Raw genomic sequence first — 72,089 nt, forward strand, 5'->3', positions numbered from 1 at the left:
TCTCCAATCCAATGTCACCTTTGGGAAAGTATAAAAGTTGGAGTCAGAGAATAAACTTTTCTCTTTACCTTGAAAATAGCAGGTGGCTCGCGTCGTGCTTTCACGTGTCTTATAGCGACAAAGTCACAAGCTGTAAGCAAAGTTAAATGCTGCTAAGAGTTGTTCTTTTGCTAATTTGTGAAGCTTAATAGAAGTTCTAAGCGAAGTTGAATATTGTTAAGTGTTATTCCACAGCTCTGTTTAGCTTTTAGGCTGTATTCCTTTTATCCTTGCCCTCACTGTCCTTTCGTCACACACACACACACACACACACACACACACACACCCACACACACACACACACACACAAACACACAGAGACACACAGACACCGGGACAGTTCTTGACTCCTTTTTGGTTTGATTGCCTGGATTTTGTTTGGTTTTGTTGTTGCTTTGTTTCCTTGCTGTGCCTGAAGTGTCCAGTCAGGAGCAGAGTGACTCTTGCCAAGGAACTCTGTGGTGCTGTCACTTAATATTAAAGCTGTTTTATGCTACTCCCCTGCTGGGGATTTTTATAAGTGCTCTCAAGCCCTCCTTCATAAGAGGGTGAAGGAGCCCTGGCCAAGCTCTGGCCCTGGGGGCACAGGGATGCTGCTAGGGGGTCCCTGTCTCCCTGTTCCAACTGTGACGGCCCTGAGCCCCTGTCCCCGTGTCAGGCTCTGGGCTTGATCTCCTCGAACATCCTCAGGGGGAGGCTGCAGCGCCAGGGGCAGGGGGACCCAGAGGGACACGGGATGCCACTGTGCACCAGCAGCTTTGGACTTCTCTGGGAGGAACTGTGAGTGGAAGCTGGCTTGAAGTGACCTCCCCAGTAAGGTCACAGAGCCCCTGAGATGTCACACTGCCTCCTGGGATGTCACAGCCCACCCTGAGATCTCACAAATCCCCCTTGTGATGTCACAGAGCCAGTGCTGCTCTAGCACTCTGGGATGTCATACAGTTGCGCTGTGATGGCACAGAAGACTCTGGCATCACAAAGTCAGCCCGTGTCACAATCCTCTAGTGCAAGCGGGAATCATGACAGTTCATTTTCCCCATCTCAGAATTAGCAGAAGTAGATAGGCTTATCATGAGAAACTGAATGTGATGAACATGTTAGAAATGCAAGGCTCCAAGTTATTAATTTTTAATTTAATAAAAGTTATTAAGTGTACCAAATATAAACTTTGAGAAAAATGAAAAAAAGACACTATAAAAAAAAGTCAATGTGGAGCCCGGGATTGCCACCGGGTGAGACACAGGTTTGACAGCTGCAGCAGAGGGTCCTCTATGCTTCACACCGACCGTCCTGTCTGACCCATTTTTATACGATTTTCCTTGCCTGAGCCAGAGTCCCCTTTCTTCCTTTTCAAAGTGCACGTATTCATGTGGAGTTCTTTTCTCTGTGGCAAGTTGAACAATACGTGTCCGGAGAGTGATGAACACCTGTGTTTGCAGTCCCGGAATTCGGATTTGAGATGTACCTCCCTGATGGCTCTGACTATCTCGGTCTCGGATATTTATCGTGTATTTATCGTCCGGGTGTTTCTCGGACAGCCTTGATGCATGATCCCTCTCTGGGCTGGCCACTTTCGTTCGCTTGTAAATAAAGTCCTCCCTCTCTCGTCCAGGTGGCTTTGACATGGTGTTGCAGTCGCAGTTGCTGGCTTGTGCGATTTAAAAACTTCCTATAAGAGTATAATTTAACAGCACATAACTATAAAAGAGACGACAATTTTATTTGCACGAATTATCCTATAGACATATAACAGTCCTAATGATTCCTTGAGGCCTTGCAGTGTCACAATGTTCTCCATGGTTCCACAGGCCCCACAGTGTCATGTGACTCCTCTGTTCCATGAGTCCTGCAATGTCACAATGGACCTTTGGACCAATGGACCATGGGGCTTTGCAGTGTCACAACGCTCTCCTTTGGCTCCACAGGGTCACAATGGAGCACTGATTACAGGCAGCCTCTCTGTGTTACCCTGGAGCTTTGTTTCCGTGGGGTCTCGCAGTGTCCCAATGGAGCCTTGGTTGGATGGGGCCTCACAGTGTCACAATGATGCCTACATTCCACTGAGGCACACGGCGTCACTAGGGTCCCCTTGCTTCCATGAGGCCCAGCAATGTCACAGTGGTGTCCATGAATCCATGAGGACTCACAGTATCCCAATGGTCTCTTGATCTCACATGGTCCCACAGTGTCCCAATGGTCCCTTGGTCTCACAAGGCCCCACAGTGTCCCAATGGTCACTTCTTCTCACATGGCCCCACAGTGTAACAATGGTCCCTTGGTTCCATGGTTCCTGGTCTGGTGCATTCCCCTCTCCCCTTCTCAGGCCGCCCTGCCAGCTGAGAAATGCTCACTGGGCCTGGGCCTTGGCCAGCAGCCCCTGGGCTCAGCTCCTCTGGAGCTCATCAAAGACACTGTCTGCTCCAGGCTCAACCCTTCATCCCCTGGGGAGATGCCAAAGCCTCCACAGGGAACATTTCCCTTTGCTCAGGGGAATTTTGCACAGGTGCCTTGTAGTGACTCTTTGTGTCTGTGTGCACACAGGAGTGCCTGTGCTCAGGGAAATGTGGCAGAAATGCTGCTCTCTGAGGGCTTTGATTGCCTTGGATAGCTGAGCCAGTCAGGCCTGGAAGTAAGGTTAAGTCATGTCACCCTGATTCTTAAGATTTTCTAAAGCCTTCTGAGTTTACATTCTGTTGGAGAACCTTCCCACACAATTTCTGTCAACAACATATTGTTTACAATCTTTTATGGGGCTGGACAAACTTGATGTACTAGTGGTTTGTCCAATGTCTTTGGAGAGGTGGCCCATTCACTCTCCAATCCAATGTCACCTTTGGGAAAGTATAAAAGTTGGAGTCAGAGAATAAACTTTTAGCTTTACCTTGCAAATAGCAGGTGGCTCGCGTCGTGCTTTCACGTGTCTTATAGCGACAAAGTCACAAGCTGTAAGCAAAGTTAAATGCTGCTAAGAGTTGTTCTTTTGCTAATTTGTGAAGCTTAATAGAAGTTCTAAGCGAAGTTGAATATTGTTAAGTGTTATTCCACAGCTCTGTTTAGCTTTTAGGCTGTATTCCTTTTATCCTTGCCCTCACTGTCCTTTCGTCACACACACACACACACACACACACACACACACCCACACACACACACCCACACACAAACACACAGAGACACACAGACACCGGGACAGTTCTTGACTCCTTTTTGGTTTGATTGCCTGGATTTTGTTTGGTTTTGTTGTTGCTTTGTTTCCTTGGTGTGCCTGAAGTGTCCAGTCAGGAGCAGAGTGACTCTTGCCAAGGAACTCTGTGGTGCTGTCAATTAATATTAAAGCTTTTTTATGCTACTCCCCTGCTGGGGATTTTTAAAGTGCTCTCAAGCCCTCCTTCATAAGAGGGTGAAGGAGCCCTGGCCAAGCTCTGGCCCTGGGGGCACAGGGATGCTGCTAGGGGGTCCCTGTCTCCCTGTTCCAACTGTGACGGCCCTGAGCCCCTGTCCCCGTGTCAGGCTCTGGGCTTGATCTCCTCGAACATCCTCAGGGGGAGGCTGCAGCGCCAGGGGCAGGGGGACCCAGAGGGACACGGGATGCCACTGTGCACCAGCAGCTTTGGACTTCTCTGGGAGGAACTGTGAGTGGGAGCTGGCTTGAAGTGACCTCCCCAGTAAGGTCACAGAGCCCCTGAGATGTCACACTGCCTCCTGGGATGTCACAGCCCACCCTGAGATCTCACAAATCCCCCTTGTGATGTCACAGAGCCAGTGCTGCTCTAGCACTCTGGGATGTCATACAGTTGCGCTGTGATGGCACAGAAGACTCTGGCATCACAAAGTCAGCCCGTGTCACAATCCTCTAGTGCAAGCGGGAATCATGACAGTTCATTTTCCCCATCTCATAATTAGCAGAAGTAGATAGGCTTATCATGAGAAACTGAATGTGATGAACATGTTAGAAATGCAAGGCTCCAAGTTATTAATTTTTAATTTAATAAAAGTTATTAAGTGTACCAAATATAAACTTTGAGAAAAATGAAAAAAAGACACTATAAAAAAAAGTCAATGTGGAGCCCGGGATTGCCACCGGGTGAGACACAGGTTTGACAGCTGCAGCAGAGGGTCCTCTATGCTTCACACCGACCGTCCTGTCTGACCCATTTTTATACGATTTTCCTTGCCTGAGCCAGAGTCCCCTTTCTTCCTTTTCAAAGTGCATGTATTCATGTGGAGTTCTTTTCTCTGTGGCAAGTTGAACAATACATGTCCGGAGAGTGATGAACACCTGTTTTTGCAGACCCGGAATTCGGATTTGAGATGTACCTCCCTGATGGCTCTGACTATCTCGGTCTCGGATATTTATCGTGTATTTATCGTCCGGGTGTTTCTCGGACAACCTTGATGCATGATCCCTCTCTGGGCTGGCCACTTTCGTTCGCTTGTAAATAAAGTCCTCCCTCTCTCGTCCAGGTGGCTTTGACATGGTGTTGCAATCGCTGTTGCTGGCTTCTGCGATTTAAAAACTTCCTATAAGAGTATAATTTAACAGCACATAACTATAAAAGAGACGACAATTTTATTTGCACCAATTATCCTATAGACATATAACAGTCCTAATGATTCCTTGAGGCCTTGCAGTGTCACAATGTTCTCCATGGTTCCACAGGCCCCACAGTGTCATGTGACTACTCTGTTCCATGAGTCCTGCAATGTCACAATGGACCTTTGGACCAATGGACCATGGGGCTTTGCAGTGTCACAACGCTCTCCTTTGGCTCCACAGGGTCACAATGGAGCACTGATTACAGGCAGCCTCTCTGTGTTACCCTGGAGCTTTGTTTCCGTGGGGTCTCGCAGTGTCCCAATGGAGCCTTGGTTGGATGGGGCCTCACAGTGTCACAATGATGCCTACATTCCACTGAGGCACACGGCGTCACCAGGGTCCCCTTGCTTCCATGAGGCCCAGCAATGTCACAGTGGTGTCCATGAATCCATGAGGACTCACAGTGTCCCAATGGTCTCTTGATCTCACATGGTCCCACAGTGTCCCAATGGTCCCTTGGTCTCACAAGGCCCCACAGTGTCCCAATGGTCACTTCTTCTCACATGGCCCCACAGTGTAACAATGGTCCCTTGGTTCCATGGTTCCTGGTCTGGTGCATTCCCCTCTCCCCTTCTCAGGCCGCCCTGCCAGCTGAGAAATGCTCACTGGGCCAGGGCGTTGGCCAGCAGCCCCTGGGCTCAGCTCCTCTGGAGCTCATCACAGACACTGTCTGCTCCAGGCTCAACCCTTCATTTCCTGGGGAGATGCCAAAGCCTCCGCAGGGAACATTTCCCTTTGCTCAGGGGAATTTCACACAGGTGCCTTGTAGTGACTCTTTGTGTCTGTGTGCACACAGGAGTGCCTGTGCTCAGGGAAATGTGGCAGATATACTGCTCCCTGAGGACTTTGGATGCCTTGGATAGCTGAGCCAGTCAGGCCTGGAAGTAAGGTTAAGTCATGTTACCCTGATTCTTAAGATTTTCTAAAGCCTTCTGAGTTTACATTCTGTTGGAGAACCTTCCCACACAATTTCTGTCAACAACATATTGTTTACAATCTTTTATGGGGCTGGACAAACTTGATGTACTAGTGGTTTGTCCAATGTCTTTGGAGAGGTGGCCCATTCACTCTCCAATCCAATGTCACCTTTGGGAAAGTATAAAAGTTGGAGTCAGAGAATAAACTTTTAGCTTTACCTTGCAAATAGCAGGTGGCTCGCGTCGTGCTTTCACGTGTCTTATAGCGACAAAGTCACAAGCTGTAAGCAAAGTTAAATGCTGCTAAGAGTTGTTCTTTTGCTAATTTGTGAAGCTTAATAGAAGTTCTAAGCGAAGTTGAATATTGTTAAGTGTTATTCCACAGCTCTGTTTAGCTTTTAGGCTGTATTCCTTTTATCCTTGCCCTCACTGTCCTTTCGTCACACACACACACACACATTAACATACACACTCACACAAAAACACACAGAGACACACAGACACCGGGACAGTTCTTGACTCCTTTTTGGTTTGATTGCCTGGATTTTGTTTGGTTTTGTTGTTGCTTTGTTTCCTTGCTGTGCCTGAAGTTTCCAGTCAGGAGCAGAGTGACTCTTGCCAAGGAACTCTGTGGTGCTGTCACTTAATATTAAAGCTGTTTTATGCTACTCCCCTGCTGGGGATTTTTATAAGTGCTCTCAAGCCCTCCTTCATAAGAGGGTGAAGGAGCCCTGGCCAAGCTCTGGCCCTGGGGGCACAGGGATGCTGCTAGGGGTTCCCTGTCTCCCTGTTCCAACTGTGACGGCCCTGAGCCCCTGTCCCCGTGTCAGGCTCTGGGCTTGATCTCCTCGAACATCCTCAGGAGGAGGCTGCAGCGCCAGGGGCAGGGGGACCCAGAGGGACACGGGATGCCACTGTGCACCAGCAGCTTTGGACTTCTCTGGGAGGAACTGTGAGTGGGAGCTGGCTTGAAGTGACCTCCCCAGTAAGGTCACAGAGCCCCTGAGATGTCACACTGCCTCCTGGGATGTCACAGCCCACCCTGAGATCTCACAAATCCCCCTTGTGATGTCACAGAGCCAGTGCTGCTCTAGCACTCTGGGATGTCATACAGTTGCGCTGTGATGGCACAGAAGACTCTGGCATCACAAAGTCAGCCCGTGTCACAATCCTCTAGTGCAAGCGGGAATCATGACAGTTCATTTCCCCACCTCAGAATTAGCAGAAGTAGATAGGCTTATCATGAGAAACTGAATGTGATAAACATGTTAGAAATGAAAGGCTCCAAGTTATTAGTTATTAATTTAATAAAAGTTATTAAGTGTACCAAATATAAGTTTTGAGAGAAATGGAAAAAAGCCACTATAATAAAAAGTCAGTGTGGAGCCCGGGATTGCCACCGGGTGAGACACAGGTTTGACAGCTGCAGCAGAGGGTCCTCTATGCTTCACACCGACCGTCCTGTCTGACCCATTTTTATACCATTTTCCATGCCTGAGCCAGAGTCCCTTTTCTTCCTTTTTGGAGTGCATGTATTCATGTGGAGTTCTTTTCTCTGTGGCAAGTTGAACAATACATGTCCGGAGAGTGATGAACACCTGTGTTTGCAGTCCCGGAATTCGGATTTGAGATGTACCTCCCTGATGGCTCTGACTATCTCGGTCTCGGATATTTATCGTGTATTTATGGTCCGGGTGTTTCTCGGACAACCTTGATGCACGATCCCTCTCTGGGCTGGATACTTTCCTTCGCTTGTAAATAAAGTCCTCCCTCTCTCGTCCAGGTGGCTTTGACATGGTGTTGCAATCACTGTTCCTGGCTTGTGCAATTTAAAAACTTCTTATAAGAGTATAATTTAACAGCACATAACTATAAAATAGATGACAATTTTATTTGCACGAATTATCCTATAGACATATAACAGTCCTAATGATTCCTTGAGGCCTTGCAGTGTCACAATGTTCTCCATGGTTCCACAGGCCCCACAGTGTCATGTGACTCCTCTGTTCCATGAGTCCTGCAATGTCACAATGGACCTTTGGACCAATGGACCATGGGGCTTTGCAGTGTCACAACGCTCTCCTTTGGCTCCACAGGGTCACAATGGAGCACTGATTACAGGCAGCCTCTCTGTGTTACCCTGGAGCTTTGTTTCCATGGGGTCTCGGAGTGTCCCAATGGAGCCTTGGTTGGATGGGGCCTCACAGTGTCACAATGATGCCTGCATTCCACTGAGGCACATGGCATCACTAGGGTCCCCTTGCTTCCATGAGGCCCAGCAATGTCACAGTGGTGTCCATGAATCCATGAGGACTCACAGTGTCCCAATGGTCACTTCTTCTCACATGGCCCCACAGTGTAACAATGGTCCCTTGGTTCCATGGTTCCTGGTCTGGTGCATTCCCCTCTCCCCTTCTCAGGCCGCCCTGCCAGCTGAGAAATGCTCACTGGGCCTGGGCCTTGGCCAGCAGCCCCTGGGCTCAGCTCCTCTGGAGCTCATCAAAGACACTGTCTGCTCCAGGCTCAACCCTTCATCCCCTGGGGAGATGCCAAAGCCTCCACAGGGAACATTTCCCTTTGCTCAGGGGAATTTTGCACAGGTGCCTTGTAGTGACTCTTTGTGTCTGTGTGCACACAGGAGTGCCTGTGCTCAGGGAAATGTGGCAGAAATGCTGCTCTCTGAGGGCTTTGATTGCCTTGGATAGCTGAGCCAGTCAGGCCTGGAAGTAAGGTTAAGTCATGTCACCCTGATTCTTAAGATTTTCTAAAGCCTTCTGAGTTTACATTCTGTTGGAGAACCTTCCCACACAATTTCTGTCAACAACATATTGTTTACAATCTTTTATGGGGCTGGACAAACTTGATGTACTAGTGGTTTGTCCAATGTCTTTGGAGAGGTGGCCCATTCACTCTCCAATCCAATGTCACCTTTGGGAAAGTATAAAAGTTTGAGTCAGAGAATAAACTTTTATCTTTACCTTGCAAATAGCAGGTGGCTCGCGTCGTGCTTTCACGTGTCTTATAGCGACAAAGTCACAAGCTGTAAGCAAAGTTAAATGCTGCTAAGAGTTGTTCTTTTGCTAATTTGTGAAGCTTAATAGAAGTTCTAAGCGAAGTTGAATATTGTTAAGTGTTATTCCACAGCTCTGTTTAGCTTTTAGGCTGTATTCCTTTTATCCTTGCCCTCACTGTCCTTTCGTCACACACACACACACACACACCCACCCACCCACACCCACACACACACACAAACACACAGCGACACACAGACACCGGGACAGTTCTTGACTCCTTTTTGGTTTGATTGCCTGGATTTTGTTTGGTTTTGTTGTTGCTTTGTTTCCTTGGTGTGCCTGAAGTGTCCAGTCAGGAGCAGAGTGACTCTTGCCAAGGAACTCTGTGGTGCTGTCACTTAATATTAAAGCTGTTTTATGCTACTCCCCTGCTGGGGATTTTTAAAGTGCTCTCAAGCCCTCCTTCATAAGAGGGTGAAGGAGCCCTGGCCAAGCTCTGGCCCTGGGGGCACAGGGATGCTGCTAGGGGGTCCCTGTCTCCCTGTTCCAACTGTGACGGCCCTGAGCCCCTGTCCCCGTGTCAGGCTCTGGGCTTGATCTCCTCGAACATCCTCAGGGGGAGGCTGCAGCGCCAGGGGCAGGGGGACCCAGAGGGACACGGGATGCCACTGTGCACCAGCAGCTTTGGACTTCTCTGGGAGGAACTGTGAGTGGGAGCTGGCTTGAAGTGACCTCCCCAGTAAGGTCACAGAGCCCCTGAGATGTCACACTGCCTCCTGGGATGTCACAGCCCACCCTGAGATCTCACAAATCCCCCTTGTGATGTCACAGAGCCAGTGCTGCTCTAGCACTCTGGGATGTCATACAGTTGCGCTGTGATGGCACAGAAGACTCTGGCATCACAAAGTCAGCCCGTGTCACAATCCTCTAGTGCAAGCGGGAATCATGACAGTTCATTTTCCCCATCTCAGAATTAGCAGAAGTAGATAGGCTTATCATGAGAAACTGAATGTGATGAACATGTTAGAAATGCAAGGCTCCAAGTTATTAATTTTTAATTTAATAAAAGTTATTAAGTGTACCAAATATAAACTTTGAGAAAAATGAAAAAAAGACACTATAAAAAAAAGTCAATGTGGAGCCCGGGATTGCCACCGGGTGAGACACAGGTTTGACAGCTGCAGCAGAGGGTCCTCTATGCTTCACACCGACCGTCCTGTCTGACCCATTTTTATACGATTTTCCTTGCCTGAGCCAGAGTCCCCTTTCTTCCTTTTCAAAGTGCATGTATTCATGTGGAGTTCTTTTCTCTGTGGCAAGTTGAACAATACATGTCCGGAGAGTGATGAACACCTGTTTTTGCAGTCCCGGAATTCGGATTTGAGATGTACCTCCCTGATGGCTCTGACTATCTCGGTCTCGGATATTTATCGTGTATTTATCGTCCGGGTGTTTCTCGGACAACCTTGATGCATGATCCCTCTCTGGGCTGGCCACTTTCGTTCACTTGTAAATAAAGTCCTCCCTCTCTCGTCCAGGTGGCTTTGACATGGTGTTGCAATCGCTGTTGCTGGCTTCTGCGATTTAAAAACTTCCTATAAGAGTATAATTTAACAGCACATAACTATAAAAGAGACGACAATTTTATTTGCACGAATTATCCTATAGACATATAACAGTCCTAATGATTCCTTGAGGCCTTGCAGTGTCACAATGTTCTCCATGGTTCCACAGGCCCCACAGTGTCATGTGACTCCTCTGTTCCATGAGTCCTGCAATGTCACAATGGACCTTTGGACCAATGGACCATGGGGCTTTGCAGTGTCACAACGCTCTCCTTTGGCTCCACAGGGTCACAATGGAGCACTGATTACAGGCAGCCTCTCTGTGTTACCCTGGAGCTTTGTTTCCGTGGGGTCTCGCAGTGTCCCAATGGAGCCTTGGTTGGATGGGGCCTCACAGTGTCACAATGATGCCTACATTCCACTGAGGCACACGGCGTCACCAGGGTCCCCTTGCTTCCATGAGGCCCAGCAATGTCACAGTGGTGTCCATGAATCCATGAGGACTCACAGTGTCCCAATGGTCTCTTGATCTCACATGGTCCCACAGTGTCCCAATGGTCCCTTGGTCTCACAAGGCCCCACAGTGTCCCAATGGTCACTTCTTCTCACATGGCCCCACAGTGTAACAATGGTCCCTTGGTTCCATGGTTCCTGGTCTGGTGCATTCCCCTCTCCCCTTCTCAGGCCGCCCTGCCAGCTGAGAAATGCTCACTGGGCCTGGGCCTTGGCCAGCAGCCCCTGGGCTCAGCTCCTCTGGAGCTCATCAAAGACACTGTCTGCTCCAGGCTCAACCCTTCATCCCCTGGGGAGATGCCAAAGCCTCCACAGGGAACATTTCCCTTTGCTCAGGGGAATTTTGCACAGGTGCCTTGTAGTGACTCTTTGTGTCTGTGTGCACACAGGAGTGCCTGTGCTCAGGGAAATGTGGCAGAAATGCTGCTCTCTGAGGGCTTTGATTGCCTTGGATAGCTGAGCCAGTCAGGCCTGGAAGTAAGGTTAAGTCATGTCACCCTGATTCTTAAGATTTTCTAAAGCCTTCTGAGTTTACATTCTGTTGGAGAACCTTCCCACACAATTTCTGTCAACAACATATTGTTTACAATCTTTTATGGGGCTGGACAAACTTGATGTACTAGTGGTTTGTCCAATGTCTTTGGAGAGGTGGCCCATTCACTCTCCAATCCAATGTCACCTTTGGGAAAGTATAAAAGTTGGAGTCAGAGAATAAACTTTTAGCTTTACCTTGCAAATAGCAGGTGGCTCGCGTCGTGCTTTCACGTGTCTTATAGCGACAAAGTCACAAGCTGTAAGCAAAGTTAAATGCTGCTAAGAGTTGTTCTTTTGCTAATTTGTGAAGCTTAATAGAAGTTCTAAGCGAAGTTGAATATTGTTAAGTGTTATTCCACAGCTCTGTTTAGCTTTTAGGCTGTATTCCTTTTATCCTTGCCCTCACTGTCCTTTCGTCACACACACACACACACACACACACACACACACCCACACACACACACACACACACAAACACACAGAGACACACAGACACCGGGACAGTTCTTGACTCCTTTTTGGTTTGATTGCCTGGATTTTGTTTGGTTTTGTTGTTGCTTTGTTTCCTTGGTGTGCCTGAAGTGTCCAGTCAGGAGCAGAGTGACTCTTGCCAAGGAACTCTGTGGTGCTGTCAATTAATATTAAAGCTTTTTTATGCTACTCCCCTGCTGGGGATTTTTAAAGTGCTCTCAAGCCCTCCTTCATAAGAGGGTGAAGGAGCCCTGGCCAAGCTCTGGCCCTGGGGGCACAGGGATGCTGCTAGGGGGTCCCTGTCTCCCTGTTCCAACTGTGACGGCCCTGAGCCCCTGTCCCCGTGTCAGGCTCTGGGCTTGATCTCCTCGAACATCCTCAGGGGGAGGCTGCAGCGCCAGGGGCAGGGGGACCCAGAGGGACACGGGATGCCACTGTGCACCAGCAGCTTTGGACTTCTCTGGGAGGAACTGTGAGTGGGAGCTGGCTTGAAGTGACCTCCCCAGTAAGGTCACAGAGCCCCTGAGATGTCACACTGCCTCCTGGGATGTCACAGCCCACCCTGAGATCTCACAAATCCCCCTTGTGATGTCACAGAGCCAGTGCTGCTCTAGCACTCTGGGATGTCATACAGTTGCGCTGTGATGGCACAGAAGACTCTGGCATCACAAAGTCAGCCCGTGTCACAATCCTCTAGTGCAAGCGGGAATCATGACAGTTCATTTTCCCCATCTCAGAATTAGCAGAAGTAGATAGGCTTATCATGAGAAACCGAATGTGATGAACATGTTAGAAATGCAAGGCTCCAAGTTATTAATTTTTAATTTAATAAAAGTTATTAAGTGTACCAAATATAAACTTTGAGAAAAATGAAAAAAAGACACTATAAAAAAAAGTCAATGTGGAGCCCGGGATTGCCACCGGGTGAGACACAGGTTTGACAGCTGCAGCAGAGGGTCCTCTATGCTTCACACCGACCGTCCTGTCTGACCCATTTTTATACGATTTTCCTTGCCTGAGCCAGAGTCCCCTTTCTTCCTTTTCAAAGTGCACGTATTCATGTGGAGTTCTTTTCTCTGTGGCAAGTTGAACAATACGTGTCCGGAGAGTGATGAACACCTGTGTTTGCAGTCCCGGAATTCGGATTTGAGATGTACCTCCCTGATGGCTCTGACTATCTCGGTCTCGGATATTTATCGTGTATTTATCGTCCGGGTGTTTCTCGGACAACCTTGATGCATGATCCCTCTCTGGGCTGGCCACTTTCGTTCGCTTGTAAATAAAGTCCTCCCTCTCTCGTCCAGGTGGCTTTGACATGGTGTTGCAATCGCTGTTGCTGGCTTGTGCGATTTAAAAACTTCCTATAAGAGTATAATTTAACAGCACATAACTATAAAAGAGACGACAATTTTATTTGCACGAATTATCCTATAGACATATAACAGTCCTAATGATTCCTTGAGGCCTTGCAGTGTCACAATGTTCTCCATGGTTCCACAGGCCCCACAGTGTCATGTGACTCCTCTGTTCCATGAGTCCTGCAATGTCACAATGGACCTTTGGACCAATGGACCATGGGGCTTTGCAGTGTCACAACGCTCTCCTTTGGCTCCACAGGGTCACAATGGAGCACTGATTACAGGCAGCCTCTCTGTGTTACCCTGGAGCTTTGTTTCCGTGGGGTCTCGCAGTGTCCCAATGGAGCCTTGGTTGGATGGGGCCTCACAGTGTCACAATGATGCCTACATTCCACTGAGGCACACGGCGTCACCAGGGTCCCCTTGCTTCCATGAGGCCCAGCAATGTCACAGTGGTGTCCATGAATCCATGAGGACTCACAGTATCCCAATGGTCTCTTGATCTCACATGGTCCCACAGTGTCCCAATGGTCACTTCTTCTCACATGGCCCCACAGTGTAACAATGGTCCCTTGGTTCCATGGTTCCTGGTCTGGTGCATTCCCCTTTCCCCTTCTCAGGCCACCCTGCCAGCTGAGAAATGCTCACTGGGCCAGGGCCTTGGCCAGTAGCCCCTGGGCTCAGCTCCTCTGGAGCTCATCACAGACACTGTCTGCTCCAGGCTCAACCCTTCATCCCCTGGGGAGATGCCAAAGCCTCCACAGGGAACATTTCCCTTTGCTCAGGGGAATTTCTCACAGGTGCCTTGTAGTGACTCTTTGTGTCTGTGTGCACACAGGAGTGCCTGTGCTCAGGGAAATGTGGCAGAAATGCTGCTCTCTGAGGGCTTTGATTGCCTTGGATAGCTGAGCCAGTCAGGCCTGGAAGTAAGGTTAAGTCATGTCACCCTGATTCTTAAGATTTTCTAAAGCCTTCTGAGTTTCCATTCTGTTGGAGAACCTTCCCACACATTTTCTGTCAACAACATATTGTTTACAATCTTTTATGGGGCTGGACAAACTTGATGTACTAGTGCTTTGTCCAATGTCTTTGGACAGGTGGTCCATTCACTCTCCAATCCAATGTCACCTTTGGGAAAGTATAAAAGTTGGAGTCAGAGAATAAACTTTTCTCTTTACCTTGAAAATAGCAGGTGGCTCGCGTCGTGCTTTCACGTGTCTTATAGCGACAAAGTCACAAGCTGTAAGCAAAGTTAAATGCTGCTAAGAGTTGTTCTTTTGCTAATTTGTGAAGCTTAATAGAAGTTCTAAGCGAAGTTGAATATTGTTAAGTGTTATTCCACAGCTCTGTTTAGCTTTTAGGCTGTATTCCTTTTATCCTTGCCCTCACTGTCCTTTCGTCACACACACACACACACACACACACACACACACACCCACACACACACACACACACACAAACACACAGAGACACACAGACACCGGGACAGTTCTTGACTCCTTTTTGGTTTGATTGCCTGGATTTTGTTTGGTTTTGTTGTTGCTTTGTTTCCTTGCTGTGCCTGAAGTGTCCAGTCAGGAGCAGAGTGACTCTTGCCAAGGAACTCTGTGGTGCTGTCACTTAATATTAAAGCTGTTTTATGCTACTCCCCTGCTGGGGATTTTTATAAGTGCTCTCAAGCCCTCCTTCATAAGAGGGTGAAGGAGCCCTGGCCAAGCTCTGGCCCTGGGGGCACAGGGATGCTGCTAGGGGGTCCCTGTCTCCCTGTTCCAACTGTGACGGCCCTGAGCCCCTGTCCCCGTGTCAGGCTCTGGGCTTGATCTCCTCGAACATCCTCAGGGGGAGGCTGCAGCGCCAGGGGCAGGGGGACCCAGAGGGACACGGGATGCCACTGTGCACCAGCAGCTTTGGACTTCTCTGGGAGGAACTGTGAGTGGAAGCTGGCTTGAAGTGACCTCCCCAGTAAGGTCACAGAGCCCCTGAGATGTCACACTGCCTCCTGGGATGTCACAGCCCACCCTGAGATCTCACAAATCCCCCTTGTGATGTCACAGAGCCAGTGCTGCTCTAGCACTCTGGGATGTCATACAGTTGCGCTGTGATGGCACAGAAGACTCTGGCATCACAAAGTCAGCCCGTGTCACAATCCTCTAGTGCAAGCGGGAATCATGACAGTTCATTTTCCCCATCTCAGAATTAGCAGAAGTAGATAGGCTTATCATGAGAAACTGAATGTGATGAACATGTTAGAAATGCAAGGCTCCAAGTTATTAATTTTTAATTTAATAAAAGTTATTAAGTGTACCAAATATAAACTTTGAGAAAAATGAAAAAAAGACACTATAAAAAAAAGTCAATGTGGAGCCCGGGATTGCCACCGGGTGAGACACAGGTTTGACAGCTGCAGCAGAGGGTCCTCTATGCTTCACACCGACCGTCCTGTCTGACCCATTTTTATACGATTTTCCTTGCCTGAGCCAGAGTCCCCTTTCTTCCTTTTCAAAGTGCACGTATTCATGTGGAGTTCTTTTCTCTGTGGCAAGTTGAACAATACGTGTCCGGAGAGTGATGAACACCTGTGTTTGCAGTCCCGGAATTCGGATTTGAGATGTACCTCCCTGATGGCTCTGACTATCTCGGTCTCGGATATTTATCGTGTATTTATCGTCCGGGTGTTTCTCGGACAGCCTTGATGCATGATCCCTCTCTGGGCTGGCCACTTTCGTTCGCTTGTAAATAAAGTCCTCCCTCTCTCGTCCAGGTGGCTTTGACATGGTGTTGCAGTCGCAGTTGCTGGCTTGTGCGATTTAAAAACTTCCTATAAGAGTATAATTTAACAGCACATAACTATAAAAGAGACGACAATTTTATTTGCACGAATTATCCTATAGACATATAACAGTCCTAATGATTCCTTGAGGCCTTGCAGTGTCACAATGTTCTCCATGGTTCCACAGGCCCCACAGTGTCATGTGACTCCTCTGTTCCATGAGTCCTGCAATGTCACAATGGACCTTTGGACCAATGGACCATGGGGCTTTGCAGTGTCACAACGCTCTCCTTTGGCTCCACAGGGTCACAATGGAGCACTGATTACAGGCAGCCTCTCTGTGTTACCCTGGAGCTTTGTTTCCGTGGGGTCTCGCAGTGTCCCAATGGAGCCTTGGTTGGATGGGGCCTCACAGTGTCACAATGATGCCTACATTCCACTGAGGCACACGGCGTCACTAGGGTCCCCTTGCTTCCATGAGGCCCAGCAATGTCACAGTGGTGTCCATGAATCCATGAGGACTCACAGTATCCCAATGGTCTCTTGATCTCACATGGTCCCACAGTGTCCCAATGGTCCCTTGGTCTCACAAGGCCCCACAGTGTCCCAATGGTCACTTCTTCTCACATGGCCCCACAGTGTAACAATGGTCCCTTGGTTCCATGGTTCCTGGTCTGGTGCATTCCCCTCTCCCCTTCTCAGGCCGCCCTGCCAGCTGAGAAATGCTCACTGGGCCTGGGCCTTGGCCAGCAGCCCCTGGGCTCAGCTCCTCTGGAGCTCATCAAAGACACTGTCTGCTCCAGGCTCAACCCTTCATCCCCTGGGGAGATGCCAAAGCCTCCACAGGGAACATTTCCCTTTGCTCAGGGGAATTTTGCACAGGTGCCTTGTAGTGACTCTTTGTGTCTGTGTGCACACAGGAGTGCCTGTGCTCAGGGAAATGTGGCAGAAATGCTGCTCTCTGAGGGCTTTGATTGCCTTGGATAGCTGAGCCAGTCAGGCCTGGAAGTAAGGTTAAGTCATGTCACCCTGATTCTTAAGATTTTCTAAAGCCTTCTGAGTTTACATTCTGTTGGAGAACCTTCCCACACAATTTCTGTCAACAACATATTGTTTACAATCTTTTATGGGGCTGGACAAACTTGATGTACTAGTGGTTTGTCCAATGTCTTTGGAGAGGTGGCCCATTCACTCTCCAATCCAATGTCACCTTTGGGAAAGTATAAAAGTTGGAGTCAGAGAATAAACTTTTAGCTTTACCTTGCAAATAGCAGGTGGCTCGCGTCGTGCTTTCACGTGTCTTATAGCGACAAAGTCACAAGCTGTAAGCAAAGTTAAATGCTGCTAAGAGTTGTTCTTTTGCTAATTTGTGAAGCTTAATAGAAGTTCTAAGCGAAGTTGAATATTGTTAAGTGTTATTCCACAGCTCTGTTTAGCTTTTAGGCTGTATTCCTTTTATCCTTGCCCTCACTGTCCTTTCGTCACACACACACACACACACACACACACACACACCCACACACACACACCCACACACAAACACACAGAGACACACAGACACCGGGACAGTTCTTGACTCCTTTTTGGTTTGATTGCCTGGATTTTGTTTGGTTTTGTTGTTGCTTTGTTTCCTTGGTGTGCCTGAAGTGTCCAGTCAGGAGCAGAGTGACTCTTGCCAAGGAACTCTGTGGTGCTGTCAATTAATATTAAAGCTTTTTTATGCTACTCCCCTGCTGGGGATTTTTAAAGTGCTCTCAAGCCCTCCTTCATAAGAGGGTGAAGGAGCCCTGGCCAAGCTCTGGCCCTGGGGGCACAGGGATGCTGCTAGGGGGTCCCTGTCTCCCTGTTCCAACTGTGACGGCCCTGAGCCCCTGTCCCCGTGTCAGGCTCTGGGCTTGATCTCCTCGAACATCCTCAGGGGGAGGCTGCAGCGCCAGGGGCAGGGGGACCCAGAGGGACACGGGATGCCACTGTGCACCAGCAGCTTTGGACTTCTCTGGGAGGAACTGTGAGTGGGAGCTGGCTTGAAGTGACCTCCCCAGTAAGGTCACAGAGCCCCTGAGATGTCACACTGCCTCCTGGGATGTCACAGCCCACCCTGAGATCTCACAAATCCCCCTTGTGATGTCACAGAGCCAGTGCTGCTCTAGCACTCTGGGATGTCATACAGTTGCGCTGTGATGGCACAGAAGACTCTGGCATCACAAAGTCAGCCCGTGTCACAATCCTCTAGTGCAAGCGGGAATCATGACAGTTCATTTTCCCCATCTCATAATTAGCAGAAGTAGATAGGCTTATCATGAGAAACTGAATGTGATGAACATGTTAGAAATGCAAGGCTCCAAGTTATTAATTTTTAATTTAATAAAAGTTATTAAGTGTACCAAATATAAACTTTGAGAAAAATGAAAAAAAGACACTATAAAAAAAAGTCAATGTGGAGCCCGGGATTGCCACCGGGTGAGACACAGGTTTGACAGCTGCAGCAGAGGGTCCTCTATGCTTCACACCGACCGTCCTGTCTGACCCATTTTTATACGATTTTCCTTGCCTGAGCCAGAGTCCCCTTTCTTCCTTTTCAAAGTGCATGTATTCATGTGGAGTTCTTTTCTCTGTGGCAAGTTGAACAATACATGTCCGGAGAGTGATGAACACCTGTTTTTGCAGACCCGGAATTCGGATTTGAGATGTACCTCCCTGATGGCTCTGACTACCTCGGTCTCGGATATTTATCGTGTATTTATCGTCCGGGTGTTTCTCGGACAACCTTGATGCATGATCCCTCTCTGGGCTGGCCACTTTCGTTCGCTTGTAAATAAAGTCCTCCCTCTCTCGTCCAGGTGGCTTTGACATGGTGTTGCAATCGCTGTTGCTGGCTTCTGCGATTTAAAAACTTCCTATAAGAGTATAATTTAACAGCACATAACTATAAAAGAGACGACAATTTTATTTGCACCAATTATCCTATAGACATATAACAGTCCTAATGATTCCTTGAGGCCTTGCAGTGTCACAATGTTCTCCATGGTTCCACAGGCCCCACAGTGTCATGTGACTACTCTGTTCCATGAGTCCTGCAATGTCACAATGGACCTTTGGACCAATGGACCATGGGGCTTTGCAGTGTCACAACGCTCTCCTTTGGCTCCACAGGGTCACAATGGAGCACTGATTACAGGCAGCCTCTCTGTGTTACCCTGGAGCTTTGTTTCCGTGGGGTCTCGCAGTGTCCCAATGGAGCCTTGGTTGGATGGGGCCTCACAGTGTCACAATGATGCCTACATTCCACTGAGGCACACGGCGTCACCAGGGTCCCCTTGCTTCCATGAGGCCCAGCAATGTCACAGTGGTGTCCATGAATCCATGAGGACTCACAGTGTCCCAATGGTCTCTTGATCTCACATGGTCCCACAGTGTCCCAATGGTCCCTTGGTCTCACAAGGCCCCACAGTGTCCCAATGGTCACTTCTTCTCACATGGCCCCACAGTGTAACAATGGTCCCTTGGTTCCATGGTTCCTGGTCTGGTGCATTCCCCTCTCCCCTTCTCAGGCCGCCCTGCCAGCTGAGAAATGCTCACTGGGCCAGGGCGTTGGCCAGCAGCCCCTGGGCTCAGCTCCTCTGGAGCTCATCACAGACACTGTCTGCTCCAGGCTCAACCCTTCATTTCCTGGGGAGATGCCAAAGCCTCCGCAGGGAACATTTCCCTTTGCTCAGGGGAATTTCACACAGGTGCCTTGTAGTGACTCTTTGTGTCTGTGTGCACACAGGAGTGCCTGTGCTCAGGGAAATGTGGCAGATATACTGCTCCCTGAGGACTTTGGATGCCTTGGATAGCTGAGCCAGTCAGGCCTGGAAGTAAGGTTAAGTCATGTTACCCTGATTCTTAAGATTTTCTAAAGCCTTCTGAGTTTACATTCTGTTGGAGAACCTTCCCACACAATTTCTGTCAACAACATATTGTTTACAATCTTTTATGGGGCTGGACAAACTTGATGTACTAGTGGTTTGTCCAATGTCTTTGGAGAGGTGGCCCATTCACTCTCCAATCCAATGTCACCTTTGGGAAAGTATAAAAGTTGGAGTCAGAGAATAAACTTTTAGCTTTACCTTGCAAATAGCAGGTGGCTCGCGTCGTGCTTTCACGTGTCTTATAGCGACAAAGTCACAAGCTGTAAGCAAAGTTAAATGCTGCTAAGAGTTGTTCTTTTGCTAATTTGTGAAGCTTAATAGAAGTTCTAAGCGAAGTTGAATATTGTTAAGTGTTATTCCACAGCTCTGTTTAGCTTTTAGGCTGTATTCCTTTTATCCTTGCCCTCACTGTCCTTTCGTCACACACACACACACACATTAACATACACACTCACACAAAAACACACAGAGACACACAGACACCGGGACAGTTCTTGACTCCTTTTTGGTTTGATTGCCTGGATTTTGTTTGGTTTTGTTGTTGCTTTGTTTCCTTGCTGTGCCTGAAGTTTCCAGTCAGGAGCAGAGTGACTCTTGCCAAGGAACTCTGTGGTGCTGTCACTTAATATTAAAGCTGTTTTATGCTACTCCCCTGCTGGGGATTTTTATAAGTGCTCTCAAGCCCTCCTTCATAAGAGGGTGAAGGAGCCCTGGCCAAGCTCTGGCCCTGGGGGCACAGGGATGCTGCTAGGGGTTCCCTGTCTCCCTGTTCCAACTGTGACGGCCCTGAGCCCCTGTCCCCGTGTCAGGCTCTGGGCTTGATCTCCTCGAACATCCTCAGGAGGAGGCTGCAGCGCCAGGGGCAGGGGGACCCAGAGGGACACGGGATGCCACTGTGCACCAGCAGCTTTGGACTTCTCTGGGAGGAACTGTGAGTGGGAGCTGGCTTGAAGTGACCTCCCCAGTAAGGTCACAGAGCCCCTGAGATGTCACACTGCCTCCTGGGATGTCACAGCCCACCCTGAGATCTCACAAATCCCCCTTGTGATGTCACAGAGCCAGTGCTGCTCTAGCACTCTGGGATGTCATACAGTTGCGCTGTGATGGCACAGAAGACTCTGGCATCACAAAGTCAGCCCGTGTCACAATCCTCTAGTGCAAGCGGGAATCATGACAGTTCATTTCCCCACCTCAGAATTAGCAGAAGTAGATAGGCTTATCATGAGAAACTGAATGTGATAAACATGTTAGAAATGAAAGGCTCCAAGTTATTAGTTATTAATTTAATAAAAGTTATTAAGTGTACCAAATATAAGTTTTGAGAGAAATGGAAAAAAGCCACTATAATAAAAAGTCAGTGTGGAGCCCGGGATTGCCACCGGGTGAGACACAGGTTTGACAGCTGCAGCAGAGGGTCCTCTATGCTTCACACCGACCGTCCTGTCTGACCCATTTTTATACCATTTTCCATGCCTGAGCCAGAGTCCCTTTTCTTCCTTTTTGGAGTGCATGTATTCATGTGGAGTTCTTTTCTCTGTGGCAAGTTGAACAATACATGTCCGGAGAGTGATGAACACCTGTGTTTGCAGTCCCGGAATTCGGATTTGAGATGTACCTCCCTGATGGCTCTGACTATCTCGGTCTCGGATATTTATCGTGTATTTATGGTCCGGGTGTTTCTCGGACAACCTTGATGCACGATCCCTCTCTGGGCTGGATACTTTCCTTCGCTTGTAAATAAAGTCCTCCCTCTCTCGTCCAGGTGGCTTTGACATGGTGTTGCAATCACTGTTCCTGGCTTGTGCAATTTAAAAACTTCTTATAAGAGTATAATTTAACAGCACATAACTATAAAATAGATGACAATTTTATTTGCACGAATTATCCTATAGACATATAACAGTCCTAATGATTCCTTGAGGCCTTGCAGTGTCACAATGTTCTCCATGGTTCCACAGGCCCCACAGTGTCATGTGACTCCTCTGTTCCATGAGTCCTGCAATGTCACAATGGACCTTTGGACCAATGGACCATGGGGCTTTGCAGTGTCACAACGCTCTCCTTTGGCTCCACAGGGTCACAATGGAGCACTGATTACAGGCAGCCTCTCTGTGTTACCCTGGAGCTTTGTTTCCATGGGGTCTCGGAGTGTCCCAATGGAGCCTTGGTTGGATGGGGCCTCACAGTGTCACAATGATGCCTGCATTCCACTGAGGCACATGGCATCACTAGGGTCCCCTTGCTTCCATGAGGCCCAGCAATGTCACAGTGGTGTCCATGAATCCATGAGGACTCACAGTGTCCCAATGGTCACTTCTTCTCACATGGCCCCACAGTGTAACAATGGTCCCTTGGTTCCATGGTTCCTGGTCTGGTGCATTCCCCTCTCCCCTTCTCAGGCCGCCCTGCCAGCTGAGAAATGCTCACTGGGCCTGGGCCTTGGCCAGCAGCCCCTGGGCTCAGCTCCTCTGGAGCTCATCAAAGACACTGTCTGCTCCAGGCTCAACCCTTCATCCCCTGGGGAGATGCCAAAGCCTCCACAGGGAACATTTCCCTTTGCTCAGGGGAATTTTGCACAGGTGCCTTGTAGTGACTCTTTGTGTCTGTGTGCACACAGGAGTGCCTGTGCTCAGGGAAATGTGGCAGAAATGCTGCTCTCTGAGGGCTTTGATTGCCTTGGATAGCTGAGCCAGTCAGGCCTGGAAGTAAGGTTAAGTCATGTCACCCTGATTCTTAAGATTTTCTAAAGCCTTCTGAGTTTACATTCTGTTGGAGAACCTTCCCACACAATTTCTGTCAACAACATATTGTTTACAATCTTTTATGGGGCTGGACAAACTTGATGTACTAGTGGTTTGTCCAATGTCTTTGGAGAGGTGGCCCATTCACTCTCCAATCCAATGTCACCTTTGGGAAAGTATAAAAGTTTGAGTCAGAGAATAAACTTTTATCTTTACCTTGCAAATAGCAGGTGGCTCGCGTCGTGCTTTCACGTGTCTTATAGCGACAAAGTCACAAGCTGTAAGCAAAGTTAAATGCTGCTAAGAGTTGTTCTTTTGCTAATTTGTGAAGCTTAATAGAAGTTCTAAGCGAAGTTGAATATTGTTAAGTGTTATTCCACAGCTCTGTTTAGCTTTTAGGCTGTATTCCTTTTATCCTTGCCCTCACTGTCCTTTCGTCACACACACACACACACACACCCACCCACCCACACCCACACACACACACAAACACACAGCGACACACAGACACCGGGACAGTTCTTGACTCCTTTTTGGTTTGATTGCCTGGATTTTGTTTGGTTTTGTTGTTGCTTTGTTTCCTTGGTGTGCCTGAAGTGTCCAGTCAGGAGCAGAGTGACTCTTGCCAAGGAACTCTGTGGTGCTGTCACTTAATATTAAAGCTGTTTTATGCTACTCCCCTGCTGGGGATTTTTAAAGTGCTCTCAAGCCCTCCTTCATAAGAGGGTGAAGGAGCCCTGGCCAAGCTCTGGCCCTGGGGGCACAGGGATGCTGCTAGGGGGTCCCTGTCTCCCTGTTCCAACTGTGACGGCCCTGAGCCCCTGTCCCCGTGTCAGGCTCTGGGCTTGATCTCCTCGAACATCCTCAGGGGGAGGCTGCAGCGCCAGGGGCAGGGGGACCCAGAGGGACACGGGATGCCACTGTGCACCAGCAGCTTTGGACTTCTCTGGGAGGAACTGTGAGTGGGAGCTGGCTTGAAGTGACCTCCCCAGTAAGGTCACAGAGCCCCTGAGATGTCACACTGCCTCCTGGGATGTCACAGCCCACCCTGAGATCTCACAAATCCCCCTTGTGATGTCACAGAGCCAGTGCTGCTCTAGCACTCTGGGATGTCATACAGTTGCGCTGTGATGGCACAGAAGACTCTGGCATCACAAAGTCAGCCCGTGTCACAATCCTCTAGTGCAAGCGGGAATCATGACAGTTCATTTTCCCCATCTCAGAATTAGCAGAAGTAGATAGGCTTATCATGAGAAACTGAATGTGATGAACATGTTAGAAATGCAAGGCTCCAAGTTATTAATTTTTAATTTAATAAAAGTTATTAAGTGTACCAAATATAAACTTTGAGAAAAATGAAAAAAAGACACTATAAAAAAAAGTCAATGTGGAGCCCGGGATTGCCACCGGGTGAGACACAGGTTTGACAGCTGCAGCAGAGGGTCCTCTATGCTTCACACCGACCGTCCTGTCTGACCCATTTTTATACGATTTTCCTTGCCTGAGCCAGAGTCCCCTTTCTTCCTTTTCAAAGTGCATGTATTCATGTGGAGTTCTTTTCTCTGTGGCAAGTTGAACAATACATGTCCGGAGAGTGATGAACACCTGTTTTTGCAGTCCCGGAATTCGGATTTGAGATGTACCTCCCTGATGGCTCTGACTATCTCGGTCTCGGATATTTATCGTGTATTTATCGTCCGGGTGTTTCTCGGACAACCTTGATGCATGATCCCTCTCTGGGCTGGCCACTTTCGTTCACTTGTAAATAAAGTCCTCCCTCTCTCGTCCAGGTGGCTTTGACATGGTGTTGCAATCGCTGTTGCTGGCTTCTGCGATTTAAAAACTTCCTATAAGAGTATAATTTAACAGCACATAACTATAAAAGAGACGACAATTTTATTTGCACGAATTATCCTATAGACATATAACAGTCCTAATGATTCCTTGAGGCCTTGCAGTGTCACAATGTTCTCCATGGTTCCACAGGCCCCACAGTGTCATGTGACTCCTCTGTTCCATGAGTCCTGCAATGTCACAATGGACCTTTGGACCAATGGACCATGGGGCTTTGCAGTGTCACAACGCTCTCCTTTGGCTCCACAGGGTCACAATGGAGCACTGATTACAGGCAGCCTCTCTGTGTTACCCTGGAGCTTTGTTTCCGTGGGGTCTCGCAGTGTCCCAATGGAGCCTTGGTTGGATGGGGCCTCACAGTGTCACAATGATGCCTACATTCCACTGAGGCACACGGCGTCACCAGGGTCCCCTTGCTTCCATGAGGCCCAGCAATGTCACAGTGGTGTCCATGAATCCATGAGGACTCACAGTGTCCCAATGGTCTCTTGATCTCACATGGTCCCACAGTGTCCCAATGGTCCCTTGGTCTCACAAGGCCCCACAGTGTCCCAATGGTCACTTCTTCTCACATGGCCCCACAGTGTAACAATGGTCCCTTGGTTCCATGGTTCCTGGTCTGGTGCATTCCCCTCTCCCCTTCTCAGGCCGCCCTGCCAGCTGAGAAATGCTCACTGGGCCTGGGCCTTGGCCAGCAGCCCCTGGGCTCAGCTCCTCTGGAGCTCATCAAAGACACTGTCTGCTCCAGGCTCAACCCTTCATCCCCTGGGGAGATGCCAAAGCCTCCACAGGGAACATTTCCCTTTGCTCAGGGGAATTTTGCACAGGTGCCTTGTAGTGACTCTTTGTGTCTGTGTGCACACAGGAGTGCCTGTGCTCAGGGAAATGTGGCAGAAATGCTGCTCTCTGAGGGCTTTGATTGCCTTGGATAGCTGAGCCAGTCAGGCCTGGAAGTAAGGTTAAGTCATGTCACCCTGATTCTTAAGATTTTCTAAAGCCTTCTGAGTTTACATTCTGTTGGAGAACCTTCCCACACAATTTCTGTCAACAACATATTGTTTACAATCTTTTATGGGGCTGGACAAACTTGATGTACTAGTGGTTTGTCCAATGTCTTTGGAGAGGTGGCCCATTCACTCTCCAATCCAATGTCACCTTTGGGAAAGTATAAAAGTTGGAGTCAGAGAATAAACTTTTAGCTTTACCTTGCAAATAGCAGGTGGCTCGCGTCGTGCTTTCACGTGTCTTATAGCGACAAAGTCACAAGCTGTAAGCAAAGTTAAATGCTGCTAAGAGTTGTTCTTTTGCTAATTTGTGAAGCTTAATAGAAGTTCTAAGCGAAGTTGAATATTGTTAAGTGTTATTCCACAGCTCTGTTTAGCTTTTAGGCTGTATTCCTTTTATCCTTGCCCTCACTGTCCTTTCGTCACACACACACACACACACACACACACACACACCCACACACACACACACACACACAAACACACAGAGACACACAGACACCGGGACAGTTCTTGACTCCTTTTTGGTTTGATTGCCTGGATTTTGTTTGGTTTTGTTGTTGCTTTGTTTCCTTGGTGTGCCTGAAGTGTCCAGTCAGGAGCAGAGTGACTCTTGCCAAGGAACTCTGTGGTGCTGTCAATTAATATTAAAGCTTTTTTATGCTACTCCCCTGCTGGGGATTTTTAAAGTGCTCTCAAGCCCTCCTTCATAAGAGGGTGAAGGAGCCCTGGCCAAGCTCTGGCCCTGGGGGCACAGGGATGCTGCTAGGGGGTCCCTGTCTCCCTGTTCCAACTGTGACGGCCCTGAGCCCCTGTCCCCGTGTCAGGCTCTGGGCTTGATCTCCTCGAACATCCTCAGGGGGAGGCTGCAGCGCCAGGGGCAGGGGGACCCAGAGGGACACGGGATGCCACTGTGCACCAGCAGCTTTGGACTTCTCTGGGAGGAACTGTGAGTGGGAGCTGGCTTGAAGTGACCTCCCCAGTAAGGTCACAGAGCCCCTGAGATGTCACACTGCCTCCTGGGATGTCACAGCCCACCCTGAGATCTCACAAATCCCCCTTGTGATGTCACAGAGCCAGTGCTGCTCTAGCACTCTGGGATGTCATACAGTTGCGCTGTGATGGCACAGAAGACTCTGGCATCACAAAGTCAGCCCGTGTCACAATCCTCTAGTGCAAGCGGGAATCATGACAGTTCATTTTCCCCATCTCATAATTAGCAGAAGTAGATAGGCTTATCATGAGAAACTGAATGTGATGAACATGTTAGAAATGCAAGGCTCCAAGTTATTAATTTTTAATTTAATAAAAGTTATTAAGTGTACCAAATATAAACTTTGAGAAAAATGAAAAAAAGACACTATAAAAAAAAGTCAATGTGGAGCCCGGGATTGCCACCGGGTGAGACACAGGTTTGACAGCTGCAGCAGAGGGTCCTCTATGCTTCACACCGACCGTCCTGTCTGACCCATTTTTATACGATTTTCCTTGCCTGAGCCAGAGTCCCCTTTCTTCCTTTTCAAAGTGCATGTATTCATGTGGAGTTCTTTTCTCTGTGGCAAGTTGAACAATACATGTCCGGAGAGTGATGAACACCTGTTTTTGCAGACCCGGAATTCGGATTTGAGATGTACCTCCCTGATGGCTCTGACTATCTCGGTCTCGGATATTTATCGTGTATTTATCGTCCGGGTGTTTCTCGGACAACCTTGATGCATGATCCCTCTCTGGGCTGGCCACTTTCGTTCGCTTGTAAATAAAGTCCTCCCTCTCTCGTCCAGGTGGCTTTGACATGGTGTTGCAATCGCTGTTGCTGGCTTCTGCGATTTAAAAACTTCCTATAAGAGTATAATTTAACAGCACATAACTATAAAAGAGACGACAATTTTATTTGCACCAATTATCCTATAGACATATAACAGTCCTAATGATTCCTTGAGGCCTTGCAGTGTCACAATGTTCTCCATGGTTCCACAGGCCCCACAGTGTCATGTGACTCCTCTGTTCCATGAGTCCTGCAATGTCACAATGGACCTTTGGACCAATGGACCATGGGGCTTTGCAGTGTCACAACGCTCTCCTTTGGCTCCACAGGGTCACAATGGAGCACTGATTACAGGCAGCCTCTCTGTGTTACCCTGGAGCTTTGTTTCCGTGGGGTCTCGCAGTGTCCCAATGGAGCCTTGGTTGGATGGGGCCTCACAGTGTCACAATGATGCCTACATTCCACTGAGGCACACGGCGTCACCAGGGTCCCCTTGCTTCCATGAGGCCCAGCAATGTCACAGTGGTGTCCATGAATCCATGAGGACTCACAGTGTCCCAATGGTCTCTTGATCTCACATGGTCCCACAGTGTCCCAATGGTCCCTTGGTCTCACAAGGCCCCACAGTGTCCCAATGGTCACTTCTTCTCACATGGCCCCACAGTGTAACAATGGTCCCTTGGTTCCATGGTTCCTGGTCTGGTGCATTCCCCTCTCCCCTTCTCAGGCCGCCCTGCCAGCTGAGAAATGCTCACTGGGCCTGGGCCTTGGCCAGCAGCCCCTGGGCTCAGCTCCTCTGGAGCTCATCAAAGACACTGTCTGCTCCAGGCTCAACCCTTCATCCCCTGGGGAGATGCCAAAGCCTCCACAGGGAACATTTCCCTTTGCTCAGGGGAATTTTGCACAGGTGCCTTGTAGTGACTCTTTGTGTCTGTGTGCACACAGGAGTGCCTGTGCTCAGGGAAATGTGGCAGAAATGCTGCTCTCTGAGGGCTTTGATTGCCTTGGATAGCTGAGCCAGTCAGGCCTGGAAGTAAGGTTAAGTCATGTCACCCTGATTCTTAAGATTTTCTAAAGCCTTCTGAGTTTACATTCTGTTGGAGAACCTTCCCACACAATTTCTGTCAACAACATATTGTTTACAATCTTTTATGGGGCTGGACAAACTTGATGTACTAGTGGTTTGTCCAATGTCTTTGGAGAGGTGGCCCATTCACTCTCCAATCCAATGTCACCTTTGGGAAAGTATAAAAGTTGGAGTCAGAGAATAAACTTTTAGCTTTACCTTGCAAATAGCAGGTGGCTCGCGTCGTGCTTTCACGTGTCTTATAGCGACAAAGTCACAAGCTGTAAGCAAAGTTAAATGCTGCTAAGAGTTGTTCTTTTGCTAATTTGTGAAGCTTAATAGAAGTTCTAAGCGAAGTTGAATATTGTTAAGTGTTATTCCACAGCTCTGTTTAGCTTTTAGGCTGTATTCCTTTTATCCTTGCCCTCACTGTCCTTTCGTCACACACACACACACACACACACACACACACACCCACACACACACACACACACACAAACACACAGAGACACACAGACACCGGGACAGTTCTTGACTCCTTTTTGGTTTGATTGCCTGGATTTTGTTTGGTTTTGTTGTTGCTTTGTTTCCTTGGTGTGCCTGAAGTGTCCAGTCAGGAGCAGAGTGACTCTTGCCAAGGAACTCTGTGGTGCTGTCAATTAATATTAAAGCTTTTTTATGCTACTCCCCTGCTGGGGATTTTTAAAGTGCTCTCAAGCCCTCCTTCATAAGAGGGTGAAGGAGCCCTGGCCAAGCTCTGGCCCTGGGGGCACAGGGATGCTGCTAGGGGGTCCCTGTCTCCCTGTTCCAACTGTGACGGCCCTGAGCCCCTGTCCCCGTGTCAGGCTCTGGGCTTGATCTCCTCGAACATCCTCAGGGGGAGGCTGCAGCGCCAGGGGCAGGGGGACCCAGAGGGACACGGGATGCCACTGTGCACCAGCAGCTTTGGACTTCTCTGGGAGGAACTGTGAGTGGGAGCTGGCTTGAAGTGACCTCCCCAGTAAGGTCACAGAGCCCCTGAGATGTCACACTGCCTCCTGGGATGTCACAGCCCACCCTGAGATCTCACAAATCCCCCTTGTGATGTCACAGAGCCAGTGCTGCTCTAGCACTCTGGGATGTCATACAGTTGCGCTGTGATGGCACAGAAGACTCTGGCATCACAAAGTCAGCCCGTGTCACAATCCTCTAGTGCAAGCGGGAATCATGACAGTTCATTTTCCCCATCTCATAATTAGCAGAAGTAGATAGGCTTATCATGAGAAACTGAATGTGATGAACATGTTAGAAATGCAAGGCTCCAAGTTATTAATTTTTAATTTAATAAAAGTTATTAAGTGTACCAAATATAAACTTTGAGAAAAATGAAAAAAAGACACTATAAAAAAAAGTCAATGTGGAGCCCGGGATTGCCACCGGGTGAGACACAGGTTTGACAGCTGCAGCAGAGGGTCCTCTATGCTTCACACCGACCGTCCTGTCTGACCCATTTTTATACGATTTTCCTTGCCTGAGCCAGAGTCCCCTTTCTTCCTTTTCAAAGTGCATGTATTCATGTGGAGTTCTTTTCTCTGTGGCAAGTTGAACAATACATGTCCGGAGAGTGATGAACACCTGTTTTTGCAGACCCGGAATTCGGATTTGAGATGTACCTCCCTGATGGCTCTGACTATCTCGGTCTCGGATATTTATCGTGTATTTATCGTCCGGGTGTTTCTCGGACAACCTTGATGCATGATCCCTCTCTGGGCTGGCCACTTTCGTTCGCTTGTAAATAAAGTCCTCCCTCTCTCGTCCAGGTGGCTTTGACATGGTGTTGCAATCGCTGTTGCTGGCTTCTGCGATTTAAAAACTTCCTATAAGAGTATAATTTAACAGCACATAACTATAAAAGAGACGACAATTTTATTTGCACCAATTATCCTATAGACATATAACAGTCCTAATGATTCCTTGAGGCCTTGCAGTGTCACAATGTTCTCCATGGTTCCACAGGCCCCACAGTGTCATGTGACTACTCTGTTCCATGAGTCCTGCAATGTCACAATGGACCTTTGGACCAATGGACCATGGGGCTTTGCAGTGTCACAACGCTCTCCTTTGGCTCCACAGGGTCACAATGGAGCACTGATTACAGGCAGCCTCTCTGTGTTACCCTGGAGCTTTGTTTCCGTGGGGTCTCGCAGTGTCCCAATGGAGCCTTGGTTGGATGGGGCCTCACAGTGTCACAATGATGCCTACATTCCACTGAGGCACACGGCGTCACCAGGGTCCCCTTGCTTCCATGAGGCCCAGCAATGTCACAGTGGTGTCCATGAATCCATGAGGACTCACAGTGTCCCAATGGTCTCTTGATCTCACATGGTCCCACAGTGTCCCAATGGTCCCTTGGTCTCACAAGGCCCCACAGTGTCCCAATGGTCACTTCTTCTCACATGGCCCCACAGTGTAACAATGGTCCCTTGGTTCCATGGTTCCTGGTCTGGTGCATTCCCCTCTCCCCTTCTCAGGCCGCCCTGCCAGCTGAGAAATGCTCACTGGGCCAGGGCGTTGGCCAGCAGCCCCTGGGCTCAGCTCCTCTGGAGCTCATCACAGACACTGTCTGCTCCAGGCTCAACCCTTCATTTCCTGGGGAGATGCCAAAGCCTCCGCAGGGAACATTTCCCTTTGCTCAGGGGAATTTCACACAGGTGCCTTGTAGTGACTCTTTGTGTCTGTGTGCACACAGGAGTGCCTGTGCTCAGGGAAATGTGGCAGATATACTGCTCCCTGAGGACTTTGGATGCCTTGGATAGCTGAGCCAGTCAGGCCTGGAAGTAAGGTTAAGTCATGTTACCCTGATTCTTAAGATTTTCTAAAGCCTTCTGAGTTTACATTCTGTTGGAGAACCTTCCCACACAATTTCTGTCAACAACATATTGTTTACAATCTTTTATGGGGCTGGACAAACTTGATGTACTAGTGGTTTGTCCAATGTCTTTGGAGAGGTGGCCCATTCACTCTCCAATCCAATGTCACCTTTGGGAAAGTATAAAAGTTGGAGTCAGAGAATAAACTTTTAGCTTTACCTTGCAAATAGCAGGTGGCTCGCGTCGTGCTTTCACGTGTCTTATAGCGACAAAGTCACAAGCTGTAAGCAAAGTTAAATGCTGCTAAGAGTTGTTCTTTTGCTAATTTGTGAAGCTTAATAGAAGTTCTAAGCGAAGTTGAATATTGTTAAGTGTTATTCCACAGCTCTGTTTAGCTTTTAGGCTGTATTCCTTTTATCCTTGCCCTCACTGTCCTTTCGTCACACACACACACACACATTAACATACACACTCACACAAAAACACACAGAGACACACAGACACCGGGACAGTTCTTGACTCCTTTTTGGTTTGATTGCCTGGATTTTGTTTGGTTTTGTTGTTGCTTTGTTTCCTTGCTGTGCCTGAAGTTTCCAGTCAGGAGCAGAGTGACTCTTGCCAAGGAACTCTGTGGTGCTGTCACTTAATATTAAAGCTGTTTTATGCTACTCCCCTGCTGGGGATTTTTATAAGTGCTCTCAAGCCCTCCTTCATAAGAGGGTGAAGGAGCCCTGGCCAAGCTCTGGCCCTGGGGGCACAGGGATGCTGCTAGGGGGTCCCTGTCTCCCTGTTCCAACTGTGACGGCCCTGAGCCCCTGTCCCCGTGTCAGGCTCTGGGCTTGATCTCCTCGAACATCCTCAGGAGGAGGCTGCAGCGCCAGGGGCAGGGGGACCCAGAGGGACACGGGATGCCACTGTGCACCAGCAGCTTTGGACTTCTCTGGGAGGAACTGTGAGTGGGAGCTGGCTTGAAGTGACCTCCCCAGTAAGGTCACAGAGCCCCTGAGATGTCACACTGCCTCCTGGGATGTCACAGCCCACCCTGAGATCTCACAAATCCCCCTTGTGATGTCACAGAGCCAGTGCTGCTCTAGCACTCTGGGATGTCATACAGTTGCGCTGTGATGGCACAGAAGACTCTGGCATCACAAAGTCAGCCCGTGTCACAATCCTCTAGTGCAAGCGGGAATCATGACAGTTCATTTCCCCACCTCAGAATTAGCAGAAGTAGATAGGCTTATCATGAGAAACTGAATGTGATAAACATGTTAGAAATGAAAGGCTCCAAGTTATTAGTTATTAATTTAATAAAAGTTATTAAGTGTACCAAATATAAGTTTTGAGAGAAATGGAAAAAAGCCACTATAATAAAAAGTCAGTGTGGAGCCCGGGATTGCCACCGGGTGAGACACAGGTTTGACAGCTGCAGCAGAGGGTCCTCTATGCTTCACACCGACCGTCCTGTCTGACCCATTTTTATACCATTTTCCATGCCTGAGCCAGAGTCCCTTTTCTTCCTTTTTGGAGTGCATGTATTCATGTGGAGTTCTTTTCTCTGTGGCAAGTTGAACAATACATGTCCGGAGAGTGATGAACACCTGTGTTTGCAGTCCCGGAATTCGGATTTGAGATGTACCTCCCTGATGGCTCTGACTATCTCGGTCTCGGATATTTATCGTGTATTTATGGTCCGGGTGTTTCTCGGACAACCTTGATGCACGATCCCTCTCTGGGCTGGATACTTTCCTTCGCTTGTAAATAAAGTCCTCCCTCTCTCGTCCAGGTGGCTTTGACATGGTGTTGCAATCACTGTTCCTGGCTTGTGCAATTTAAAAACGTCTTATAAGAGTATAATTTAACAGCACATAACTATAAAATAGATGACAATTTTATTTGCACGAATTATCCTATAGACATATAACAGTCCTAATGATTCCTTGAGGCCTTGCAGTGTCACAATGTTCTCCATGGTTCCACAGGCCCCACAGTGTCATGTGACTCCTCTGTTCCATGAGTCCTGCAATGTCACAATGGACCTTTGGACCAATGGACCATGGGGCTTTGCAGTGTCACAACGCTCTCCTTTGGCTCCACAGGGTCACAATGGAGCACTGATTACAGGCAGCCTCTCTGTGTTACCCTGGAGCTTTGTTTCCATGGGGTCTCGGAGTGTCCCAATGGAGCCTTGGTTGGATGGGGCCTCACAGTGTCACAATGATGCCTGCATTCCACTGAGGCACATGGCATCACTAGGGTCCCCTTGCTTCCATGAGGCCCAGCAATGTCACAGTGGTGTCCATGAATCCATGAGGACTCACAGTGTCCCAATGGTCACTTCTTCTCACATGGCCCCACAGTGTAACAATGGTCCCTTGGTTCCATGGTTCCTGGTCTGGTGCATTCCCCTCTCCCCTTCTCAGGCCGCCCTGCCAGCTGAGAAATGCTCACTGGGCCTGGGCCTTGGCCAGCAGCCCCTGGGCTCAGCTCCTCTGGAGCTCATCAAAGACACTGTCTGCTCCAGGCTCAACCCTTCATCCCCTGGGGAGATGCCAAAGCCTCCACAGGGAACATTTCCCTTTGCTCAGGGGAATTTTGCACAGGTGCCTTGTAGTGACTCTTTGTGTCTGTGTGCACACAGGAGTGCCTGTGCTCAGGGAAATGTGGCAGAAATGCTGCTCTCTGAGGGCTTTGATTGCCTTGGATAGCTGAGCCAGTCAGGCCTGGAAGTAAGGTTAAGTCATGTCACCCTGATTCTTAAGATTTTCTAAAGCCTTCTGAGTTTACATTCTGTTGGAGAACCTTCCCACACAATTTCTGTCAACAACATATTGTTTACAATCTTTTATGGGGCTGGACAAACTTGATGTACTAGTGGTTTGTCCAATGTCTTTGGAGAGGTGGCCCATTCACTCTCCAATCCAATGTCACCTTTGGGAAAGTATAAAAGTTTGAGTCAGAGAATAAACTTTTATCTTTACCTTGCAAATAGCAGGTGGCTCGCGTCGTGCTTTCACGTGTCTTATAGCGACAAAGTCACAAGCTGTAAGCAAAGTTAAATGCTGCTAAGAGTTGTTCTTTTGCTAATTTGTGAAGCTTAATAGAAGTTCTAAGCGAAGTTGAATATTGTTAAGTGTTATTCCACAGCTCTGTTTAGCTTTTAGGCTGTATTCCTTTTATCCTTGCCCTCACTGTCCTTTCGTCACACACACACACACACACACCCACCCACCCACACCCACACACACACACAAACACACAGCGACACACAGACACCGGGACAGTTCTTGACTCCTTTTTGGTTTGATTGCCTGGATTTTGTTTGGTTTTGTTGTTGCTTTGTTTCCTTGGTGTGCCTGAAGTGTCCAGTCAGGAGCAGAGTGACTCTTGCCAAGGAACTCTGTGGTGCTGTCACTTAATATTAAAGCTGTTTTATGCTACTCCCCTGCTGGGGATTTTTAAAGTGCTCTCAAGCCCTCCTTCATAAGAGGGTGAAGGAGCCCTGGCCAAGCTCTGGCCCTGGGGGCACAGGGATGCTGCTAGGGGGTCCCTGTCTCCCTGTTCCAACTGTGACGGCCCTGAGCCCCTGTCCCCGTGTCAGGCTCTGGGCTTGATCTCCTCGAACATCCTCAGGGGGAGGCTGCAGCGCCAGGGGCAGGGGGACCCAGAGGGACACGGGATGCCACTGTGCACCAGCAGCTTTGGACTTCTCTGGGAGGAACTGTGAGTGGGAGCTGGCTTGAAGTGACCTCCCCAGTAAGGTCACAGAGCCCCTGAGATGTCACACTGCCTCCTGGGATGTCACAGCCCACCCTGAGATCTCACAAATCCCCCTTGTGATGTCACAGAGCCAGTGCTGCTCTAGCACTCTGGGATGTCATACAGTTGCGCTGTGATGGCACAGAAGACTCTGGCATCACAAAGTCAGCCCGTGTCACAATCCTCTAGTGCAAGCGGGAATCATGACAGTTCATTTTCCCCATCTCAGAATTAGCAGAAGTAGATAGGCTTATCATGAGAAACTGAATGTGATGAACATGTTAGAAATGCAAGGCTCCAAGTTATTAATTTTTAATTTAATAAAAGTTATTAAGTGTACCAAATATAAACTTTGAGAAAAATGAAAAAAAGACACTATAAAAAAAAGTCAATGTGGAGCCCGGGATTGCCACCGGGTGAGACACAGGTTTGACAGCTGCAGCAGAGGGTCCTCTATGCTTCACACCGACCGTCCTGTCTGACCCATTTTTATACGATTTTCCTTGCCTGAGCCAGAGTCCCCTTTCTTCCTTTTCAAAGTGCATGTATTCATGTGGAGTTCTTTTCTCTGTGGCAAGTTGAACAATACATGTCCGGAGAGTGATGAACACCTGTTTTTGCAGTCCCGGAATTCGGATTTGAGATGTACCTCCCTGATGGCTCTGACTATCTCGGTCTCGGATATTTATCGTGTATTTATCGTCCGGGTGTTTCTCGGACAACCTTGATGCATGATCCCTCTCTGGGCTGGCCACTTTCGTTCACTTGTAAATAAAGTCCTCCCTCTCTCGTCCAGGTGGCTTTGACATGGTGTTGCAATCGCTGTTGCTGGCTTCTGCGATTTAAAAACTTCCTATAAGAGTATAATTTAACAGCACATAACTATAAAAGAGACGACAATTTTATTTGCACCAATTATCCTATAGACATATAACAGTCCTAATGATTCCTTGAGGCCTTGCAGTGTCACAATGTTCTCCATGGTTCCACAGGCCCCACAGTGTCATGTGACTCCTCTGTTCCATGAGTCCTGCAATGTCACAATGGACCTTTGGACCAATGGACCATGGGGCTTTGCAGTGTCACAACGCTCTCCTTTGGCTCCACAGGGTCACAATGGAGCACTGATTACAGGCAGCCTCTCTGTGTTACCCTGGAGCTTTGTTTCCGTGGGGTCTCGCAGTGTCCCAATGGAGCCTTGGTTGGATGGGGCCTCACAGTGTCACAATGATGCCTACATTCCACTGAGGCACACGGCGTCACCAGGGTCCCCTTGCTTCCATGAGGCCCAGCAATGTCACAGTGGTGTCCATGAATCCATGAGGACTCACAGTGTCCCAATGGTCTCTTGATCTCACATGGTCCCACAGTGTCCCAATGGTCCCTTGGTCTCACAAGGCCCCACAGTGTCCCAATGGTCACTTCTTCTCACATGGCCCCACAGTGTAACAATGGTCCCTTGGTTCCATGGTTCCTGGTCTGGTGCATTCCCCTCTCCCCTTCTCAGGCCGCACTGCCAGCTGAGAAATGCTCACTGGGCCAGGGCCTTGGCCAGCAGCCCCTGGGCTCAGCTCCTCTGGAGCTCATCACAGACACTGTCTGCTCCAGGCTCAACCCTTCATCCCCTGGGGAGATGCCAAAGCCTCCGCAGGGAACATTTCCCTTTGCTCAGGGGAATTTCACACAGGTGCCTTGTAGTGACTCTTTGTGTCTGTGTGCACACAGGAGTGCCTGTGCTCAGGGAAATGTGGCAGATATACTGCTCCCTGAGGACTTTGGATGCCTTGGATAGCTGAGCCAGTCAGGCCTGGAAGTAAGGTTAAGTCATGTTACCCTGATTCTTAAGATTTTCTAAAGCCTTCTGAGTTTACATTCTGTTGGAGAACCTTCCCACACAATTTCTGTCAACAACATATTGTTTACAATCTTTTATGGGGCTGGACAAACTTGATGTACTAGTGGTTTGTCCAATGTCTTTGGAGAGGTGGCCCATTCACTCTCCAATCCAATGTCACCTTTGGGAAAGTATAAAAGTTGGAGTCAGAGAATAAACTTTTAGCTTTACCTTGCAAATAGCAGGTGGCTCGCGTCGTGCTTTCACGTGTCTTATAGCGACAAAGTCACAAGCTGTAAGCAAAGTTAAATGCTGCTAAGAGTTGTTCTTTTGCTAATTTGTGAAGCTTAATAGAAGTTCTAAGCGAAGTTGAATATTGTTAAGTGTTATTCCACAGCTCTGTTTAGCTTTTAGGCTGTATTCCTTTTATCCTTGCCCTCACTGTCCTTTCGTCACACACACACACACACATTAACATACACACTCACACAAAAACACACAGAGACACACAGACACCGGGACAGTTCTTGACTCCTTTTTGGTTTGATTGCCTGGATTTTGTTTGGTTTTGTTGTTGCTTTGTTTCCTTGGTGTGCCTGAAGTTTCCAGTCAGGAGCAGAGTGACTCTTGCCAAGGAACTCTGTGGTGCTGTCACTTAATATTAAAGCTGTTTTATGCTACTCCCCTGCTGGGGATTTTTATAAGTGCTCTCAAGCCCTCCTTCATAAGAGGGTGAAGGAGCCCTGGCCAAGCTCTGGCCCTGGGGGCACAGGGATGCTGCTAGGGGGTCCCTGTCTCCCTGTTACAACTTTCAGGGCCCTGAGCCCCTGTCCCCGTGTCAGGCTCTGGGCTTGATCTCCTCGAACAGCCTCAGCGGGAGGCTGCAGCGCCAGGGGCAGGGGGACCCAGAGGGACACGGGATGCCACTGTGCACCAGCAGCTTTGGACTTCTCTGGGAGGAACTGTGAGTGGGAGCTGGCTTGAAGTGACCTCCCCAGTAAGGTCACAGAGCCCCTGAGATGTCACTCTGCCTCCTGGGATGTCACAGCCCACCCTGGGATCTCAGAAATCCCCCTTGTGATGCCACAGAGCCAGTGCTGCTCTAGCACTCTGGGATGTCATACAGTTGCGCTGTGATGGCACAGAAGACTCTGGCATCACAAAGTCAGCCCGTGTCACAATCCTCTAGTGCAAGCGGGAATCATGACAGTTCATTTCCCCACCTCAGAATTAGCAGAAGTAGATAGGCTTATCATGAGAAACTGAATGTGATAAACATGTTAGAAATGAAAGGCTCCAAGTTATTAGTTATTAATTTAATAAAAGTTATTAAGTGTACCAAATATAAGTTTTGAGAGAAATGGAAAAAAGCCACTATAATAAAAAGTCAGTGTGGAGCCCGGGATTGCCACCAAGTGAGACACAGGTTTGACAGCTGCAGCAGAGGGTCCTCTATGCTTCACACCGACCGTCCTGTCTGACCCATTTTTATACCATTTTCCATGCCTGAGCCAGAGTCCCTTTTCTTCCTTTTTGGAGTGCATGTATTCATGTGGAGTTCTTTTCTCTGTGGCAAGTTGAACAATACATGTCCGGAGAGTGATGAACACCTGTGTTTGCAGTCCCGGAATTCGGATTTGAGATGTACCTCCCTGATGGCTCTGACTATCTCGGTCTCGGATATTTATCGTGTATTTATGGTCCGGGTGTTTCTCGGACAACCTTGATGCACGATCCCTCTCTGGGCTGGATACTTTCCTTCGCTTGTAAATAAAGTCCTCCCTCTCTCGTCCAGGTGGCTTTGACATGGTGTTGCAATCACTGTTCCTGGCTTGTGCAATTTAAAAACGTCTTATAAGAGTATAATTTAACAGCACATAACTATAAAATAGATGACAATTTTATTTGCACGAATTATCCTATAGACATATAACAGTCCTAATGATTCCTTGAGGCCTTGCAGTGTCACAATGTTCTCCATGGTTCCACAGGCCCCACAGTGTCATGTGACTCCTCTGTTCCATGAGTCCTGCAATGTCACAATGGACCTTTGGACCAATGGACCATGGGGCTTTGCAGTGTCACAACGCTCTCCTTTGGCTCCACAGGGTCACAATGGAGCACTGATTACAGGCAGCCTCTCTGTGTTACCCTGGAGCTTTGTTTCCATGGGGTCTCGGAGTGTCCCAATGGAGCCTTGATTGGATGGGGCCTCACAGTGTCACAATGATGCCTGCATTCCACTGAGGCACATGGAGTCACTAGGGTCCCCTTCCTTCCATGAGGCCCAGCAATGTCACAGTGGTGTCCATGAATCCATGAGGACTCACAGTGTCCCAATGGTCACTTCTTCTCACATGGCCCCACAGTGTAACAATGGTCCCTTGGTTCCATGGTTCCTGGTCTGGTGCATTCCCCTCTCCCCTTCTCAGGCCGCCCTGCCAGCTGAGAAATGCTCACTGGGCCTGGGCCTTGGCCAGCAGCCCCTGGGCTCAGCTCCTCTGGAGCTCATCAAAGACACTGTCTGCTCCAGGCTCAACCCTTCATCCCCTGGGGAGATGCCAAAGTCTCCACAGGGAACATTTCCCTTTGCTCAGGGGAATTTTGCACAGGTGCCTTGTAGTGACTCTTTGTGTCTGTGTGCACACAGGAGTGCCTGTGCTCAGGGAAATGTGGCAGAAATGCTGCTCTCTGAGGGCTTTGATTGCCTTGGATAGCTGAGCCAGTCAGGCCTGGAAGTAAGGTTAAGTCATGTCACCCTGATTCTTAAGATTTTCTAAAGCCTTCTGAGTTTACATTCTGTTGGAGAACCTTCCCACACAATTTCTGTCAACAACATATTGTTTACAATCTTTTATGGGGCTGGACAAACTTGATGTACTAGTGGTTTGTCCAATGTCTTTGGAGAGGTGGCCCATTCACTCTCCAATCCAATGTCACCTTTGGGAAAGTATAAAAGTTGGAGTCAGAGAATAAACTTTTAGCTTTACCTTGCAAATAGCAGGTGGCTCGCGTCGTGCTTTCACGTGTCTTATAGCGACAAAGTCACAAGCTGTAAGCAAAGTTAAATGCTGCTAAGAGTTGTTCTTTTGCTAATTTGTGAAGCTTAATAGAAGTTCTAAGCGAAGTTGAATATTGTTAAGTGTTATTCCACAGCTCTGTTTAGCTTTTAGGCTGTATTCCTTTTATCCTTGCCCTCACTGTCCTTTCGTCACACACACACACACACACATTAACATACACACTCACACAAAAACACACAGAGACACACAGACACCGGGACAGTTCTTGACTCCTTTTTGGTTTGATTGCCTGGATTTTGTTTGGTTTTGTTGTTGCTTTGTTTCCTTGCTGTGCCTGAAGTGTCCAGTCAGGAGCAGAGTGACTCTTGCCAAGGAAATCTGTGGTGCTGTCACTTAATATTAAAGCTGTTTTATGCTACTCCCCTGCTGGGGATTTTTATAAGTGTTCTCAAGCCCTCCTTCATAAGAGGGTGAAGGAGCCCTGGCCAAGCTCTGGCCCTGGGGGCACAGGGATGCTGCTAGGGGGTCCCTGTCTCCCTGTTACAACTTTCAGGGCCCTGAGCCCCTGTCCCCGTGTCAGGCTCTGGGCTTGATCTCCTCGAACATCCTCAGGAGGAGGCTGCAGCGCCAGGGGCAGGGGGACCCAGAGGGACACGGGATACCACTGTGCACCAGCAGCTTTGGACTTCTCTGGGAGGAACTGTGAGTGGGGGCTGGCTTGAAGTGACCTCCCCAGTAAGGTCACAGAGCCCCTGAGATGTCACACTGCCTCCTGGGATGTCACAGCCCACCCTGAGATCTCACAAATCCCCCTTGTGATGTCACAGAGCCAGTGCTGCTCTAGCACTCTGGGATGTCATACAGTTACGCTGTGATGGCACAGAAGACTCTGGCATCACAAAGTCAGCCCGTGTCACAATCCTTTAGTGCAAGCGGGAATCATGACAGTTCATTTTCCCCATCTCAGAATTAGCAGAAGTAGATAGGCTTATAATGAGAAACCGAATGTGATAAACATGTTAGAAATGAAAGGCTCCAAGTTATTAGTTATTAATTTAATAAAAGTTATTAAGTGTACCAAATATAAGTTTTGAGAAAAATGGAAAAAAGCCACTGTAAAAAAAAGTCAGTGTGGAGCCCGGGATTGCCACCAGGTGAGACACAGGTTTGACAGCTGCAGCAGAGGGTCCTCTATGCTTCACACCGACCGTCCTGTCTGACCCATTTTTATACCATTTTCCATGCCTGAGCCAGAGTCCCTTTTCTTCCTTTTTGGAGTGCATGTATTCATGTGGAGTTCTTTTCTCTGTGGCAAGTTGAACAATACATGTCCGGAGAGTGATGAACACCTGTGTTTGCAGTCCCGGAATTCGGATTTGAGATGTACCTCCCTGATGGCTCTGACTATCTCGGTCTCGGATATTTATCGTGTATTTATGGTCCGGGTGTTTCTCGGACAACCTTGATGCATGATCCCTCTCCGGGCTGGCCACTTTCGTTCGCTTGTAAATAAAGTCCTCCCTCTCTTGTCCAGGTGGCTTTCACATGGTGTTGCAATCACTGTTGCTGGCTTGTGCAATTTAAAAACTTCTTATAAGAGTATAATTTAACAGCACATAACCATAAAATAGATGACAATTTTATTTGCACGAATTATCCTATAGACATATAACAGTCCTAATGATTCCTTGAGGCCTTGCAGTGTCACAATGTTCTCCATGGTTCCACAGGCCCCACAGTGTCATGTGACTCCTCTGTTCCATGAGTCCTGCAATGTCACAATGGACCTTTGGACCAATGGACCATGGGGCTTTGCAGTGTCACAACGCTCTCCTTTGGCTCCACAGGGTCACAATGGAGCACTGATTACAGGCAGCCTCTCTGTGTTACCCTGGAGCTTTGTTTCCGTGGGGTCTCACAGTGTCCCAATGGAGCCTTGGTTGGATGGGGCCTCACAGTGTCACAATGATGCCTACATTCCACTGAGGCACACGGCGTCACTAGGGTCCCCTTGCTTCCATGAGGCCCAGCAATGTCACAGTGGTGTCCATGAATCCATGAGGACTCACAGTGTCCCAATGGTCTCTTGATCTCACATGGTCCCACAGTGTCCCAATGGTCCCTTGGTCTCACAAGGCCCCACAGTGTCCCAATGGTCACTTCTTCTCACATGGCCCCACAGTGTAACAATGGTCCCTTGGTTCCATGGTTCCTGGTCTGGTGCATTCCCCTTTCCCCTTCTCAGGCCGCCCTGCCAGCTCAGAAATGCTCACTGGGCCAGGGCCTTGGCCAGCAGCCCCTGGGCTCAGCTCCTCTGGAGCTCATCACAGACACTGTTTGCTCCAGGCTCAACCCTTCATCCCCTGGGGAGATGCCAAAGCCTCCACAGGGAACATTTCCCTTTGCTCAGGGGAATTTCACACAGGTGCCTTGTAGTGACTCTTTGTGTCTGTGTGCACACAGGAGTGCCTGTGCTCAGGGAAATGTGGCAGATATGCTGCTCCCTGAGGACTTTGGATGCCTTGGATAGCTGAGCCAGTCAGGCCTGGAAGTAAGGTTAAGTCATGTCACCCTGATTCTTAAGATTTTCTAAAGCCTTCTGAGTTTACATTCTGTTGGAGAACCTTCCCACACAATTTCTGTCAACAACATATTGTTTACAATCTTTTATGGGGCTGGACAAACTTGATGTACTAGTGGTTTGTCCAATGTCTTTGGAGAGGTGGCCCATTCACTCTCCAATCCAATGTCACCTTTGGGAAAGTATAAAAGTTGGAGTCAGAGAATAAACTTTTATCTTTACCTTGCAAATAGCAGGTGGCTCGCGTCGTGCTTTCACGTGTCTTATAGCGACAAAGTCACAAGCTGTAAGCAAAGTTAAATGCTGCTAAGAGTTGTTCTTTTGCTAATTTGTGAAGCTTAATAGAAGTTATAAGCAAAGTTGAATATTGTTAAGTGTTATTCCACAGCTCTGTTTAGCTTTTAGGCTGTATTCCTTTTATCCTTGCCCTCACTGTCCTTTCGTCACACACACACACACACACATTAACATACACACTCACACAAAAACACACAGAGACACACAGACACCGGGACAGTTCTTGACTCCTTTTTGGTTTGATTGCCTGGATTTTGTTTGGTTTTGTTGTTGCTTTGTTTCCTTGCTGTGCCTGAAGTTTCCAGTCAGGAGCAGAGTGACTCTTGCCAAGGAACTCTGTGGTGCTGTCACTTAATATTAAAGCTGTTTTATGCTACTCCCCTGCTGGGGATTTTTATAAGTGCTCTCAAGCCCTCCTTCATAAGAGGGTGAAGGAGCCCTGGCCAAGCTCTGGCCCTGGGGGCACAGGGATGCTGCTAGGGGGTCCCTGTCTCCCTGTTACAACTTTCAGGGCCCTGAGCCCCTGTCCCCGTGTCAGGCTCTGGGCTTGATCTCCTCGAACATCCTCAGCGGGAGGCTGCAGCGCCAGGGGCAGGGGGACCCAGAGGGACACGCGATGCCACTGTGCACCAGCAGCTTTGGACTTCTCTGGGAGGAACTGTGAGTGGGGGCTGGCTTGAAGTGACCTCCCCAGTAAGGTCACAGAGCCCCTGAGATGTCACACTGCCTCCTGGGATGTCACAGCCCACCCTGGGATCTCACAAATCCCCCTTGTGATGTCACAGAGCCAGTGCTGCTCTATCACTCTGGGATGTCATACAGTTGCGCTGTGATGGCACAGAAGACTCTGGCATCACAAAGTCAGCCCGTGTCACAATCCTCTAGTGCAAGCGGGAATCATGACAGTTCATTTTCCCCACCTCAGAATTCGCAGAAGTGGATAGGCTTATCATGAGAAACCGAATGTGATAAACATGTTAGAAATGAAAGGCTCCAAGTTATTAGTTATTATTTTAATAATAGTTATTAAGTGTACCAAATATAAATTTTGAGAAAAATGGAAAAAAGCCACTGTAAAAAAAAGTCAGTGTGGAACCTTGGGATTGCCACCGGGTGAGACACAGGTTTGACAGCTGCAGCAGAGGGTCCTCTATGCTTCACACCGACCGTCCTGTCTGACCCATTTTTATACCATTTTCCATGCCTGAGCCAGAGTCCCTTTTCTACCTTTTTGGAGTGCATGTATTCATGTGGAGTTCTTTTCTCTGTGGCAAGTTGAACAATACGTGTCCGGAGAGTGATGAACACCTGTGTTTGCAGTCCCGGAATTCGGATTTGAGATGTACCTCCCTGATGGCTCTGACTATCTCGGTCTCGGATATTTATCGTGTATTTATGGTCCGGGTGTTTCTCGGACAACCTTGATGCACGATCCCTCTCTGGGCTGGCCACTTTCGTTCGCTTGTAAATAAAGTCCTCCCTCCCTTGTCCAGGTGGCTTCGATATGGTGTTGCAATCACTGTTGCTGGCTTGTGCGATTTAAAAACTTCCTATAAGAGTATAATTTAACAGCACATAACTATAAAAGAGACGACAATTTTATTTGCACCAATTATCCTATAGACATATAACAGTCCTAATGATTCCTTGAGGCCTTGCAGTGTCACAATGTTCTCCATGGTTCCACAGGCCCCACAGTGTCATGTGACTCCTCTGTTCCATGAGTCCTGCAATGTCACAATGGACCTTTGGACCAATGGACCATGGGGCTTTGCAGTGTCACAACGCTCTCCTTTGGCTCCACAGGGTCACAATGGAGCACTGATTACAGGCAGCCTCTCTGTGTTACCCTGGAGCTTTGTTTCCGTGGGGTCTCGCAGTGTCCCAATGGAGCCTTGGTTGGATGGGGCCTCACAGTGTCACAATGATGCCTACATTCCACTGAGGCACACGGCGTCACTAGGGTTTCCTTGCTTCCATGAGGCCCAGCAATGTCACAGTGGTGTCCATGAATCCATGAGGACTCACAGTGTCCCAATGGTCTTTTGATCTCACATGGTCCCACAGTGTCCCAATGGTCCCTTGGTCTCACAAGGCCCCACAGTGTCCCAATGGTCACTTCTTCTCACATGGCCCCACAGTGTAACAATGGTCCCTTGGTTCCATGGTTCCTGGTCTGGTGCATTCCCCTCTCCCCTTCTCAGGCCGCCCTGCCAGCTGAGAAATGCTCACTGGGCCTGGGCCTTGGCCAGCAGCCCCTGGGCTCAGCTCCTCTGGAGCTCATCACAGACACTGTCTGCTCCAGGTTCAACCCTTCATTTCCTGGGGAGATGCCAAAGCCTCCGCAGGGAACATTTCCCTTTGCTCAGGGGAATTTCGCACAGGTGCCTTGTAGTGACTCTTTGTGTCTGTGTGCACACAGGAGTGCCTGTGCTCATGGAAATGTGGCAGATATGCTGCTCCCTGGGGGCTTTGGATGCCTTGGATAGCTGAGCCAGTCAGGCCTGGAAGTAAGGTTAAGTCATGTCACCCCGATTCTTAAGATTTTCTAAAGCCTTCTGAGTTTACATTCTGTTGGAGAACCTTCCCACACAATTTCTGTCAACAACATATTTTTTACAATCTTTTATGGGGGTGGACAAACTTGATGTACTAGTGGTTTGTCCAATGTCTTCGGACAGGTGGCTCATTCACTCCCCAATCCAATGTCACCTTTGGGAAAGTATAAAACTTGGAGTCAGAGAATAAACTTTTATCGTTACCTTGCAAATAGCAGGTGGCTCGCGTCGTGCTTTCACGTGTCTTATAGCGACAAAGTCACAAGCTGTAAGCAAAGTTAAATGCTGCTAAGAGTTGTTCTTTTGCTAATTTGTGAAGGTTAATAGAAGTTCTAAGCAAAGTTGAATATTGTTAAGTGTTATTCCACAGCTCTGTTTAGCTTTTAGGCTGTATTCCTTTTATCCTTGCCCTCACTGTCCTTTCGTCACACACACACACACACATTAACATACACACTCACAAAAAAACACACAGAGACACAGAGACACTGGGACAGTTCTTGACTCCTTTTTGGTTTGATTGCCTGGATTTTGTTTGGTTTTGTTGTTGCTTTGTTTCCTTGCTGTGCCTGAAGTGTCCAGTCAGGAGCAGAGTGACTCTTGCCAAGGAACTCTGTGGTGCTGTCACTTAATATTAAAGCTGTTTTATGCTACTCCCCTGCTGGGGATTTTTAAAGTGCTCTCAAGCCCTCCTTCATAAGAGGGTGAAGGAGCCCTGGCCAAGCTCTGGCCCTGGGGGCACAGGGATGCTGCTAGGGGGTCCCTGTCTCCCTGTTCCAACTTTGACGGCCCTGAGCCCCTGTCCCCGTGTCAGGCTCTGGGCTTGATCTCCTCGAACATCCTCAGGGGGAGGCTGCAGCGCCAGGGGCAGGGGGACCCAGAGGGACACGGGATGCCACTGTGCACGAGCAGCTTTGGACTTCTCTGGGAGGAACTGTGAGTGGGGGCTGGCTTGAAGTGACCTCCCCAGTAAGGTCACAGAGCCCCTGAGATGTCACACTGCCTCCTGGGATGTCACAGCCCACCCTGGGATCTCACAAATCCCCCTTGTGATGTCACAGAGCCAGTGCTGCTCTAGCACTCTGGGATGTCATACAGTTGCGCTGTGATGGCACAGAAGACTCTGGCATCACAAAGTTAGCCCGTGTCACAATCCTCTAGTGCAAGCGGGAATCATGACAGTTCATTTTCCCCACCTCAAAATTAGCAGAAGTAGATAGGCTTATCATGAGAAACCAAATGTGATAAACATGTTAGAAATGAAAGGCTCCAAGTTATTAGTTATTATTTTAATAAAAGTTATTAAGTGTACCAAATATAAATTTTGAGAAAAATGGAAAAAAGCCACTGTAAAAAAAAGTCAGTGTGGAACCTTGGGATTGCCACCAGGTGAGACACAGGTTTGACAGCTGCAGCAGAGGGTCCTCTATGCTTCACACCAACCGTCCTGTCTGACCCATTTTTATACCATTTTCCATGCCTGAGCCAGAGTCCCTTTTCTTCCTTTTTGGAGTGCATGTATTCATGTGGAGTTCTTTTCTCTGTGGCAAGTTGAACAATACCTGTCCGGAGAGTGATGAACACCTGTGTTTGCAGTCCCGGAATTCGGATTTGAGATGTACCTCCCTGATGGCTCTGACTATCTCGGTCTCGGATATTTATCGTGTATTTATCGTCCGGGTGTTTCTCGGAAAACCTTGATGCACGATCCCTCTCTGGGCTGGCCACTTTCGTTCGCTTGGAAATAAAGTCCTCCCTCTCTTCTCCAGGTGGCTTCGACATGGTGTTGCAATCACTGTTGCTGGCTTGTGCAATTTAAAATCTTCTTATAAGAGTATAATTTAACAGCACATAACTATAAAAGAGACGACAATTTTATTTGCACGAATTATCCTATAGACATATAACAGTCCTAATGATTCCTTGAGGCCTTGCAGTGTCACAATGTTCTCCATGGTTCCACAGGCCCCACAGTGTCATGTGACTCCTCTGTTCCATGAGTCCTGCAATGTCACAATGGACCTTTGGACCAATGGACCATGGGGCTTTGCAGTGTCACAACGCTCTCCTTTGGCTCCACAGGGTCACAATGGAGCACTGATTACAGGCAGCCTCTCTGTGTTACCCTGGAGCTTTGTTTCCATGGGGTCTCGGAGTGTCCCAATGGAGCCTTGGTTGGATGGGGCCTCACAGTGTCACAATGATGCCTACATTCCACTGAGGCACACGGCATCACTAGGGTCCCCTTGCTTCCATGAGGCCCAGCAATGTCACAGTGGTGTCCATGAATCCATGAGGACTCACAGTGTCCCAATGGTCTCTTGATCTCACATGGTCCCACAGTGTCCCAATGGTCCCTTGGTCTCACAAGGCCCCACAGTGTCCCAATGGTCACTTCTTCTCACATGGCCCCACAGTGTAACAATGGTCCCTTGGTTCCATGGTTCCTGGTCTGGTGCATTCCCCTCTCCCCTTCTCAGGCCACCCTGCCAGCTGAGAAATGCTCACTGGGCCTGGGCCTTGGCCAGCAGCCCCTGGGCTCAGCTCCTCTGGAGCTCATCACAGACACTGTCTGCTCCAGGCTCAACCCTTCATTTCCTGGGGAGATGCCAAAGCCTCCGCAGGGAACATTTCCCTTTGCTCAGGGGAATTTCACACAGGTGCCTTGTAGTGACTCTTTGTGTCTGTGTGCACACAGGAGTGCCTGTGCTCAGGGAAATGTGGCAGATATGCTGCTCCCTGAGGGCTTTGGATGCCTTGGATAGCTGAGCCAGTCAGGCCTGGAAGTAAGGTTAAGTCATGTCACCCTGATTCTTAAGATTTTCTAAAGCCTTCTGAGTTTACATTCTGTTGGAGAACCTTCCCACACAATTTCTGTCAACAACATATTGTTTACAATCTTTTATGGGGCTGGACAAACTTGATGTACTAGTGCTTTGTCCAATGTCTTTGGACAGGTGGCCCATTCACTCTCCAATCCAATGTCACCTTTGGGAAAGTATAAAACTTGGAGTCAGAGAATAAACTTTTAGCTTTACCTTGCAAATAGCAGGTGGCTCGCGTCGTGCTTTCACGTGTCTTATAGCGACAAAGTCACAAGCTGTAAGCAAAGTTAAATGCTGCTAAGAGTTGTTCTTTTGCTAATTTGTGAAGCTTAATAGAAGTTATAAGCAAAGTTGAATATTGTTAAGTGTTATTCCACAGCTCTGTTTAGCTTTTAGGCTGTATTCCTTTTATCCTTGCCCTCACTGTCCTTTCGTCACACACACACACACACATTAACATACACACTCACACAAAAACACACAGAGACACACAGACACCGGGACAGTTCTTGACTCCTTTTTGGTTTGATTGCCTGGATTTTGTTTGGTTTTGTTGTTGCTTTGTTTCCTTGCTGTGCCTGAAGTTTCCAGTCAGGAGCAGAGTGACTCTTGCCAAGGAACTCTGTGGTGCTGTCACTTAATATTAAAGCTGTTTTATGCTACTCCCCTGCTGGGGATTTTTATAAGTGCTCTCAAGCCCTCCTTCATAAGAGGGTGAAGGAGCCCTGGCCAAGCTCTGGCCCTGGGGGCACAGGGATGCTGCTAGGGGGTCCCTGTCTCCCTGTTACAACTTTCAGGGCCCTGAGCCCCTTTCCCCGTGTCAGGCTCTGGGCTTGATCTCCTCGAACATCCTCAGGGGGAGGCTGCAGCGCCAGGGGCAGGGGGACCCAGAGGGACACGGGATGCCACCGGGCACGAGCAGCTTTGGACTTCTCTGGGAGGAACTGTGAGTGGGAGCTGGCTTGAAGTGACCTCCCCAGTAAGGTCACAGAGCCTCTGAGATGTCACACTGCCTCCTGGGATGTCACAGCCCACCCTGAGATCTCACAAATCCCCCTTGTGATGTCACAGAGCCAGTGCTGCTCCATCACTCTGGGATGTCATACAGTTGCGCTGTGATGGCACAGAAGACTCTGGCATCACAAAGTCAGCCCGTGTCACAATCCTCTAGTGCAAGCGGGAATCATGACAGTTCATTTTCCCCATCTCAGACTTAGCAGAAGTAGATAGGCTTATCATGAGAAACCGAATCTGATAAACATGTTAGAAATGAAAGGCTCCAAGTTATTAGTTATTAATTTAATAAAAGTTATTAAGTGTACCAAATATAAGTTTTGAAAAAAATGGAAAAAAGCCACTATAAAAAAAAGTCAGTGTGGAGCCCGGGATTGCCACCAGGTGAGACACAGGTTTGACAGCTGCAGCAGAGGGTCCTCTATGCTTCAAACCAACCATCCTGTCTGACCCATTTTTATACCATTTTCCATGCCTGAGCCAGACTCCCTTTTCTACCTTTTTGGAGTGCATGTATTCATGTGGAGTTCTTTTCTCTGTGGCAAGTTGAACAATACGTGTCCGGAGAGTGATGAACACCTGTGTTTGCAGTCCCGGAATTCGGATTTGAGATGTACCTCCCTGATGGCTCTGACTATCTCGGTCTCGGATATTTATCGTGTATTTATGGTCCGGGTGTTTCTCGGACAACCTTGATGCACGATCCCTCTCTGGGCTGGCCACTTTCGTTCGCTTGTAAATAAAGTCCTCCCTCCCTTGTCCAGGTGGCTTCGATATGGTGTTGCAATCACTGTTGCTGGCTTGTGCGATTTAAAAACTTCCTATAAGAGTATAATTTAACAGCACATAACTATAAAAGAGACGACAATTTTATTTGCACGAATTATCCTATAGACATATAACAGTCCTAATGATTCCTTGAGGCCTTGCAGTGTCACAATGTTCTCCATGGTTCCACAGGCCCCACAGTGTCATGTGACTCCTCTGTTCCATGAGTCCTGCAATGTCACAATGGACCTTTGGACCAATGGACCATGGGGCTTTGCAGTGTCACAACGCTCTCCTTTGGCTCCACAGGGTCACAATGGAGCACTGATTACAGGCAGCCTCTCTGTGTTACCCTGGAGCTTTGTTTCCGTGGGGTCTCGCAGTGTCCCAATGGAGCCTTGGTTGGATGGGGCCTCACAGTGTCACAATGATGCCTACATTCCACTGAGGCACACGGCGTCACTAGGGTCCCCTTGCTTCCATGAGGCCCAGCAATGTCACAGTGGTGTCCATGAATCCATGAGGACTCACAGTATCCCAATGGTCTCTTGATCTCACATGGTCCCACAGTGTCCCAATGGTCCCTTGGTCTCACAAGGCCCCACAGTGTCCCAATGGTCACTTCTTCTCACATGGCCCCACAGTGTAACAATGGTCCCTTGGTTCCATGGTTCCTGGTCTGGTGCATTCCCCTCTCCCCTTCTCAGGCCGCCCTGCCAGCTGAGAAATGCTCACTGGGCCTGGGCCTTGGCCAGCAGCCCCTGAGCTCAGCTCCTCTGGAGCTCATCACAGACACTGTCTGCTCCAGGTTCAGCCCTTCATCCCCTGGGGAGATGCCAAAGCCGGAATGGGAACAGGTGAGTGGTTATGTCAGTCTCGGGGGGTACGATAGTGGCTCTGAATCAGAGGCAGTGCGGGGCAGAGCGAGGCCGAAGCATAGCCGGGGTTGGAGCAGAAGCGTTCTCTCCCCCGTGATGATGCAGGCACGGACGGGGCGTGGCCAGGATGTAAAAATTCCTCAGGGCACGGTTCCGTCATCATTCCCATGGCAACAGACAGCCCAAGCCCAGGGCCAATCCCTGTCAGCTTCAGACATGGCCAAATTAGAACAATTATTGCAACAAGAGTCAGTTTCTCCGATTGCAGGGATCGCAAACGTGAATCAGTTGTTAGGAGAAATGCTCAAAGGTTTATCAGGAATATTGCGGGATTTGCAAATGTAAATCAATTGTCAGAAGAAATGCTCAAATGTTTATCGGAAGTGCAGATTGAAGAGCAGAGTGCGGTTCCCACCTCAGCTGGTCAGGCGGCAGCGCCGTCTAGCGGCGCATCCACAACATTGCAACAGGCGGCACAGAACTTGTCCGGTCAAGGCACTGCGCCACCCAGTGGTGGGACCGTGACATTGCAGGACTTTTTTCCAGTTTCTTATAAGAAAAACTCCAGGGTGACAAAGGTCACATCTGCACGGCAGCAGGAACCTCCACTGACACCAGAACAGTGCGGGACTCAGGACACTTCTGCTGAGGCGCAGCAACGGGATGAAACGATACGCATCACTGCTTCGGAGAGTGTCCCAGCTTGGACAATTCCAAAATCAAGGTCTGCCAAAATTTCGGGGCAGGGAGAGTCAATTTTAATATCAAAGGGGGTTGTTGAATTTCTTTTACAATATTTAAGCACAGCCTTGGAGTCACAGCCAGAACTGTTGGTTCATCTTCCAAAAATTTTCCAAATAATGCAGGGCAGTCGTGTGTTCTCCTCCACAGCAGATGCTTCACTTTTCTCCAGAGACTCTCAGCCTTCATCTTCGCAGATGCTGCAGACGCCGTTGGTATCGGTGAGTGCTACTGCACCAGAGCTGCAGCCACAACAGATGACTCCACTCTACAGGCAAGTACCCACTGAATTTACGGCTTTGCAGAGTGCAAAAGTGGACTGGCAGGACATTCGAGCAGAGTTGGAGAAGGAGAAAGGTTTATTACAGGGCTCGGGAAACATAATGATGCCAGTGAACTATGACGCTCAGGGCCAAAACCCGAGATGGGAACACCTGGATTGTGGAGCAATCAAAGATTTAGCTAAGGCCATTTGGGACAATGGGTTGTCATCACCATATTTCAAGCAGATGTTAAAAAGTATTTTTGGCATGTATGACTTAACACCATATGATCTTAAATACCTTGCAACATCAGTTCTTACAGACACCCTAGGTCTCATGTGGCAGAAGGCGTGGAGGAGATCCCTGGAGGAGCTGAGAGCCAGATACCAGGGTGGGCCAAATGCAAACCTCACCATGGTGCAGCTTGCTGATCCTCCTGAGGACGGTCTAACTCAACAGGCGGTGAGGCTCCCGCATCACGTGCTCAGCGACATCAAAGAGGCAGCACGGAGGGCAATTCTTCAGATTGCTCCAACGGGGGTCCAGGACAACATCTACACTGAGATCAAACAGGGTCCTTCAGAGCCGTTTTCTTCATTTGTGGATCGTCTTTCTCAGGCAGTGGAGCGGCAGGTGAGTGAGGAGGGAGGGAAACCACACCTGGTCAAAAGCCTTGCGTTCTCCAATGCCAAGCCGGAGTGCAGACGGATCATCAGCATGATGCCGCACCAGGCCACCTTGGCAGACATGATCGAGGCGTGCAGCAAGGTGGGGACACCACAACATGTTGCTTCCATCATGGAGGAACACTTGGGGGATCGAATTGAAAAACGTGTTAGGGAAGTTCTTGCAAATTATGCAAAGGGCAACTCCAGTGCAGACAGACGGTGCTTTGGGTGTGGGACACAAGAACATATTAAAAGGAACTGCCCACAACTTGCAAAGACCAACAAGCCACCAGACCTTTGCCATTGATTCAGGAGAGGGAAACATCTTGCAAGTGAGTGTCATTCACAGACAGATGTGGATGGGAAACTTCTCCCGATTCCGGGAAATGGGAAAAAGAGCGCGAATCAACGCCAGTGCGCTCAGGCAAAAATCCTGGCGGTGACATAGAACCAACAGGAACAATCCTCGGGGAGCAACAAACAGAACCCCTCGGCAGAGCAATCTCCAAAATCCCCAGCAACCCAGACTTGGTACCACCTGGGTTCCAATGCGTCTTGGCAACCTCCAAATTGATGTGTCTTTTGGACAATAGCCATGCAGTGATACCTACAGGTGTCACAGGGACTTCTTGGAAAAGGCAGGACTTTTTAATAATGGCCAGGGACAGAAGAACTATCCTTGGACTTGTTGTTTATCCATCTTTGATTTCAGCAAACCATAATGAGGAGCTGATGGTCACGGCAAAAGCCTTGCGACCACCTCTGACAATTCCACAAAACACACCGATTGCTCGAGCTATGGCTCTGCCATCTCATCCAGAAAGGCAAGCCATGCCGGTGTTCAACAAACGGGACTCTTTTCCTGGTGATCAAGCAGATGTGCATGCATCTTGGGTGAAACATTTGAGCCGGGATCGGCCCATCGTTACTTGTCAGTTGACTTGTAAAGAAAAGACAATTGCTATTACAGGGATGCTTGACACAGGAGCGGATGTTACAGTTATTTCATACATTTTTTGGCCTCGGGAATGGGACTTGGTTGCACCTTTGGGTTCTCTCACAGGCATAGGGGGGAGTTCCCTGTGCATGCAGAGAGAGAATGCAATTGTTGTCACAGGCCCGGGAAAAAAGACAGCAGTTATCCGTCCTTTCATCGTGCAAAAGCCCATCACAGTGTGGGGAAGGGACCTTTTGGCACAATGGGGACTGAAATTAGAATTGGATTTTTAACAGGGGTCACTGTGGCACTCGCCACTCTGAAATTGACCTGGAAAACAAATGATCCTGTTTGAGTGGATCAGTGGACCATAGAGCAGAAAAAATTGAGTGCATTGAAAAAGTTGGTCCAGGAACAGCTGCAGAAGGGACACATCAAACCAACAGACAGCCCATGGAACTCCCCAATGTTTGTCATTCGCAAGAAAACTTCAGGGTCTTGGAGACTGCTTCATGATCTCAGGAAAATCAACGAGGTCATCGAGGACATGGGGCCACTGCAGCTTGGGCTTCCATCTCTCTCGATGATCCCGAGGGACTGGTCGCTTGTGATCATTGATCTCAAGGACTGTTTTTTCAGCATTCCACTTCATCCAGATGATGCTCCACGCTTTGCATTTTCTGTCCCAAGCATCAACAGAGAAGAACCTCTGCAAAGATACCACTGAACAGTTCTTCCTCAGGGGCTCAAAAATTCTCCAAGCATTTGCCAATGGTACATGGCCCAAGCTTTGCATCCATCATGAGAGAAACATACAAAACCAAAAATTATCCATTATATGGATGATCTGCTCATTGCAGCACCAACAAAACAGGAGGTGCAAGAGGTTCGTGACTGTGTGATTGCGCAGTTGCAAAAAGCAGGACTGGAAACTAGTACACCAAAAATACAGGAAATTGCACCTTGGAAATACTTGGGATGGAAGATCACAAAGCAAACGATAAGGCCACAGAAACTGGAAATCAACACAAAGGTCACCAATCTCCAGGACTTGCAACAGCTTATGGGGGAGATCAACTGGATGAGACCGACCCTGGGAATCACCAATGATGACATCTCGTCATTGCTCGATCTTTTGAGAGGGGACAACAACATCCAATCTCCCAGAACTCTGACGCCTGAAGCAAAAAGAGACCTTGAAAAGATCACAGACATGATTCAGCAGAGAAAAGAACATCGCTCTGTAGAATCATTGCCTTTTCATTTAGCAGTGTTGGCGGAAACAGCACAGCTATATGGGTTGATTTCTCAGTGGGATTTGTCTCAAGTGGACCCTCTTTTGTTAATAGAGTGGGATATTTTAGCTTACAGGCCCTCAAAAACAATTCTCACAGATCTAGAAATGGTAGCACAGATTATTATCAAGGCGAGAACCAGGTTGCTGACAATGTCAGGCAGAGATTTCTCAGTTATTCATGTTCTTTTGAAAATAGTGTATTTTGAATGGGCGATGCAGAAATCACAGGATTTTGTAGTTGCTTTGTTAGGATATCCGGGAGTTTGTACAATTCATTTTCCAGCTCACAGGATGCTGAATGCAAAAGTAAGTTTCAGGGAAAAACCAAAAATAAGCCAGGAACCAGTGGAAGGGGTGACAGTGTTCACTGATGGTTCAGGAAAAACTCAGAAATCAGTAGTTACATGGCAAAACCCAAAAACAGGGGAGTGGTAATCAGACATTAAAATGGTACAGGGTTCGCCACAAATTGTGGAATTGGCAGCAGTGGTCAGGGTTTTTCAATTGTTTCAGGAACCTCTCAATCTGATCACAGATTCAGCATATGTTGTGAATGTGGTCAAACAGTTAGAGGAATCACTTTTGAAACACACTGACAATGAAATTTTATATTCATATTTGTCATGCATGAGGACAATTCTAGAAAGTAGAGAACATGAATATTTTGTTACACATATCAGGGCACATTCATCACTCCCACGGTTCTTAGCAGCAGAAATGCTCACGCACACAGACTCACAATGACCGTATCTCAGACATTGCCAGATATTTTTGAGCAGGCAAAATTGAGCCATGCATTTTTCCATCAAAATGCACAGCCATTGATGGAATCCTTTCGCCTCTCTAAAAGTCAGGCATAGGAGATCATCAGTGCTTGTCCAGACTGTCAGCTTGTGCAGCCTCCTGCATCTACAGGAACTGTCAATCCAAGGGGATTGCAGAGTCTTCAGCTCTGGCAAGCTGATGTCACAAAATACCCATCCTTTGGGAGGCTCAAAAATATCCATGTTTCAGTAGACACATTTTCAGGGGCGATTTTTGCATCATTACATACAGGGGAGACCGCAGAACATGCCTGCAGACACTTTCTACAAGCATTTGCATCACTCGGGGTGCCACAAGAAATAAAAACAGATAATGGTCCAACTTATACAGGCAAGGTGCTTGAAAAATTTCTGAAAAAATGGGGAGTGAAACACACTTTTGGTATTCCTTATTCTCCCTCAGGTCAAGCAATCATTGAAAGAACATCACACCCTGAAATCCCTTTTGGATAAACAGAAAAGGGGAGAGGCAGGCACAACACCTTATATGTGGCTGAACAAAGCTCTGTATGTGTTGAATTTTTTAAATGGTTCATTCTCAGAGCCCACACCACCAATTGTCAGGCATTTTACAAACAGTGCACAAGCAAAGTTAAGGGAAAATCCTTTGGTTTTGATCAGAAATCCGGAATCAGGACAAATTGAAGGTCCATTTACATTAAATCTTGTTTCCACACAGTGAGGGCCGAATTGGTTGTCGGCGAGTTACATGAAACCTTTTCAGGTGCGGACGCAGGTGGACGCGGACCCGAGAAGCAAAGAAGAGAGCACGCAGACGGAGGCAGACAACGACGCTGCAGACGTCTCGTCAGACAACGATTGATTACGCAGAGACTTGGGGTTTTTTCGGGTAAATTAAGTGTTATTTAAGTGTTGCTGTATTGCAGGGATTTTCACAGAGGTTGGGGACATGGACATGGAGTTTAGACAGGTAGTGTTCATGTGTCTCATTCTCTTGCCTGTTGCTTTGGGCAATGAGACAGATTTTCCCATGAAACAACCGAGGGAAAATGTGTGGGAAACTTTGGCAAAGGCAGCAGGTCTGGACAGTATTTGTCTGATTCATTCAAAGCCAGGGAAACAATTTTCAACATGTTTGGTAGGTGTGCCAGTGAAGGAGTGGCCAATTCCAAAAAATATCCCTCCAAAGGTTTTGAAAACTTTTGCAGATCCTATGGAAGGATGGCATGTTTGGACGCAATACCTTCCTGTGCCTCACCTGGAACCCCCAGAGTTCGACATTTTTGGGTCAACAAAAATGAAATACTGCATCAAATTTAATCCAGTGGGAGTGGCAAAGACAGATAATCATACAATAGATGTCACTCCAATTCAGCCTTTTTATAAAAATGCATCATCCTGGTGCAATTACACCAAGGTGACGAGCAAATCATCCCTTCAACACCCAGCCACTTTACCGAAGGGAGTGTTTTTGATTTGTGGGGACAGAGTTTGTCCTGATATCCCTGCAAAAGTCAAGGGCAGTCCATGCAGCATTGGGGAGTTCTCATTGATAACACCTGATTTGAAAACTTTAAAGGAACAGACATGCAGGGAAAAAAGATCCCTTGATCAATAGAGTCCAAATTGTGATGATGATGATGTTTATACCTGGGACAAGGCTCGGAGGATTGCAGTTGCAATTTTCTCACCCCAAACAGCATCAGAGGTGGCCTTGACACAATTGGACCACATAGCTTGCTGGTTGAGCAAACACAGTCGTGCCATTTCGTCTGCACTGAGTGACATGTTAACAGACATCAGCAGTGCAAGACAGGCAGTGCTTCAAAACAGGGCAGCAATTGACTATTTGTTGCTGTCACATGGGCACGGATGTGAAGAATTTGAGGGGATGTGCTGCATGAACTTGTCAGATCATTTAAAATCCATTCATGAAAAAATAAAACAGTTAGAAAGTAGTATCACCAAGTTGAAAAAAGTAACAGGATCCTGGTGGGATGATTTCTTTAACCTTTTTGATCTCTCACCAGTGTGGAAAGAAATTTTAAAAACAATATTTTACATTCTTATAGGGCTTGTAGTTCTTCTGCTTATTATGCCATGCATTTTCATGTGTATTCTAAGGGCCTTGAACAAAGTGGCAAAGCAGGTGTTTTTGGTTCAAACAGGGAGGGGAGATGTGGGAACTCAAAATGTCTCTCAGACATTTTTAGAGGTTCCAGGCCTTTGTCAGAGCATTCTAGACCTCAGCAAGCAGCTGGAATCAGCTGTGATTTGAGTTTGAGCCATGGAATGAATTACCAACTTTTAAGGTGGAAAAATCAGTCACAAAGGGTTAGATAGTATAGTAAAAGTAGTTACAAAGTAGAGGGGAAATTTTTTTAGTATTGTACAGGGGGGTTTTAGCATATATACAGGGGGGTTTTTACTTTGTACATGGGGGTCAGAAGTTCTAAGATGGAGGAAAGTGGGCTGTTCCTGTCCTTCCTCTTTCTTCTTCCTTACATCCATGTTCTTGGTGATGTTGGCATTCGCAGATTGGTTTAGAGTAGAAAAGCACTTGGTAATATAGGTAGTAGGTATTGGGGAATAATTGTAAACATGTTATACGTAATATATCTTATAAAAGATAGCAGCAGCCCTGGGTGGGGAGGGAGAAGAAGAAGACACCGGACAGTCAGGGTGTCAGGAGTGTGTGCGTCTCTGCCCGGGCCGCTGATCAAACAGCCGCAGCCCGAGAACATAATCTGTTAGATAACTAGCAATAAATCATCTTGAGACCGAACAACAAGAGACTGTGGAGTTTTTCTTTGGAAGCACGGGTTGGAAGAGAGACTTTACCACCACACGAGACCCCCAAACCAAACCCAGGGTTCTCACAATTTGCAAATCCAATTAAGGGTAAGGACCATCCCACGAGATAAAAAGATAATAGTTCAAGTCATGAATTGATCCACTGGGGAATCCAAGGTTTGTGTGACCACTTTTTATGGGAAAATTTATCTATTGGAGTGTATGACCTGGCAAAGGCAGTCACAAGTGGATGTGTGATTTGCCTGAAAGCTGACCAATAGGTAATGAGAAAAACAGCACATGGGGGAGGAAAACTTGCTTTAAGACCTTTCCAAAACATACAAGTAGATTTCAGTAAAATGCCCTCTGTGCAGAGGTACAAACATTTACTAGTGATCGTAGATCATCTCACTCACTGGGCGGAGGCTTTCCCAATCAAAAGAAGTTGCAAAAATAATCTTAGAAAATATCATACCTCGATACGGGCTAGTCAGTAACATTGACTCGCACTGAGGTCCACATTTTGTCGCTTGAACTTTGCATCAAGTAACAAAAGCCCTGGGGATAAGGTAGAGATTGCACACCCCATGGCATCTTCAAAGCTCGAGAAGGGCAGAAAGGATGAATAGAACTCTTAAAAATGTAACAACCAAATTAATTAAAGAGACAAAAATGAATTAGCTCAAATATTTACCTCTTACTGTCTTGTGCATTAGAACAAGACCTCGGTCCGACATAGGGGCTTCTCCTTAGGAAATAATGTTTAGACTCCCTCTTCTAATCACCCCTTTCAGTACTGCAGATTATTTAGAAGGGGAGGCAGCAACTCAAAAATATTAAAAAACCATAAGAAAATCCCTAGAAAGCCTCAGAAAGAAGGAATATCTCCCCCAAACCTCCCCTCTGGATACCAATGCCCACATCAGTCCTGAGGATTGGGTGTTAATAAAATCCTAGAGCACCACCACTCCACTAACCCTCAGATTTGAAGGACCTTTCCAGGTGTTCAAGAAAAAGGCTGAACCCATATCACCAGAGTAAAAGGATCAGTGCCACCCCCAGACACCAGACCAGACCCAATAGGGTCACCCACCTCCTCTTGTATATGGATGGTAATTAGGGGACCAGAAGACTTAAAATTAACTTTAAAAAAACTTGCTAGAAGCTGATATACAGTAAGGTAGTAATAACCGTTTCTGAGTTAAAGTACCACAGTAAAAGTTTAAACACTTTGTAATTGTTTAATACGTGTCCTTTAGTCAAAGAAGTCAACAGAAGAAATTTTTAGTTAGAATATTATTCAGTCTTATGTTGCTTCTAGGAATCAAGAGAATTACCCAAAGAAGGTAACCCTCAAAAGCCAGAGACTGTAAGTTGATGCGGGCTTAAGCCCGATCAAAGAAATAGTGGAGGGATTTATTATGAACAAAACAGCCTTGCTGAGACATTTCGGTTTGGGCTAAGTACTGACATTGAAATATTAATTAGCGAATTGCTCCTGAGAATCACCTACACCCCCACCCACACTACCATTCTAGGACTGGGATGCAAAATAGAGAGACCAGTGGAATCACGGGAGGGGGTTTTGGGGATGAAAACACCCCTAAGTGGAAGGCTGGGCACAGTGGAGGGGGCTGGATGGGTGCGCTGCTTGGGGAAAAGGGAACCACATCCCTGGTCTGTGTCTGACCTGTCACCATAGCCTGCAGGGGACCAGACTGGACTGGGCTGTGGGAAGCAGGAACAAAGGAACAACTCTTCCTGGTGTTCCCAGGAGGGAAGGACAGGGGACAGCTGCTGCTGCACTTTGGCAGCAGGCTCTGCACATGCCCTCACCCTTCGGCTACCAGGACTTCAGACACAGACTGCACACCTCTTCACCTCCGGCTACCAGTGTGCCACGGAGACTCCAGGGACAGACTCTGCAGCCTTCTCACCCCTCGGCTACTGGGAAAAAGCTACAAAAGCGGGGGCAAGCTCCGTGTTGAGCTCCCTGCCCAGCTGATCTTTATAATAAATAGCTGAACATTAATAAAGGCATGAGCCCTGATTACTACACGAAGCCCCCCAAAATTTCACTAAAAAGCCCCCAAATCCCCTAAAAATCAGAAGAAGAGCCTCCAGAACCCCAGAGAATCCCACAAAATCCCAGTGGAACCCACTAAAATTAAAAACAAAAAACCTCCCAATAATTTCAATAAACCCTTTAAAAAGAACCCCTTCCAAAACGACAATAAAGTCCCCCAAAATCCAAAACTCCCTACATCCACAAAACGCCCTCAAAACCTAATAATTCTCCCAAAAGACTCCAAGAATTCCCCCTTAACTCCCAAGAAAATCCCCCCAAAGTCCACAACCACCACCAAAATCCCCCCAAAATTCCCCCAGACTCACTGGGGGCTGTCCTGGGTCAGGGGGCACCAGCCAGTGGAACAGGAGCAACTTCAGGGGCCCTTGGAAATTTGTGGGGAGGGGGCACCATGGAAGATCCTCCCAAAAATGGGGGAAGGGGGAACCCCTGTTGTGCCCCCTCGCCCCGAAACGCCCAGACCCCATTCAGGGTGGGCATCAGACTGCCTGGGACCCCCAGATCTCCATAGGACCCCCTCCAGGAACCCCAATCCTCCCCAGAGCCCCTTCAAGGTTGGCCCAGGACCCCCTGAGAGCCCCCAGACCCCAATTGGGCCCAGCCTAGGATGTCCCCTGAGACCCCCCCAGACCGTTCCCAAGACCCCACCCAGGACCCTTCCAGGACCCTCCAGACCTCTCCCCAAACCCAACCTGGGACCCCCCAGCCTCTCCCCAGATCCCTCCAGGACCTCTCCCAAAAACCCCCAACCCCCCCCAGACCCTCTCTGGGACCCTTCCAGATCCCCCAAAGCCCCTCCCCAAAACCTCCAAAACCTCCTAGGACGCCCCCAGGACCCCCCAAACCGCTCCCCCAACTCCGCCCAGACCCTCCCAAGACCCCCCCTCCAGGCCCCTCTCAGGACCCATCCCCACCCCCCAGGTCCCCCCACAATGCTCCAAGACCCCTCCCCAGACTCTCCCTGACACCTCCAGGACCCCTCAGGATCCCCCACCCAAGAGCCCTCCAGGACGCCCAGACTGCCCCGAGGACTCCTCCATGAGCCATCCAGGACCCCCCAGAGCCCTCCCTAAACTCCCCCCGGATCCCTCCCCAAAGGCCCCCGATCCCCCCAGGACCCCTCCCCAGCCCCCCCAGCCCCTCCCAGCCCCCGGCCCCTGTGCGGAGCCCCCTCCCCAGCGTTGCGGCCCCCGCGGCCCCCGCGGCTCCCGCCTCTCCCAGCGCCTCCCCCGCTCTGGCAGCGCCGCCCGCAGGGCCCGCCCGAGCCCGGGGGGCGGGGCCGCCGGGGGAGGGGCGCCGCTCCCGGCTCCCTCTGATTGGCTGCAGCCGCGCGCTGATTGGTTGGTTCGGCACGGGGCGCGCCGCTATTGGCTGGAGGAGCCCGCGCGCGCGGTGCAGGCGGGAAATTGTCAGGGGAGCGCGGCTGAGGAGGGGCTGAGGTGGGGCCGGGGAAACTGAACGGGGGGTTTGGGGCGGCTCGGGGAGAAATTGGGGATTTCTGGGGAACTGACAGGAAATAGGCGTGTGTCTGCTGGGTTTGGGGGAATGAGGGGGCTTTAGGGAGCTTTGGGGGGAGCTTGAGAGCTTCTGGAGCGTTCTCCGTTGGGTTTAGGGGGATCTGAGGGTAATTGCGGGGGTCCGAGGGGACTTTGGCGGAGTTGTGAGAGGAACTGGGGGGATCTGGGGGTTCTGAGGTGGCTCTGGGGTCAATTTTGGGGTAAAGTGGGGGGACCTGAGGGTAATTTGGGGGCTTTAGGTGGGTCTGGGGTGGATTTGGGGCTCTGGGGACACCTAAAGGGGTGCCAGGGGGTGAAGGGGTCGCAGCCCCCCAGACGCCCCCTGAAGCCCCCCTGTCCCCACAGAGGGGTCCCGGCCCTGGCGGTGCAGGACCCCCGGCCCCAGCCCAGCATCTCCATCAACCACCTGAACCGGGACACCAAGGAGGACGGGGATGGCTGGGGGGTCCTGGGGGCTCTGAGAGTGTCCGTGCCTGTCCCCAGGGGCTCAGGCTGTCCCCTGGGTGTCCCCGAGCTGGAGAAGTCCCTCTGCGCCGTTTCCTCGCCGTTTGGGCAGATTTTGGACATTTTGGTGCGGCGCAGTCTCGGCCTGCGGGGCCAGGCCTTCCTCACCTTCAGGGAGATGAGCAGCGCCACCAACGCCCTGCGCTCCCTGCAGGGCTTCCCCTCCTGCGGCCAACCCGTGGGGAGACAGCGGCTGGGGGAGTTCTGGCACTGCGGAAAGAACTGCAATGCTGGGGAAAAACCGCCAAACTCTGGCCTCAGATACCCCCAAAGTCCAACTTGGAATCCCACCAAACTCATTCACCCTGAACACCCCAAAGCTTCCCTTTCTATGACAAGCCCATGGTGAGACAGAAATGCTGGGTGAAATCCTGGAATTCTCATGGAAAAAACCCAAAATCCTGAGGAAAAAAAACAAACCCAACCAGGATTCCCCCCAAAATCCCATCAAGAATCCCTGAAATTGAGTTGGAAACACCCCTAAATCCAACCAGGAACCCCCCAAAGCTTCCCCTTCTATGACAAGTCCATGGTGAGACCCAAATCCTTGGGAAAATCCTGACATTTTGGGAAAAAATCCTGAAATTCTGGGAGAAATCCTGAATTCCTGGGGGAAAAACTCAAAATGCAGCCTCAAATATCCCCAAAATCCAACCAGGAACCGCCCCAAAGCTTCCCCTTCTACCAAATGTCCATGGTAAGAGACAAATCAGAGTAGAAGTCCTGGGATTTTGGGAACAATCCTGAAATTCTGGGAAAAACTCCAAAATCCTTGGGAAAAAACCCAAATCCAGCCTCAGTTATCCCTAAAATTCACCCTAACGCCCCCCCCCCCCCCCCCCCCCACCCGCCAAAGCTTCCCCTTCCGGGACAAACCAGTGGTAATAGCAGAATCTTCAGGCAAATACCCAAATTTTGGGAAAAATCCTGTAATTCTGGGACAAAAGCACAAAATTCAATTGGGAACCCACCCAAAATCCGTCCAGGAGCCCCCAAGAATTCACCCTGAATCTCCTAAACCTTCCCCTTCTACCCCACAGTGAGACCCAAATTCAGGGAAAAATCCACAGATTCTTGAAAAAACAGGAAATCTTGGGAAAAAGCCTGAAATCTGGGGAAGAAACGGAAATCTCACCAGAAATCCACCCCCCAATCCCCTGGGAATGACCCCAAATCCCTGCTGGAACCTCCCCAATTCCTCTGAATTACCCCAAAATCCTGCTGAAATTCCCTGAATTCCTTCTAGGACTTGCCAAAATCCCTCAAAAACGTCCCTGATTGCTTCTGGAACTGCCCCAGATCCATTCTGGAGCATCCCCAAATCCCTCCGAACTTCTGAAAATCCCTTGGAAGACCCCAAAATCCCTCTTGAAACTCTCCCAGATCCCCTCTGAATTCCCCCAGATCCCTCAGAAAGCCCCAGATCCCCTCTGGAGCCTCTTCCAGATCCCCCCAAAATCCTCGGGAACAACCCCAAACCCCCCGAGCCGTCCCCAGCTCCCCCCGGAGTGATCCCAAATCCCCCCGGAGCCAGCCCAGGTCCCCTCTGGAAGCTCCCCGAGTCCCTCGGGAAGCCGCAGATCCCCGGGAGCCGCCGGGCAGCGCCGGGAAAGCCCAAAGCCCCGCGGCAGTGCCGCATCCCGGCCGGAGCTGCCCCGGGAGCCCCGCGGGGCCGGGGCCGGGGCCGGGATGCGCCGTCCCAGCGGATCCAGCGCGCCCGGCCGGGCTCGGCCAGCGCGGCCCAGGGCAGGGAGCGCTGGTGGGGCGGGAGCGGGAGCGGAGCGCGAACGGGACCAGCGCAGAGCCAAGGGGGGAGAGGCCCCGGCCCCACAGAGAGCGGGGCCGGAGCGCGGGGCCGGGCGGGGATGGCTCGGCGATTGTTCCGGGCGATTCGGGCACTCGCAGCGATCTCTGCGGGATTCTTGGGCTGCTCCTGGGAGGTTTGGCTGGGATTTTGAGGGAAGTTTTCGTGGGGATTTTTGGGGTGGATTTCCTCGCACTTCGGGTGGGATGTGATAGGACTTGGGGGCATTTTTTGGGGAATTTGAGAGGGGTTTGGTGGGATTTCGGCGCGGATTTTTTGAGTGTATTTGGTGTGGATTTTGCGGGGGTTTAGGGAAATTTTGGTCGGATATTTTGGGTGATTTGGTGGGATTTTTTGTGTGGATTTTGTGTGATTGGGGGATTTTTGGCTGCATTTTTGTACAAATTTTTCTCTGTGGATTCTGTGGGATTTTCATGGGGATTTAGTGGGACTTTTTGTGGGATTTTTGTGTGGCATTTAAGGGGATTTTGGGGGCGATTTTTATGGGGATTTTGAGGGATTTCTGTGAGCCTTGGGGTGATTTTTTGTGGATTTTTTTGGGTGAGTTTTGTGGGCTTTTGGGTGGAATTTTTGTGGAGATTTACCTGGGATTTTGTGTGGTTTTTCTGGCATTTTCAAGGAATCTACAGTGGAATTTTTGTGGGAATTTTATGGTATTTTTGGTGGGATTTTTTGTGAGGATTTTGAGTCGATTTCTATTGGATTTTGGGGAGTTTTGGGGGATTTTTTAGGAAGATTTTAGTTGGGTTTTGGGTGTTTTGGGGGGGATTTTTATGGGATTTTGATGATATTTTTGTGAGGACTTTTGGTGATATTTTTGTGAGGGTGAGTGGTGCCTTTGGTTCCAACCAACTTTCCTCCCCGAGCCAACGTTACCCACTCCCTCACACGTCCCCCCCGTGCCTTCCCACTGCCTTGTCCTGTCAGGGCTTCCACAGCCCCTCATCCCTTCGTGGCCCCGTCCCCTCAGGGTCTCCCCCAGCCTGGCCAACCTGCCCCATCAAGAGGCACCTGGGAGCCCTCAGCATTCCAGGCAGCAACACACGGGCAGGAGGACACGGATGGCGCTTCCTGCCTGGGACAGGGCTTGTGGCCATCTCCAGGCACCGCTCTCACAGAGATCCCCACAGCTCCAGCCCCTGCCCATCTGCTCTGTGGGCAGCACAAAGGCTTCAGCAGAACCACCAAAGGCCAAGGGGCTTCTGGCCATTTTCCCTGCAACCCTGCATGCCTGGGCAGCTTGCTGAGCCCAGGAACCCTTTTCTCCCTCTTCCCCTAGGCCCTGCAGAGCCTGGGCAGCAAAAGAAAGATCCTGGGAGTCTGTCTATTACAACACATCCTATATTTCTATGCTAAAGAAAAACAAAAAGAAGAAAAGAACAATCCTAAAGAAACGAAACATTCCTGCTGGCTCGAGTGGCCCCAGCAGACAGAGCCTCTGGGATCAGCTCTCTGCAGAGCTGCAGCAGCACAGCCAGCCGAGCCCCGACAGACGAGGCCGTCTCCTCCATGCCCTGCAGAGCCGATCATGCAGGCTGTGGAAGCGGGAATATCGAGCTCTCTCTATTCCCTGGAGGACAGACAACGTTTGAACTGCCAGGCTCGCAACGGCGACACTGATGTCATTGGCCGTGTCTTCTAGGGCTGAAAGAGAGAGGAACAGCGCCATGGTCAGTTCCCGCATCTGAGGGGACCCGAGGAGATCCCTGTGCCAGGGCCATCCCAGCCGGCTCTGGCCATGGCCAGCAGGGAGCAGGGACCAGCTGGATCAGCCCAAAGCTGCTAGCCACGAATCCCCCAGGTGCCCTGAAAGCTCTGTGTGCTCTGTCCACGCCGCCCCTGGTCTGCACAGGGAGCAGAGCCCTCCACAGCCGGGGCAGGGCTCGCAGCTCCCCCGCCAGCCCTCGCTGGCAGCCCGCTGCCCTCACTCACCCTCACAGATGAGATGGAGCTCTTCCTTCCTCCCCCTCAGGTACCGCCCGGCCGTCCCTGGGAACACAGAGCCTGTCAGGCCCAGCGGCACAGCTCCCTGCCAGCGGCTCTGCCAGCCCTGTGCCCACACGCCCTCCTGGCCCGGCTCGTGGCTCACCCATGAACCTGACGGCCGCCTCTCGCAGGGGCTCCTGTGGGCTCTGCAGGTAGGGCAGGGCCCGGCGCAGGTGCTCGGCCACGCTGCTGCTGTCCTCTGCCAGCTGGAGAGAGCGACAGGAGGGAAGGGTTGGCCCCGCAGCCCCCCGGGCCGGGGCTCCATGGGCACCCGGCTCGGGCCGCAGGAGCCTGGAACCGAGCCCGCGCGGCCTCGGGCTGCAGCAGCGGGCAGGGGCACAGCTGCCAGCCCGCACACCGAGCACCGCGCTCAGGGGCTGCTCCAGGCTGGGGCTGCGGCTTCCCGGCCCTCCTTACCAGGATCTCAATGAACCTCCACAGTTTCTCCTTCTTTACAGGCTTTTCAAGATCTCTCCTGTTCAGGAATTTGGCCACACAAAGCAGGGTTTCCCAAGAAGCCTGGAGAGCAGTAGAGACACGGAAATGGCCCCACAGCCCAGGATCAGCATCCCTGTGCCAGGGCCAGGAGGAGGATGCAGCCTGCCAGGCGCCAGGGCAGGAGGCAGCCAAGCCCCCTCCCAGGGCGACAGCAGCAGCCCGTGAGTCCTCACCTCTGCCACACTCTGATTCTCATCATGGCAGTGGAAGAAGAGTGGGAGCAGGCTGTGACACACTTGTGTCATCAGGAGCTTTTTCTCTTCTTCCACTACAGTAGACAGCAAGGCTCGAAATACAAACATGGAGATCCACTGCACATGCCAGTCATCCTGTGTAACAGGAAGGAAACAAGACCTTGGCATCAGCTGATTCTGGCCCACCTTGGCGCAGGCCTGCATCTCCACAGGGCACCAAGTGTCTGGGCAGCAGCCAGTGGCCGTGGCTGAGGGCACAGAGCCTTACGTGTTCAAAGAGTGGCAGGAGCACCTTAGCCAGCTGCAGGGCGATGGGGCTGGGTATTGGGGTGTCATTATCCAAGAAGAAATCACTAAGTAGAACAATGCTCATCCTGACCACATCACTATCATTTTCCTGCAGGAGCTCCCCGAGGCTTTCGGTCAGGCTCCGCATTCTTTTGGCCTGTGCGGAACAAAAGTGTGTGAAAGGCCACCCTGCTGCCACAGGGCCCAGAGGCCAAAGGCCTGTCCCGCAGCCCTCAGGCAGCTGAAGTGGGAGGCAGGAGAGCTGGGAGCAGCTGACCCAGTGCCTGAAGACCAGCAACTGTGTTCCCCAGCACCACGCTGCCTGCACGGCTTCAGCTGCTGCCCCCTCCTTACCAGCGAGGGATTATCCCTGACCAAGAGGAGGGCTCTCAGAACCTGGCGGCGCATCTCCGTGTGCTCACTCAGCAAGTGCCTCGACAAGAGATCCATGATGCTGTCACTGCATGCACTCAAGTCCAGGCAATGCAGGACCTGAAAGGCACAGGGCAGTGACAGGGCCCGGCACAACCCGCAGCGCCCGGCGCGGCTCCCTCCAGCCGGGCACTGCGGCTCCAGGCGGAATATTCAGCGCACGGAATCTCTGTCAGCGCTGCTCACATTGCAAAACCAGCTGCTGCCGAGGCAATCCCAGCTCCCACTGAAGCCTCCCACCCAAAATGCTGCCTTCAGCTCGGACACACCGGTAAGAAACCCAAGAGCAAACTGAAAGCTGATTAGAGAATCTTGCACAATCACACCCAAGAACATTTTGTTATAAAATCACAAATATTAACAGAAGCTGAGAAAGTCAACAATGTTAGAAAACAAGCTTCCAACAATGGGACTCGAAGAGCTAAGAGCATGTGTTTGAATGGAATAAGCCCACTCTGACATGTGAGCAATGCCATGGAATTTCTCAAACCAGGGAAATAGGGAGGCCTGGCAGCAGCAGCTTCACACACAGCAATGACAGAGAACAGGGCAGGGCAAGAGGCTGACAAAACTCTAACTGCTACTTGCAATGAAGTACCTTTGTTTCCAGTTCTAATCTAGCCACTATTAATATAGAGTCCAAAAGACTAAAAATACTAGTAATAATAATAACAACTGTACCATTAATAGCAAAAAATTGAGAGAATAGAAATAATAAGAATTAATAGTGGTAATAAAAACCCTACCATACTTATACCAGGTTTGCATGGCCAGGTTTTGGTAAGGCAGGGGATCTAGGAGCAGCTTCTGTGAGAGCAGCTGTTCCTCCATGTCCCACAGAGTCAATTCCAGCTGGCTCCAGGACAGACTGGCTGCTGGACAAGGCTGGCCCAGTTAGAAATGGTGGTAACACCTTTGGAATAAGAGATTTAAGGAAATGGGTGATCCTGGAATTGTGGCTGTGAGCAGGGAGGAACAGGGTGAGGACCTGTGAGGGGAACAGCTCTGCACACCCCCAGGGCAGGGCAGGGCAGGAGGGGCAGGAGCTGCTCCAGCTGCTGGAGCTGATTGCCCTGAGATTCCCTGGTCAGTCCCTGGGGAGGCAGCTGGGCCCTGCAGCCTGCCCTGCAGCCTATGGAGGGCACGGAGGGCAGAGATGCACCTGCAGCGCCTGGAGGAGCCCATGCTGGAGCAGGGGGATGCCTGAGCGGAGGCTGCGACCCCATGAGAAACCTGTGCTGGAGCAGGGACCTGGCAGGGACCTGCAAACCCCTGGAGAGGAGCCCACACTGGAGCAGGGCCCTGCCAGGACTTGTGAGCCCATGGAGGAGCGAGCCACGCTGCAGCAGCTTGTGGAGAACTGCTGTCCGTGGGATGAACTCACCGTGGAGAAGTTCATGGAGAAGTGTCTCCAGAAGGGACCCCTGGCACAGCAGGGGAATGACTCCTCTCCCCAAGCAGCAGGAGAAACAACAGGGGATGAACTGACCAAAGCCCCCATTCCCTGTCTCCCTGCACCCACTGTGGGGGGAGGTAGAGCTGGGAAGGAGGGAGGAAAAGGCAGAAGGTGTTTTTAAAGCTTTGTTTTACTTCTCACTATCCTGCCCTGATCCAGATAGCAAAAATTCCATTAATATCTCCAATTTTGAAAATGGGTTGCCCATGATGGCATTTGCTGAGTGATCTGTCGCAGTCCTTAGCTCAACCCATGAAGCCTTCATTCTGTTTTCTCCCTCCTGTCCTTCTCTGGAGGGGAGTGAGAGAGCAGCTTTGGTGGGTGCCTGACATCCAGCCAGGGTGAACAGACAACACTTCCTTTCCTTCATTCATTCTTTCTTTCCAGAGGTCACTGTGAAGGGGTTGAGTGGGGCTTTGACAGAGGGAGTGAAGGTGGTGGGGAATGGAGGAGACAGGAGCCACAGGGACATGGGACAGGCATCAGAGGGGCCTGGGCAGCTGGCAGGGGGCACGGCCTGTCCCCCTGGCCCAGCGGCAGGGGACAGGGGGCATGGCCTGTCCCCCTGGCCCAGCAGCAGGGGACAGGGGGCATGGCCTGTCCCCCTGGCCCAGCAGCAGCCCCGTGCCCTGCCCAAGGTGCTCCCAGCAGGGGCTGGGCCCCAGAGGCAGGGGGAGACCCCAGTCCCGGGGCAGCGTTTCTGCCCTGTCCCCTGTCCAGCCCAGCCTGCCCCGTGTGCGCAGTGACCGCTGGCACGGGCTGCCCTGGACACTGTGACCTGCTGGGGACACTGAGAGCTGCCCCGCTGTGACATTGCCCTTGGGATTGCACAGGCACCAAACAAACCCCAGCCAGCACCGCCCCGTGTCATGTCCCAGACACTGGAGAGCATCAGAGCCAGCCCCGCTCCTGGTGATGTCCCAGGCACCAGGGCACATCCCAGCCCTGCTCCTGTTGATGTCCAGGCACCAGGTCACATCCCAGCCCCGTTCCTGGTGATAGATTTCAGGGGCACAAAAACAGTTGCAGACTTCCCATACTTTAGGGATCCATTAAGCACAGGAAAACGGCAAGGATTCATTTGTCACGTATGCATGGGAAAGGCAGAAAGGTCAGAACGAGGAAGACTTATTTTGCTTCTTCATTTTGGAGACCCCTCCCCAAAATGGACCCCCAACTCATTTCAGGGAACAGAACTACACATGCTTAATTGCCTTTTTGCCAATTAGCACATGAAACGGAGCAGAGGAAGTGACAGGGATATGAATATGCATTCATATTTGTGTATTCAAGACTTCTGCAAATAAAAAAGCTTTGTAATACCTGTGATTTTTGCAGTGTGCATTAGGGAATTATCCCATGTACTGCCTGGCTGTCTCAATAAACATACACTTTCTAACTTTAAACCCTTAGAGAGTTTTTGTCCATCTCAGTTGGATATCGATATTAAATTGATACTCATATTTCAGTAAATCATTGTCTTAAAGATGTCCTAGTATGTGTATTAACATGTCTTTTCTTAATATTCTAGTAATTATTCTTGCATTGTTTCAAGATAAACTGGTATGATTCAAAGAATATCCACTGAGGTACACATAGAACATCGATTTATCATAAGCAAATTGCAGTTGCAAAGTTTTTTCACTGAAATTCTGCCACTTGTCATCATTTTAAAAGTCAGCTATTAAAGTCAACAACAAAATTTCTAACTTCTAACAAAGGGAAAAAAGTATATGGTTTGCACTAGAAAAAATAGAAATACAGAAAATGTCTCCCAACCAAGTTCCTTGTCCTGATCAAAACATCTCCCAATCAAGTTCTTCGCTGTGAACCTGGCTGGTAAAGAAAAATATTATCAGTAAACGTGGATGAAATTTTGCATAAGTTAATAGTATTCGAAATCCATGTTCTAATCCTATGATTATTTCTTAGGCAAAGAAAAAAGGGGAAAGGGGTTGGATTGAGGGTACACCTTCCTCCCCTCTGAGTCTGTTCTCATGTTTTACAATAAATCCTACAACAGTACAATACAGCTGCCTAAAATATGGACACTGGAAACCACAGACAACATTACAAATGATCACCTGCCTCATGGACAGTTCATATAAGGACTTTACTTGTTTACAAATTATTTCTCATGTTTACAAACAGTTTTTCTGTTTACAGATTGTTTTCTGGGAGTTCAGTTTTTCCCCAAGGGATCAAGTGCTTAAAGGTTGTTTTATAAAATTGGGTTTTTCTCTAAGGGTTAAATGGGCTCAGGGTTAAATAGCTTTCTGCTTTTAGAGATAAGTTCAATTTGTAACCAAGAAGCATTATGCCTGTGGCTTGAGTTCTCCCCTAACAGTTCCTGGAGGGGAATGCTGCAGCTCCAGTGCAAATTAGATGCACGCTGTCCTCTGTCCCCATGTTGGCAAAGGGCCCTTGCAGATGGGTGACAGAGAACAATACACAGAATTTTATAAAGAAAAGAAGGGTGAGGTGTTACCATGATTGACAGGGGTCTTGACCAATCAAATATCTCCCAAAACTGCAGGCACCTCACAGGCCAGAACCTGAAGGGGCGTGGAGCTCAAACCAATGAGAGCTTCCAGGCCTGGTCTTTCAAATGCCCTGTGTAAGGGGGGGCTTGGGAAATAAAATCTCTCTGTTGCCCCATGAACTCGGGAGGAGCAGTCTTTGTCTCCTGTGCCCTCGCTGCCCCACGAGACCAAAGAGATGTTCACCAGGGCCCTCCCTGTTTGTGGCTGTCCATTGCCCAGCTGAGCAGGCAGCCAGTTTTGTTTGCAGAGAGCTGCCACAGGAAGACACACAGCAGCTGGAGATTTGAATAGCAGGGCTTGGGCCAATTCTTTTTCTTTCAGAGTGCAAGAAAGACACAAAAGCACAAGGAAACACGACAGTGTTTTGGTGGAGTCTCTTTGTCCTGTGAAGTTCAGTAGCTGTTGGTGTTTCTGTGCTCCTGCTAATCCCTTCCATGAAAAAATCATCCCAGGAAGGAGCAACAACATCTGACACGCACCAAGTGTTGCCCCCAGTTGCTCCAGGTGCTGCTACCAATAGCCCCTGTAGGACAGAGCACAGCCCCCAGTGCACACCAGCTTTGGCTGCCCTCTGGCAGAGAAGCCCTTTTGGGGCACAGGTTTCTGGGCAGGAGACGGGCACCGGTGCTGCCAGGGCTCGGGGGAACTCTGCTTGGGCGGGGACTGTGCCTCACCTGCTGCTGTCAGCGCTGCCCGGGCCCCAGGGCTCAGAGCAGCATTCCTGCCCTGGCCCACACATTCCCGGTCTGTGTCCCACGGCCGTGCTTAGGATGG

The sequence above is a fragment of the Lonchura striata genome, unplaced genomic scaffold, assembly GCF_046129695.1.
Source record: "Lonchura striata isolate bLonStr1 unplaced genomic scaffold, bLonStr1.mat Scaffold_90, whole genome shotgun sequence".
NCBI classification, from domain to species: domain Eukaryota; kingdom Metazoa; phylum Chordata; class Aves; order Passeriformes; family Estrildidae; genus Lonchura; species Lonchura striata.